This window comes from Neoarius graeffei, chromosome 18, assembly GCF_027579695.1.
Source record: "Neoarius graeffei isolate fNeoGra1 chromosome 18, fNeoGra1.pri, whole genome shotgun sequence".
Classification (NCBI taxonomy): Eukaryota; Metazoa; Chordata; class Actinopteri; order Siluriformes; family Ariidae; genus Neoarius; species Neoarius graeffei.
Window position 1 is genome coordinate 1,599,945 of NC_083586.1, and position 72,089 is coordinate 1,672,033.

The following is a 72,089-nucleotide window of genomic DNA, read 5'->3' on the forward strand; positions in this document are numbered from 1 at the left end:
CCAGGTACTCTTTCTTTCTTTTACAGGCAAGCGAACGTGAGTGGGACAGGCAAAGTGCGGCCAGGTACTCTTTCTTTCTTTTACAGGCAAGCGAACGTGAGTGGGACAGGCAAAGTGCAGCGAGGTACTCTTTCTTTCTTTTACAGGCAAGCGAACATGAGTGGGACAGGCAAAGTGCAGCGAGGTACTCTTTCTTTCTTTTACAGACAAGCGAACATTTTGGGACAGGCAAAGTGCAGCCAGGTACTCTTCCCTTCTTTTACAGACAATCGAACATGAGTGGGACAGGCAAAGTTCATCCAGGTACTCTTTCTTTCTTTTACAGGCAAGCAAACGTGAGCCCGACAGACAAAGTGCAGCCAGGTACTTTTTCTTTCTTTCTTTCTTTTACAGACAAGTGAACGTGAGTGTGACACGCAAAGTGCAGCGAAGTACTCTTTCTTTCTTTTACAGACAAGCGAACGTGAGTGGCACAGGCAAAGTGGAGGGAGGTTCTCTTTCTTTGATAGACAAGCGAATGTGAGTGGGACAGGCAAATTGGAGCGAGGTATTCTTTCTTTGACAGACAAGCGAACGTGAGTGGGACTGGCAAAGTGCAGCGAGGTAGTCTTTCTTTCGTTTACATACAAGCGAACATGAGTGGGACAGGCAAAGTGCAGCCAGGTACTCTTTCTTTTACAGACAAGCGAACGTGACTGGGACAGGCAAAGTGCAGCAAGGTACTCTTTTTCTTTCTTTTACAGACAAGCGAACATGAGTGGGACAGGCCAAGTGCCGCCAGGTACTCTTTTTTTTTTTTTACAGGCAAGCAATAGTGAGTGGGAGAGGCAAAGTGCAGCGAGGTACTCTTTGTTTCTTTTACAGACAAGCGAACATGAGTGGGACAGGCCAAGTGCCGCCAGGTACTCTTTCTTTTACAGGCAAGCGAAAGTGAGTGGGAGAGGCAACGTGCAGCGAGGTACTCTTTCTTTCTTTTACAGACACGCGAACGTGAGTGAGACAGGCAAAGTGCAGCGAGGTACTCTTTCTTTCTTTTACAGACATGCGAACGTGAGCTGGACAGGCAAAGTGCAGCCATGTAATCTTTCTTTGTTTTACAGACAAGCGAACGTGAGTGGCACAGGCAAAGTCCAGCGAGGTACTCTTTTACAGAAAAGCGAACGTGAGTGGGACAGGCAAAGTTTAGCGAGGTACTATTTCTTTTACAGACACGCGAACGTGAGCGGGACAGGCAAAGTGCTGCGAGGTACTCTTTCTTTCTTTTACAGACAAGCTAACGTGAGTGGCACAGGCAAAGTGCAGCGAGGTACTCTTTCTTTGTTTTACAGACAAGTGAACGTGAGTGGCACAGGCAAAGTGCAGCCAGGTAATCTTTCTTTGTTATACAGACAAGTGAACGTGAGTGGGACAGGCAAAGTGCAGCGATGTACTCTTTCTTTCTTTTACAGACAGGCGAACGTGAGTGGGACAGGCAAAGTGCAGCGAGGTACTCTTTCTTTCTTTTACAGACAAGTGAACGTGAGTGGCAAAGGCAAAGTGCAGAGAAGGTCCTCTTTCTTTTACAGACAAGCGAACTTGAGTGGGACAGGCAAAGTGCAGCGAGGTACTCTTTCTTTTACAGGCAAGCGAACGTGAGTGGGTCAGGCAAAGTGCAGCGAGGTACTCTTTCTTTTCCAGATCAGCGAACGTGTGTGGGACCGGCAAAGTGCAGTGATGTACTCTTTCTTTTACAGACAAGCGAACTTGAGTGGGACAGGCAAAGTGCAGTGATGTACTCTTTCTTTTACAAGCAAGCGAAAGTGAGTGGGACAGGCAAAGTGCAGCCAGGTACTCTTTCTTTCTTTTACAGGCAAGCGAACGTGAGTGGGACAGGCAAAGTGCAGCGAGGTACTCTTTCTTTCTTTTACAGGCAAGCGAACATGAGTGGGACAGGCAAAGTGCAGCGAGGTACTCTTTCTTTCTTTTACAGGCAAGCGAACGTGAGTTGGACAGGCAAAGTGCATCCAGGTACTCTTTCTTTCTTTTACAGGTAAGCAAACGCGAGTGGGACAGGCAAAGTGCAGCCAGGTACTCTTTCTTTCTTTTACAGGCAAGCGAACGTGAGTTGGACAGGCAAAGTGCATCCAGGTACTCTTTCTTTCTTTTACAGGCAAGCGAACGTGAATGGGACTGGAAAAGTGCAGCCAGGTACTCTTTCTTTCTTTCTTTCTTTCTTTCTTTCTTTCTTTCTTTCTTTTACAGGCAAGCTAATGTGAGTGGGCCTGGCAAAGTGCAGCGAGGTACTCGTTCTTTCTTTTACAGGCAAGCGAACGTGAGTGGGACAGGCAAAGTGCAGCCAGGTACTCTTTCTTTTACAGGTAAGCGAACCTGAGTGGGACAGGCAAAGTGCAGCCAGGTACTCTTTCTTTTACAGGTAAGCAAACGCGAGTGGGACAGGCAAAGTGCATCCAGGTACTCTTTCTTTCTTTTACAGGTAAGCGAACGCGAGTGGGACAGGCAAAGTGCAGCCATGTACTCTTTCTTTCTTTTACAGGCAAGCGAACGTGAGTGGGACAGGCAGAGTGCAGCCAGGTACTCTTTCTTTTACAGGTAAGCGAACGCGAGTCTGACAGGCAAAGTGCAGCCAGGTACTCTTTCTTTCTTTTACAGGAAAGCGAACGTGAGTTGGACAGGCAAAGTGCATCCAGTTACTCTTTCTTTCTTTTACAGGCAAGCGAACATGAGTGGGACTGGAAAAGTGCAGCCAGGTACTCTTTCTTTCTTTCTTTCTTTCTTTCTTTCTTTCTTTCTTTCTTTCTTTTACAGGCAAGCTAATGTGAGTGGGACTGGCAAAGTGCAGCGAGGTACTCTTTTTTCTTTTACAGGCAAGCAAACGTGAGTGGGACGAGCAAAGTGCAGCCAGGTGCTCTTTCTTTCTTTTTTCTTTCTTTCTTTCTTTCTTTCTTTCTTTCTTTCTTTCTTTCTTTCTTTCTTTCTTTTACAGGCAAGCGAACGTGAGTGGGATGGGCAAAGTGCAGCCAGGTACTCTTTCTTTCTTGTACAGACAAGTGAACGTGAGTGGGACAGGCATAGTGCAGCCAGGTACTCTTTCTTGTACAGACAAGCGAACGTGAGTGGGACAGGCAAGGTGCAGCCAGGTACTCTTTCTTTTACAGGCAAGCGAACGTGGGTGGGACAGGCAAAGTGCAGCGAGGTACTCTTCTTGCTTTTACAGACAAGTGAACGTGAGTGGGACAGGCCAAGTGCAGCGAGGTACTCTTTCTTTCTTTTACTGACAAGCTAATACGGGCAGGAGAGGCCAAGTGCAGCGAGGTACTCTTTCTTTCTTTTACAGGCAAGCGAACGTGAGTGGCACAGGCCAAGTGCAGCCAGGTACTCTTTCTTTTTTTTTTTTACAGACAAGCGAAAGTGAGTGGGTCAGGCAAAGTGCAGCGATGTACTCTTTCTTTCTTTTACAGGCATGCGAGCGTGAGTGGGACGGGCAAAGTGCAGCCAGGTACTCTTTCTTTCTTTTTCAGGTAAGCGAATTTGAGTGGGACAGGCAAAGTGCATCCAGGTACTCTTCCCTTCTTTTACAGACCAGCGAACGTGAGTGGGACAGGCAAAGTGCAGCCAGGTACTCTTTCTTTCTTTTACAGGTAAGCGAACGCGAGTGGGACAGGCAAAGTGCAGCCAGGTACTCTTTCTTTCTTTTACAGGCAAGCGAACGTGAGTGGGACAGGCAAAGTGCGGCCAGCTACTCTTTCTTTTTTTTACAGGCAAGCGAACGTGAGTGGGACAGGCAAAGTGCAGCGAGGTACTCTTTCTTTCTTTTACAGGCAAGCGAACATGAGTGGGACAGGCAAAGTGCAGCGAGGTACTCTTCCCTTCTTTTACAGACAATCGAACATGAGTGGGACAGGCAAAGTGCAGCGAGGTACTCTTTCTTTCTTTTACAGACAAGCGAACATTTTGGGACAGGCAAAGTGCAGCCAGGTACTCTTCCCTTCTTTTACAGACAATCGAACATGAGTGGGACAGGCAAAGTTCATCCAGGTACTCTTTCTTTCTTTTACAGGTAAACGAACTTGAGTGGGACAGGCCAAGTGCAGCTAGGTACTCTTTCTTTATTTTACAGGTAAGTGAACGTGAGTGGGACAGGCAAAGTGCAGCCAGGTACTCTTTCTTTCTTTTACAGGCAAGCGAGCGTGAGTGGGCCGGGCAACGTGCAGCCAGGTACTCTTTCTTTCTTTTACAGGTAAGCGAACGTGAGTGGGACAGGCAAAGTGCAGCCGGGTACTCTTCCCTTCTTTTACAGACCAGCGAACGTGCGTGGGACAGGTAAAGTGCAGCGATGTACTCTTTCTTTCTTTTACAGGTAAACGAACGTGAGTGGGACAGGCCAAGTGCAGCAAGGTACTCTTTCTTTATTTTACAGGTAAGCGAATGTGAGTGGGACAGGCAAAGTGCAGCGAGGTACTCTTTCTGTCTTTTACAGGCAAGCGAGCGTGAGTGGGCCGGGCAAAGTGCAGGCAGGTACTCTTTCTTTCTTTTACAGGTAAGCGAACGTGAGTGGGACAGGAAAAGTGCAGCCGGGTACTCTTCCCTTCTTTTACAGACCAGCGAATGTGAGTGGGACAGGCGAAGTGCAGCCGGGTACTCTTCCCTTCTTTTACAGACCAGCGAACATGAGTGGGACAGGTAAAGTGCAGCCAGGCACTCTTTCCTTCTTTTACAGACAAGCAAACGTGAGTGGGACAGGCAAAGTGCAGCCAGGTACTCTTTCTTTCTTTCTTTTACAGGCAAGCGAACGTGAATGGGACTGGAAAAGTGCAGCCAGGTATTCTTTCTTTCTTTTACAGGTAAGCAAACGCGAGTGGGACAGGCAAAGTGCAGCCAGGTACTCTTTCTTTCTTTTACAGGCAAGCAAACGTGAGTGGGACGGGCAAAGTGTAGCCCTGGTGCTCTTTCTTTCTTTCTTTCTTTCTTTCTTTCTTTCTTTCTTTCTTTCTTTCTTTCTTTCTTTCTTTCTTTTACAGGCAAGCGAGCGTGAGTGGGACGGGCAAAGTGCAGCCAGGTACTCTTTCTTTCTTGTACAGACAAGCGAATGTGAGTGGGACAGGCAAAGTGCAGCCAGGTACTATTTCTTGTACAGACAAGCGAACGTGAGTGGGACAGGCAAGGTGCAGCCAGGTACTCTTTCTTTTACAGGCAAGCAAACGTGAGTGGGACAGGCAAAGTTCAGCCAGGTACTCTTTCTTTCTTTTACAGGCAAGTGAACGTGAGTGGGACGGGCAAAGTGCAGCCAGGTACTCTTTCTTTCTTGTACAGACAAGCGAATGTGAGTGGGACAGGCAAAGTGCAGCTAGGTACTCTTTCTTGTACAGACAAGCAAACGTGAGTGGGACAGGCATGGTGCAGCCAGGTACTCTTTCTTTTACAGGCAAGCGAACGTGAGTGGGACAGGCAAAGTGCAGCCAGGTACTCTTTCTTTCTTTTACAGGCAAGTGAAAGTGAGTGGGACAGACAAAGTGCAGCCAGGTACTCTTTCTTTCTTTTACAGACCAGCGAACGTGAGTGGGACAGGCAAAGTGCTGCCAGGTACTCTTTCTTTCTTTCTTTCTTTCTTTCTTTCTTTCTTTCTTTCTTTCTTTCTTTTACAGGCAAGCGAACGTGAGTGGGATGGGCAAAGTGCAGCCAGGTACTCTTTCTTTCTTGTACAGACAAGCGAACATGAGTGGGACAGGCAAAGTGCAGCTAGGTACTCTTTCTTGTACAGACAAGCAAACGGGAGTGGGTCAGGCATGGTGCAGCCAGGTACTCTTTCTTTTACAGGCAAGCGAACGTGAGTGGGACAGGCAAAGTGCTGCCAGGTACTCTTTCTTTCTTTTACAGGCAAGTGAAAGTGAGTGGGACAGACAAAGTGCAGCCAGGTACTCTTTCTTTCTTTTACAGACCAGCGAACGTGAGTGGGACAGGCAAAGTGCTGCCAGGTACTCTTTCTTTCTTTCTTTCTTTCTTTCTTTCTTTCTTTTACAGGCAAGCAAACGTGAGTGGGACCAGGCATTTCAGTTTTTTTAAATGTCCCATTCTCATCCCTGTGTTTACTTAGAGAACAGAGTGGAGCTGAGGCAGCTGGCGTCCAATGAGTTAAATTAGAATTCCAAGCTGGAACAGCTGCAGCGCACCCTGGTGAACCTGTTCCAAGATATGAATTCTCATCGTATCATTTTCGCCAAAATCTGTGAGATCACACGCTGCCTGTACAACTGGGTGTCTGCAAACCCAGAGCTGAAGCCTGCCAAGATCCGCGCTGCCAATCTGGTCAGAGCAGGAAATGGCACCACCCACATGACACAGGTAGGACCCTAGTGGAGGACGTTTTGGGTGTCCATTTAAATCTTGTCTAATCTTCTAGTTTCAAATGTGATTAAGGACGAATTCTTTAAGATTTTCTCAGGAATGTTCGATACACCCTTGCTTTGGCCGTATATAGATGTGTTTCCACCACAGGAACCGGAGCTAGTTCCTTCCTGCTCCACAGAAAATGGTTTTCTATGAAGCACGAGTGAGTTTAAATGTTGCTTGCCAAATGACAAGTTAACTAGTTAATGAATGAATGTCGTACATGTCTTTCATTTATAGAGGGAGAAAAAAAGATACCATTCAAACATTTCGAGACGGCAACCTCAACCTCCTCATCTTGACCAGCGTTGCCGAGGAAGGCCTTGACATCCCCAAATGCAACGTGGTGATTCGCTACGGGCTTCTGACCAATGAGATTGTGCAGCAGCAGGCCAGTGGGCGGGCCAGAGCCAAGAACAGTGTCTATTCGGTGGTGGCGCAAATAGGTGGGCGGGAGATGCGCAGAGAGAAGACCAATGAGTATCTGGAACAGCTAACTGGCAGGGCGATCGCTCATGTAGCATGGAGCCCAGGGAGTTTCGCAGAAAGGTCTTACACCAAGCTTTTTTCAGATTAAATCACATCATTTGGTTTGTGTCAGTGAATTGAACTGGTTTTGATTCCACTGCTGTTTTGCGTGTGCAGATCATCGAGCTGCAGCAGGAGGCAATAGCTGTGCGCCACCTGGAGGCCGAGCAGATGGAGAGGAAGAGGCTCCGGTATGCCGCTGCTGAGGTTGAGTTCAACTGCTGTGGCTGCTTCAGGGCCATCGCCCGTGGAGATGATATGATACTCGTGAACGGCGCACAGCACATCAACATCAACCGAGATTTTCCGTGAGTCGTGTTCCCACATCAGATCTAACTGCAGGGTTTTCCACAGAAAAAAATATCAGAGCGGTGCCTAGTGATGCGAAGCTCAGCCCGTAAGGGTTGCTGAGGGGTCCGGGGGCATGCTCTCCTGGTAAATTTTGAGATTAGAGACTTCAAATGGTGCATTCTGGTGGCATCTAGGGCTGATTTAGGCACAATTCAACATTAAATTTGCTCTTTTTTACCTTCTCAAATCGTCTCGTCTCGTCTTCTTCCGCTTTATCCGGGACCGGGTCGCGGAGGCAGCAGTCTAAGCAGGGAAGCCCAAACTTCCCTTTCCCCAGACACCTCGGCCAGCTCCTTGGGAAGAACACCGAGGCGTTCCCAGGCCAGCCGAGAGACATAGTCCCTCCAGCGTGTCCTGGGTCTTCCCCGGGGCCTCCTCCCGGGGGGACATGCCTGGAACACCTCCCCAGGGAGGCATCCAGGAGGCATCCGAAAAAGATGCCCGAGCCACCTCAGCTGATTCCTCTCGATGTGGAGCAGCAGCGGCTCTACTCTGAGCTCCTCCCGAGTGACTGTGCTTCTCACCCTATCTCTAAGGGAGCGCCCAGCCACCCTGTGAAGGAAACTCATTTCGGCCGCTTGTATCCGCGATCTTGTCCTTTCGGTCATTACCCAAAGCTCATGACCATAGGTGAGAGTCGGAACGTAGATCGACCGGTAAATTGAGAGCTTCGCCTTTTGGCTCAGCTCCTTCTTCACCACGACGGACCGGTAAAGCGACCGCATCACTGCGGAGGCTGCACCGATCCGCCTGTTGATCTCACGCTCCATCCTTCCCTCACTCGTGAACAAGATCCCGAGATACTTAAACTCCTCCACTTGAGGCAGAACTTCTCCACCAACCTGGAGAGGGCAAGCCACCCTTTTCCGGTCGAGAACCATGGCCTCGGACTTGGAGGTGCTGATTCTCATCCCAGCCGCTTCACACTCAACTGCAAACCACCCCAGTGCATGCTGAAGGTCCTGGTTTGAAGAAGCCAACAGGACAACATCATCCGCAAAAAGCAGAGATGAAATCCTGTGGTTCCCAAACAGGATTCCTTCTGGCCCCTGGCTGCACCTAGAAATTCTGTCCATAAAAATTATGAACAGAACCGGTGACAAAGGGCAGCCCTGCCGGAGTCCAACATGCACTGGGAACAGGTCTGACTTACTGCCGGCAATGCGAACCAGACTCCTGCTCCATTCGTACAGGGACCGGACAGCCCTTAGCAAAGAGCCCCGAACCCCATACTCCCGAAGCACCCCCCACAGAATACTACGGGGGACACGGTCGAATGCCTTCTCCAGATCCACAAAGCACATGTGGACTGGTTGGGCAAACTCCCATGAACCCTCGAGCACCCTATGAAGGGTATAGAGCTGGTCCAGTGTTCCGCGACCAGGACGAAAACCGCATTGTTCCTCCTGGATCCGAGGTTCGACTATTGGTCGAATTCTCCTCTCCAGTACCCTGGAGTAAACCTTCCCTGGGAGGCTGAGAAGTGTGATTCCCCTATAATTGGAGCACACTCTCCGGTCCCCTTTCTTAAAAAGAGGGACCACCACCCCAGTCTGCCACTCCAGAGGCACTGTCCCTGACCACCACGCGATGTTGCAGAGGCGTGTCAACCAAGACAGCCCCACAACATCCAGAGACTTGAGATACGCAGGGCGGATCTCATCCAGCCCTGGTGCCTTGCCACCGAGGAGCTTGCAAACCACCTTAGTGACTTCAGCTTGGGTAATGGACGAGTCCACCTCTGAGTCATCAGCCTCAGTCTCCTCAGTGGAAGACATGACGGTGGGATTGAGGAGATCCTCAAAGTATTCCTTCCACTGCCCGACAATGTCCCCAGTCGAGGTCAACAGCTCCCCACCCGCACTGTAAACAGTGTTGGCAGAGTACTGCTTCCCCCTCCTGAGGCGCCAGACGGTTTGCCAGAATTTCTTCGAGGCCGACCGATAGTCCTTCTCCATGGCCTCCCCAAACTCCTCCCAGTTCCGAGTTTTTGCCTCCTTAACTGCCCGAGTTGCAGCACGCCTGGCCTGCCGATACCCGTCAGCTGCCTCGGGAGTCCTGGAGGTTAACATGGCCCGATAGGACTCCTTCTTCAGCTTGATGGCATCCCTTACTTCTGGTGTCCACCACCGGGTTCGGGGATTGCCGCCACGACAGGCACCGGAGACCTTGCGGCCACAGCTCCGAACAGCTGCTTCCACAATGGAGGTAGAGAACATGGTCCACTCAGACTCAATTTCCCCCGCCTCCCTCAGAAGCTGGGAAAAGCTCTCCCGGAGGTGGGAGTTAAAGACCTCCCCAACAGAGTGCTCGGCCAGACGTTCCCAGCAGACCCTCACCATACATTTGGGCCTGCCAGGTCTGTCCAGCTTCCTCCTCCACCAGCGGATCCAACTCACCACCAGGTGGTGATCAGTTGACAGCTCAGCCCCTCTCTTCACCCGAGTGTCCAAGACATAGGGCCGGAGATCAGATGAAACGACTACAAAGTCTATCATTGACCTCCGACCTAAGGTGTCCTGGTGCCACGTGCACTTATGGACACCCCTATGCTCGAACATGGTGTTCGTTATGGACAAACCGTGACTAGCACAGAAGTCCAATAACAAAACACCACTCGGGTTCAGATCGGGGAGGCCATTCCTCCCAACCACGCCCCTCCAGGTGTCACTGTCATCGCCCACGTGAGCATTGAAGTCCCCCAGTAGCACAATGGAGTCCCCAGTCCGAGCACTCCTCAGTACCTCTCCCAGGGACTCCAAGAAGGCCAGATACTCTATACTGCTATTTGGGCCGTAGGCACAAACAACAGCAAGAGCCCTCTCCCCAATCCGAAGGCGCAGAGAGGCGACCCTCTCATTCACTGGGGTAAACTCCAACACATGGCGGCTGAGCTGGGGAGCTATAAGCAAGCCCACACCAGCCCGCCGCCGCTCACCACGGGTGACTCCAGAGAAGTGGAGAGTCCAGCCCCTCTCGAGGAGCTGGGTTCCAGAGCCCAAGCTGTGCGTGGAGGTGAGCCCGACTATCTCTAGCCGGTACCTCTCAACCTCCCGCACAAGCTCAGGCTCTTTCCCCCCCAGCGAAGTGACATTCCATGTCCCAACAGCCAGCCGCTGTGTCCGGGGATCAGGTCGTCGAGGCCCCTGCCTTCGACTGCCACCCAATCCACATTGCACCAGTCCCCTACTGCTACCTCTGTGGGTGGTGAACCCACAGGAGGTCGGGCCCACGTCACCTCTTCGGGCTGAGCCCGGCTGGGCCCCATGGGCAAAGGCCCGGCCACCAAGCACTCGCATATGAGCCCCAACCCTGGGCCTGGCTCCAGGGTGGGGCCCCGGCTGCGTCATCCCGGGCGGCGTCACGGTCCTCCGATTTTTCTCCATAGGGGTTTTGGTGAACTGCTCTTAGTCTGGCCTGTCACCTAGGACCTGTCTGCCTTGGGAAACCCTGACAGGGGCAGCTGTCCCAATATAGCAGCTGAAATTAGAATATTAGCCATACGGCTGTCAACTACAGACCTGCAACCCAACAGGCAAAAGCCCCACACAAAAGCCTGCAGTATTGCTGGGTTTCACATGGCATCACATCTGCCCCATTAGTTATTCAAAACTTTAGCTGGTGGTCTACCAAAGCTCAGTTGACAAAGCGTTTGTACAGAGAAGGTGCATTACTCACTCGCATGAAAAATGCTTTACGCTTGTGCTGTTTTAGGTTGTTCGAATTGATCAGACTGTCAAACTGATAAAAGTTTCTTCAGGGTTCCCCGTGAACTAATAAAAAAGGGTGAACGAACACAGGATTTCACAAAAAGACATTGAGAAAGGAGGCTTTTGAACCTCTCAGTGAAATCGAAGGGATCCGAGTCGAAGCATGCTCGAGTTTGCAGTGATCACTTGGTGAAAGGTTTGTATATCCCTCTCAGCTATGGCCTTAGTGATTTCCAAGTACTTTTCTTGCTATGTGTTTTTATTTTATGGTACTTTTTTTTTTAGTCACGAAGCGCTAAAGTCCCCAGCTGTTTCTTTGTTTACTCCTCACAAAGTCCATATGCATGAAGGTCGTGACAAAATTCTTCCCCAGCCATACAGTTACAATGCGCCGTGATCACTTCTCCGTCTTGTTTAACTAAGATTCAGGTCTTTAAAGGGGTTTCTGATGATCTTTGTGAATGATTTAGCTGAGAGATAAGAGCCAACACAAGTGAGAATCAAGCGAACTGTTGTTTGTTTACACTTCAACTTGCAGCGCTTTATTGTAAAGACGCAAACGAAAAAAAAAATTATATATATAATTTTTTTTTTTTTTAATTTAAAAAATACTTACACAGGCAAAAACAATACAGGATTCATTTGGCAGCGACTTGATACCAAGGTCCTTTACCCAGCCACATACAAAAAAAAGTTGTAAGCCTCCATACTCTTCCACGCTTTCATCTGTTTTGCAGTGTAGAAGGACGTCTGCAACACCAGATAGTTCGAGATGTCGGGGAACTCGACTGAAGGGTAGTTTTCGAGATCGTACGACAAATCCTTCTTTCCCAGACTGTAGGGGTCGATTCCATTGCACATAGCAATCTTTTAAATAGATCTAAAGCCAGCAGCGGCTTCTAGATCACGAGCATACTCTGATAACTTATCGCTAGGTGTTTGCACTACGGCAGCCGTTTTAGTTTGCTAGACCACCAGCTGTTTCACTTCCAGTAAAACCACGAAGAAAAGTCACGTGACTGAAACCCAGCAATAGTGCTAGGAACAGAATCGAGGTCAAATCACGCAACAGCGCCATCTAGCGACGTGGTTTTGTATATGGATGCGAATGGCAGTCAGTGCACGCAGCAAAACGCTGGTTACGAATGTAACCGTGGTTCTATGACTAAGTGGAAGACCGCCAGGGTGGTGCTGAAAGCACTAGTGGAAGGATCTTTGCATCCGCGCGTTTCGAGTCGCATACAAAAGTTGTCATCTTGTGACGTATGACGTGCCTGCCTATATAAGGCAACATCCCACGTCATTTGGCCTCAAGATCATTCTCGCGCAATCCGAGTGACCAAAGACCCTGGCGGTCTTCCACTTAGTCATAGAACCACGGTTACGAATGTAACCGTGGTTCTATTTCCTTCACTCCAGACCGTCAGGGTGGTGCTGAAAGCACTAGTGGAAGACGAATACCAACCCAGTCACGAGGACTTCAGAAGAGCATCACCACCTTCTGGAAGAACAGCTGCACACAGCAATGGGCATGGACGCAACATTTAGCCTGTAGTACCGGGCAAATGTACACGTATTGGACCAAGTTGCAGCAGCACAAATGTCAGAGAGTGGTACACCCCGGCGAGCTGCCCATGATGTTGCCTGAGCACGCGTCGAATGGCAGCAGACAGGAGAGGGCACAGTACGTCCCATAGATTCATAGGCATGGGTGATTGCCTCCACAACCCAACGGGAGAGCCACTGCTTGGACAGAGGCCTTCCTCTTGGAGCGCCACCAAAACAGACAAACAATTGGTCTGTCGTATGAAAGGCTGCTGTCCTATCAAAATAAAAGCTCAGAGACCTGACAGGGCACAACTCAGCATGCAAGTCCGTCCTGTCCACCGGTATAGCAGTCAGCAAAATCGTCTGGTTGCTAAACTGGGGAGATAAGACTTTCGGGAGGAAAGCTGGGTTAGGCCACAATGAAACACTGTCAAACATAGGGCCCCAACGAAGACAAACACTACTCACTGAGAGGGCATGTAGCTCACTCACATGCCGGGCTGTTGTGATGGCAAGGAAAAAAGCTGTTTTAACAGAGAGCCACTTAATGTCAGCTGCTGACAGGGGCTCATAAGGAGCCAAGCAAAGGGATTCGAGCACAGTGTTCAGATCCCATGACGGACTCCGCACAAAATGAGGATTAAGACGAACTGCCCCTCTCAAAAAGGCTACCACCAGCCAGTGGGACCCAAGTGAAACACCTCCAACCTCTGAACGGTGGGCTGTTAGTGCTGCAACATACACCTTAAGTGTAGATGCAGCCCTGCCAAGCTCTAAAAGGTGCTGCAGGAAATTTAAAATCTGTGGAGCAGAGCAGCTTAGGGGGTTGATGTTGCGTTCCGCACACCAATCACAGAACACCATCCATTTGCCTGGATACAAGCGTCGGGTAGATTCTGCACGTGCATTCACTACAGTGTTCCTGGTCCCTTCTGAACACTCCAGTAGTAGCCCCGGGGCCCCAAGGGCCACACCCAGAGCTTCAGGCGTTTGGGACATGGGTGTTAAATCCTGCCCTCCATCTGCGTCAGCAAGTCGGGCCTGCTGGGCAGCTGACAAGGGGGTCCCACTAGTAGTGACAGCAGGAGCTGGAACAATGGCCTGGATGGCCAATGAGGAGCTATGAATAGCACATGGTGACCGTGATTGTGCACACGGCAGAGAGTCCTCCACAACAGTGGTAGAGGGGGAAAGGCATAAAGGATGGCCCTCGGCCAGTCGTGGGCCAGAGCATCCTGGCCCAACGCTGCAGTTTCTTCTCCCAGGGAAAACCATGTCAGACAATGAGTTGTCTGACTGCTCGCAAACAGGTCCACAGTTGCTCTCCCATAGGTTTTCCAGATCTGTTCCACCGTGTCTGGATGCAGTTTCCAATCCCCTTGAGACAGCTTGTCGCGTGACAGAGCATCTGCCACACTGTTTAGGCGTCCAGGTAGATAAGATGCCCTTATGGAAAGGAGGTTGTCCTGAGCCCATATTAGGAGACTGTGAGCCATCTGAAGCGCAGCTACAGACCTTGTGCCCCCCTGATGATTGATATAGAAAACAGTTGCCACATTGTCTGTACGCACCAATACATGTTTGCCCCGCAGCACTTCCTGAAAGTGGCGCAACATCAGGAACACCGCCATCAACTCCAGTGTGTTGATGTGGGACGTGCGCCACGGAGCAGGCCAGGTGCCGTTCGTTCACACCTTGCCGACGCCAGACTCCACCCCAACCCATGAGGGAAGCATCTGTCCGGATAACCTCCCACCGTCCCGGTGGGGGGCCAAGTGGAACTCCACGAGTGAGAAAGTGTGCCTGGGACCAAGGTCTTAGCATGAGCATGCAACGGCATGTTATCCTCACCCTCATGTGCCTGTCTCGCACTGGACACAGACGCAGTTGAAGAAGCCATTTCTGAAAAGCCCTTAGCCACAGAAGACCCAGAGGAATGACTACTGAGGCCGCTGTGAGTTTCCCCAACAGCTGAAGGAGATAAATGTAACGCTGAGTTCCCCCGACACGAAGGTGGTTCACGCCAGTGAGAACTGAACTTATTCTGTCTGGCGTGGGACTGGCCAGCATAGTGTTCGAATCCAGGGCAAGGCCGATGAAACGTGTTGCCTGGACTGGGACCAGTTTGCACTTCCTCTGGTTCACCCTGAACCCCAGAGCCGTAATGTGTAGTAGCAACCGATGAGCATGTTCCCTGGCCTGTTTGGGCAATGCCGCAGAAAGAAGCCAGCCGTCCAAGTAAGGGAGCACTCTTAAATCTAAAAATCGGCCTGAACCTGCCGTCTTTCTTTGGAACGAGAAAATAAACTGAAAAGAAACCCCCTGGGTGAACAATGGGGTCGACCATCTCTATGGCTCCTTTTTGTAGCAACAACTGAACTTCTCTCAACAAGGCTTCTGCCTGTCTTGGATTGGTTATAATTGTCTGCCTCACACCCGAATGCATTGGTGGCCGGCGGCAGAATTGCAGGCGGTACCCTTCTGAAAGGGTGGTGAGTAGACATTGGTTGGTTGTTATTTCACGCCAATGCGCGAGCTGGCTGCCTGTAAAAACTCCTGCCACTGGCCCTGATCCGTCAGTGGTCCTGTCTACGTTTTTTGGAAGGGATGGGGGGGGCGACGACGGCGGGGAGGACCCATCTGTCGAAAAGGGCGAAAAGTCACGTGTGGCTGAGTGCCACCCTGCCTGGCCGAGGGAGATGGGGGATTGGGGGCCTGCTGCTGGGGTCAATGGGGAGACCTTTGTGCAGCTCTAGGGGCCACATGCCTAAAGCGTGAGGCAGAAGGGTTTGGCAGAGCTCTGAAGGTGGGTGCTACGCCCACATGACGGGAGCGAGACTCTGTAACAGACACATGTCTGTCAAGGGCCTCTTGTGCTGCTGGCCCAAAGACCTATCCAGGTGCCAGTGGGAGGTGCCTCAGGTTGTTCCTGCATACTTCTGGCAGAGGCGATTGAGCCAGCCACACTTGTTGGCGGGCTTGCAGCAAGGTGCCCAAGGCAGTGCCACACTGGTTGGCAATGACACCCATAGCCTGCAATGCAAGTTCCAGTACCTCAGCCACCAGTGGGTCTGCCGATGATGTGTTGAGTGTCGAGTGCAGCATAACAAGCATGTGTGCCAGCGAGTTAGACACCCTGCCAAGAAAGGCAGTAGAGTTGTAAGCACGAGAATGTAGCTCGTCTGTGCGGCGGCACTCAGCGTTAGGGCAACGCACCTGCTCCCGAAGTGCTTCATTGGGAGACACAATGAGCGAAGCAATGCTTGATTCGACTACTGGCATGCTACCCAAGCCAACAGTACCGGGGTCCTGCATCGCCGCAAGCATGCGAGACATCTGGTCTGGACAGGCAGGTTTCGTAGCAGCCTCCAGGGCAGAGGCCACCACAGAAGTAAAGTTGCGACACTGTGGAATTACCAGAGAGGCACGCTGAACACGGCGCAGGAACATGTTCTCAGATCCGGTAGGAGGCGCTGGGGTGTCCAACTGCAAACGTGCAAGCAAAGCCTTCGGTGTGGCCTCCACCGAACCCACCACTGAGGCAGACTCCCCAGATCGTCCAGAGGTAACATCACTGCACGAATCACGGGGCTCAACACCTGGCAGGACTTCGCTTGGTGGCTGCGCCGAGGAAGAAGGCTGACTGAAAAAGGTGTCTGAGGCAGCCACAGACATCACTTCCTCTTGGTCAGGTGGCTGAGAACATGAGCCAACGGGTGACAAGGAGGCAGGTGGTGCAGGTTGTTCCTCTACAGTACCTACCTGTGCCCCTGCTGTAGGGGGGGACCTTGCAAGCAGAGGCAGCAGACGCTCCACTGTAGATGAGAGCAGTTCCACTTTACACTCTAACTCAGAAGACTTAGATTTTTTGCGCTGTTTTGCATGCACTGGTGATGAAAGCTTACGCTGTGTCTGAGAATCCGAGAGCAGAAAACTGCTAGACGCACGTTCCACACCAGCCAACTGCGCCTGTCTAACAGTAAGTGGCATTAATGCACAGGAAGGGCATGGATCAGACATTGCCTCCCTTAGATGTTGCATGCCAAGGCACTCCGCGCAGCGATCATGTGCATCCAGCACCTCCATTAGATTGGGGCAAGTGGAACACCTCACTGAATCCATCTCAGTGTCTACTTACCCGCGATTTTTTTTTTTTAGAAAAGAAGCAAGGTGTAGTGCTGTTTGCTAGCCTGGCAACCAAGGCTAGCGAGTTCACAAGCGCAGCTTTACCGCTACAGACAACGATTTACTAGCAACCAGAAACCAAGTAAAGTTGTAAGTACACGTTAACGTTATTGGCAACCAATTTGCTAACTCGCTCAACACTGACAAACCTGCCGGCAACCGCGTAGTTTGTGACAAGACCGATATAATAGCCTCCCCTGAAAACTTGGCAGCCAAGATTCAGTGACTATCGATGCATAAAACAGGTTACCTTAGCGACCAAACAGCTCACGTGGAGTCGAGTCCCACTGAAGTCCTCTTCAGTCACGAGCTGCACTGTAGATTGTCACAGGTATTCCCACAGTTAACTGGTGGCGCACACAGAATTCCAATAGAAAAGATGCAATTCCAACGCGAGAAAAAAGAAGAGGCCAAATGACGTGGGATGTTGCCTTATATAGGCAGGCACGTCATACGTCACGAGATGACAACTTTTGTATGTGACTTTCGAAACGCGCGGATGCAAAGATCCTTCCACTAGTGCTTTCAGCACCGCCCTGGCTGTCTGGAGTGAAGGAAATAGAACCCTTTATTTTCACTTCTGGGTTGAGTGCCAGTATAGTCTAGACCTATGACAATAGCTTCCTATTTCTATGGTTATTACTCGTTTTCAGAGGGTAATAAGAGATATTTAGGTGCAAAAAGCAATCTGCATTGTTTAATTTATGGTATGTTCATTTTAAGGGGACCTTAAAATGTGTGTGGAGGTGGCACGGGGTCTCGGGGAGCACCCACCTACCCAATATAATGGTTGGGGAAACACTGCTTTGCATATATGATGCATTCAATTTGTCATCATTTCAAGATTTTGGTCATGTTTGTTAAATTACGAGGCTCTGTCTGCTGAGTGTACTGTTCGTATAATCTGAGGCTGGTTTAACTGTGCGTTTGTGTTTAACAGGAAGTTCTATAAGGTTGGAGGGAAAGTTCATCTTGAACGGACATTTGAAGATTGGGAGCCAGGCCGTACCATCCTCTGCGCTACATGTGGACAGGTAATGTGTGTTTTAAGTGTGAGAGATGCTCCCAAAGTCATACTGGAGAAATAGTGTTACAAATGTCTTCCTTTACGTTCTTGTTTGTGCAGAATTGGGGAATGGAGGTGAAGTTCAAGAACGTGGTGTTGCCATGTCTAAATATAAAGAGCTTTTCGATGAAGACTCCTCAGGGGAGCCACACAGCCAAACAGTGGAAGAAAGTCGAGTTCCTAGTGGAAGATTTTGACTTCCTTCAGTATGTGGAAACACAGAACCCTGACCTCGAGTCTTTATTCGACTCTTTCCTTTTCTGAGGTGTCACACAAAGTCCTGAACATGCTCCACACACACCCAGTTCGATACGGACAATCTTCATTTGGGCCAGCAGATGTCGCTGTCATGCAGTATTTCATTACAGGCTTTCCCAAACTACATACTCCTGCACTAACTAGGTTCATTATGATGGTGTCGTAGCATGTGCTTCGAGACGCACCGAGAGTCTCTGGGGAGAGAATATGCTAATGCGCTTGAAGCTCGATTGCCTGATTCATGCTGATAAATGGACATTAAAATGGACTTTGTTTATTTTCATGTAGATTTTTAATTGTATACTGTAGGAGTTTTTTATTGTAATGAATGTGTGTATCAGAATAAAGATGATTATTAGGGTTGCACCGAATCCAAGATTTGGATTCGGCCGAATCTTGGCCTTTTTAAAGGGGTTCAGTTTCGGCCGAACCCTAGAACGCCGACCGAACCGAATCCTACGTGCAGCGCACGTGCATGCGATTGCGTCATCAATGTTTAGGAGAAGATAGCCTCCATTGTGCTTGCGACGAACTGTTCCACAACAACACCGAGTGTGAGCCAGTCACACCGAGCGCTGAAACGGAGGTCAGCACTTTTTTCAGCAAGCCTTGGATTCCTCTAACCGAGGATCCTCTTCAGTGGTGGAAGGCCAATCAGCAGCGGTTTCCACTGCTGTCAAAAATGGCAAAGGTTTACCTCTGTGCACCACCAACATCTGTGCCCAGTGAAAGACTGTTCAGCATCGCTGGAGAGATCCGTTCTCTCACACTCAACCGGCTGTCGAGATCCGTTCTCTCACACTCAACCGGCTGTCACCTATTAATGCTGAGCGTCTTGTGTTTCTAAAAGGAAACTTTCATTTTCTGTGAAAGCTAGCTATAGAACTAGGTTGTTAATAAAATGGCCTACGTGGAGACATGTTCGAGTTTTTTGTGCTACACTTTGTTTAATGTGTCTAATTAAGCCTACAGTTGTAAGTGCTTGAAATTGAAGTGAAATAGCCTATAATTTATGTTCCATGAGTGTAAGCATTAAACATGATCAAGATCCCCAGTAAGTTTTTTTTTTTTTTTGAGGAAAACAGATTCAGCATTAAATATCACCTTTTTGTTTGAACATTAAGTAGGCTTACATGTATGCAAGAGTTAAAATGTAAATGTGCTATGTTTTGCTGCATTCTATCTGCAGAGATTCTCTTTTTTTATTTTTTTTAACTTTTGTTCAACAAAGAGCACTTTAGCAATGGCTCACTGTTACTGACAGGCCTTATTCTTTTAGCAATAATGTCACTTTTTGCTCTTTTTCTTTGTTCTTTATAATGGACAGTGTATTAAAGCCTGTACACTGAATGACTTAAGCTGAAAATTTCAGTGTGACTATTCAAATACAAAATAGTGGCAGAAGTTATTGCCTATGTTTTTACAGTTTAAAATAAAATAATACTTTATCCAGAAGGAATATTTTATCTCTATCTTACTATTAAGATAAGGAAATGTGCAATGTTTTTCACTGCATTATAATGTACTAGCTGATGTTCGGAGTAGGATTCGGTATTCGGTTTCGGATTCAGCCGAATCTTAAGCAGTGGATTCGGTATTCGGCAGAACCTTAAAAATCAGGATTTGGTACATCCCTAAATTATTGATGAGTATTTCTTTACTGAAACGTGTCTTAAATGGTTCTTAAATTGGAAGTGGTGTTGGAAAATTTATTTCATTTTAAGTATATTATTTACCTTTGGGATATGGTGAAGTGTTTGATGCAAGTTCCTGAGTGTGGGGGGAAAACGGAAGAACAGCTCAAGGAGCAACTCAAAGCCATTAAATGCAGTTATTATGGCTTCTTGATACCAAATGTCACAAACACACTGCAGTGACACCTGAACCACCAGGCAGGTTACTGAAGTGCAGTCTGAGTGGGCGGGTAAAGGCAACACACATACTTGCAAAACATCTGAGTCACAGTGCTACAGTCCACTGTTCATCATGTGTGTTTTGAGCCACATTGTGAAAAGAAACAGACTTGCCTTAAAATCAGAATCAACTTCATGAAAATTGACAAGATTCCCAACTGAGCCCATGCTGAAGTTTGACGTACGGGGGACTGGGTTACTTTCCATGCTGGAAAAATGTCCATGAAATGAGGAAACTTGGCCAGGGCTGAGATTCCTAACTGCATTGCAGCACGATGACTGTAAAAATTATCAAGTGAGGATCACATTGCACATTCAGAGGAAACTGGTTTTCATCCATTCTGTTTCAGGATTGCAAATCAGTTTTTTAACGCATCTGTGAAATTGTGACTGTTACAGAAACTTTTAAACATTACAATAGACTGGTGAGAAGTGTGAAAATGTCAGTGCAGCTGTTTTGTCACATTTTTGCAAGAAACAGGAAGCTGAAAATTCATTTGAAAGTCTGTGTGAATATTAACCAGCAAGTGTTACTGCATTGTACAGTATTACAGCCAATCAGGTTCCAGTATGCAAATTCATCACATTTAATAATAATTTATAAGGGGATGTCTGGCCCGTAGCCAGGGGGGATCGGAGGGTTCGTTCGATCCCCCCCCCGGACACACACGCCCCTCAAGATTACTCAAGATTTATTCATTTGTTCATGTCCGATGAATATACATTGATTCACATTTAAATTTACAATATCAAATCCAGACTAATCAAAAAAGAAAAGTAGACTAAGTGAGGACGAGTTAGAAAAACGGGTTCATTTCTCCTATGTTTATGTTTACACGTTTTGTTCAGACTGCTTTACACCCCAATCCAGTGGGTGGCGGTAATGCCCCCATTAGACCCCTTTCACTGACGTCACCCGAAACCGGAAGTAAACAAACCCTGCGCCATATTGGAAGACCAACAAACTCGTGATTGGGGGAAATAACGGCAGCGTGCGGTATGTGAACCCACGAGGCACTTGGATCATCATAAACCTACAATGGTAAACTTTTGTGCTGTGTTAGGGTTCTAACAAAGCTGATGGGAAAGGTGAAAAGAAGTCTTTCTACAGAATACCAGCTGTGATTGAGACACAAGCAAACCAAGGAGCTTTCTGCCAGGAGACAGAGAGAGGATTTAGCTGCTTTATGCAGAGCGGATCTGAATACTTCAAGTCTATTTTGTTACTGGTAAGTCACTAGGCTAGAGTGTTGTAGAACATTTTTTTAAAATGTTTACTGAATAAAAACATCCTTAATTTTATCAAATATACTCTATATTTCATTTCTTTCTTTTGTTTTAATTTTCCTCCCTCCATTCCTCTTTGGATTTTAAATATAGTTTTCCCCATGTCCAAATAATTCAAATAACAGATAAGTAGTAAATTTAAAAATAAATTATGAAATAAAAAAATGCATTCTCCCTTGCCCCGAGTCTTATCATATGGGTCAAACCCATCAATCACAGCCAGTTTCTCCACATACCGTGCCCTTTCTGCAGCTGGTAATGTACTCACATAACCAGAATTATCAGCCATCGTGTCACTTTACTCTCGCTCGTACTTTGTTTTATATTGTATGTATATACATACATACATGTACTTGGTCTTCCAATATGGCGCCCTAGCACAATCTCGCGGTACGGTGACGTCACGCAGTAGCCCTCTATAAAAGAAGATAAAGACAGAAAACGCAGGAAATCTGCTGCTACTTTGTCCCAAAATGTTGGCGCCATGTTCCAGAAAAGGGCCAAAATGGGTAAGGTGGTGAGTGCAGGACTTTGTTTTTCTTTTGTTTACAACAGTAGTGGTAGATAGATCTGTCAGAGTGATCAGTGGGGGGTAGCGTCAGCCCGTCCGTCAGTCTGTGTGTGTCAGTGACACGCACACACACACAGATGAGTTAGGTGGCTCGATGGCTGGGTACTAGTAGCGTCGGACCTGGGGCTGCTTTTATTTTTTATGGAACAGCCTTCCAAGTAATGTTCGGGAATCAGACACAGTCTCAGCATTTAAGTCTAGGCTGAAAACATATCTGTTTAGTCAAGCCTTTTGTTAATGGTGTTTATGAGGTAAAGGAGTAGATCTGGAGGGTCCTCAGACATAGAGTGTTTTGGTAAACTGGGATGTATGGATGCTGTCAGTCCCCACTCGCTTGCTCACTCGAGTTTGTTGACGGTGTAGTGGCTGGCTGCTTTATGTCCCGGGGCTCCCTCATGCCTGTGTTACCTTCTGGCTCTCTCCTTTTAGTTATGCTGTCATAGTTAGTTGCCGGAGTCCCTGCTTGTACTCGGTGCAATATGTATACTGTTCCTACTTATTCAGGTGACATTGGGCATACCTAACCACCTGTGTTTTCTTTCTCTCCCCCCCACCCCAAATCTGTCCCTCTGAGTTACATGGAGTCAACAGGAAATCTTTTGGTGGAGACGGTGGGGACCTCGACTGGCTATCGTAGCCTGCAGGGAATCGGCCGTCAGACATTCTGTCGCATGTCCCAGACCCGGTGAAATGTAACTGAATTGTCTTGGCCAGGCCTAAGGGTCCCATCTGCATCTCATCATTGCTGAGGAGTGTGCTCCCATCACCCAATCAAGCATCCAGCCAGAGCAGGTCATGATATATTTTTACCATATTAACATGTCATTGTGTGTTATGCTTGATGTAAAGACTCTCGTCTCTGCGAGCCTACCACACAGATTTAATACTTGTCATTTTTAGGGCATACCTAACAACGTGTTTTCTTTCTCTCTCTCTCTCTTCCCCCCCCCCCCCCCCCCCCCCCCCCCCATCTGTCCCTCTGAGTTACATGTTGATCCTGGGATTGAGATGCTGGCCTCTTCTGCCCCTCGGACCTGCTTGATCCATCCTGGTGCCCTGTGTCTGGTCGGAGTTTTATCGCCCCACTCCTGTGAAGGACGGCCCCATGAGGACAGTTGAGGGTTATACCTGTTAAAACTGTTAATATTATAGTCAGGCTGTCTGTTGTTGCCCAAATGAGGATGGGTTCCCTTTTGAGTCTGGTTCCTCTCAAGGTTTCTTCCTCATGTCGTCTGGGGGAGTTTTTCCTTGCCACCGTCGCCACAGGCTTGCTCATTGGGGATAGATTAGGGATAAAATTAGCTCATGTTTTAAGTCGTTCAAATTCTGTAAAGCTGCTTTGCGACAATGTTTATTGTTAAAAGCGCTGTACAAATAAACTTGATTTGATTTGATTTGATTTGATTTGATTTTTTCAGCTTGGGAAATCGGAGCTGTGGTGTGGTGTGAAGACAGTAAAATGCGAGACTTTAAGAGCACGTGTTTTTCAGTCGTCATGGTAACATGGCATCATGGTAACATGACGCCCTGTCAGTGGTTTGGCATTTGGATCAGAGTGAAAAGAAACGTGTGCACTAGCTGAAAAATGAAAATGTTCAGACCAGTGTGTGTGAAAACACCCACTGTTGCTGCATTTGGGCATTTTTAAATCAATTGTCCTTATAGGGCTGTGCGATATTATTTAAATCTCAGGATTACTTGAAACATTTATCTCAATTAGAAATTATTGTTGTTTTTTATGCTAAAGCATGGGCAGATCAGGAGTGTTCTGATGCCATAAACAACAACTGAAGTGAGCAACAGAGACAGACAACAGACAGACAATGAAGGAGAGCAACAACAGATAGACAATGAAGGAGAGCAACAACAGACAGACAATGAAGGAGAGCAACAACAGACAGAGGAGGGGAAAGCAACAACAGACACAATGAAGGAGAGCAACAACAGACACAATGAAGGAGAGCAACAACAGAGACAGACAATGAAGGAGAGCAACAACAGACAACTGAGGTGAGCAACAGAGACAGACAATGAAGTCACAGCACAGTTGTAGGAAGATAACAATAATAAGTTAGACAACAGAGAAGAAGAAGAAGTCAGTCCCATATACGTTTTCGTACATTGGGGAGAGTGCCTGTTAGAGAGCACACTCTGTCTAGGCCATGGCATGATGAGGTAGGGTGGCCAGTTCCTTTCCTCGCCGCCTTTTGACTTCCCCCAGTGTTTCCACCAGGTCCCCATTCACTGCTGGGTGGACAGGAGGCGAGCCCCAGATCACCGTCCGAGACGAGGCTCGAACCGGGGACCGTTTGCTTAGTGGTCAAGCACTCTAACCACTTGGCCACTTTGCCTCAGACAACAGAGAACTTATAACGAATAAAAAAAAATGTCTAAATTATTAGATTTGAAGTGTGCTCGTGTATTTGGGGGGGTACGGGAGTAGGGGGCCAGATGAAGTCCACTTTTGGGGAAAAAAGATCCCCCCCCCCTCCACAATCCTGGCTACGGGCCTGTATTCCTTGTTCAGGTTAGAAATGTAGTTGCCTCTGTAGTGGTGGTGGTGGTGGGTTGTTGTGGGGTTTCTTCCCTCCCCCCCTTTCCTGAATCCAGCAACAGTCTAGATAACATTTGGTTTCAGTTTATATTAAAGGTACTGACTGCAAAGTCATCTGAAATTTTCTTTTTTTTTGTCTGTGCGTGTCACGTTTTCCTCTGTCTCGCAAGAACAATATCATGTGGACAAGATGTGATCATTTTTAATGTCCTGAGAGTCGCTTTTCTCCATTTTGGGACCGAATACCCTCCCTCCTTAGGTAAACAGTACGGCCCTATAGAAAGATCCGAACGCAAGGAGCTTGAACTAATTGGCATAACTCGCACCAAGATGGCGACACGCAGAAAACATCGCGACTGAGAGTTTTGAGTCACAGCGATTGTAATTTGTGGTTGACGTTCGTGACAGGGATGAGAATTTTCCGTGGATCTGCAGAATTCCGAGTTTTTCCCGCTGAAAATGTCATTTTTGTGAAATGTGTAAATTCGTTGAGAAAATTTCAGGGGGGTTGGCGCGAGGCGAGGCCAGGGTTCTCGCGGGTCCTTAAAAAGTCTTAAATACAACTTTCGGTTTTCAAGGCCTAAAAACGTCTTAAATTGTTTGGAATGACTGGAATTTTCGAAAGAGAGGTATTAAATTTAATATTGGACCGAACGAGTGAAATGTCTCCATCCGGTTTGGGGTATTTTTTTTAACCGTAATTTTAAAAGTGACCAGCGTACCTTTTGGGGGCAGCATTGGTTCTGTGTTTCTTCTGTGCATTCCGTAGATCAAGAACTAATGTTAGGAGCATAGACATATAAACATAGACGCCGCCTTCTGCGTAGAATCATACGTCATCCTCGCCGCCATATTGGATGTGGCAAAGTGGAGATTCTTCAACTGTCTCTAGTATAGTGTCTAGACAGTAGCCGAGAATAAAGATGCCTCATTCATATGCTGCGTTTAACTGTACCAACAGGTTTACCGTCCAAACGACATCACATGGGATTACCTTTCACAGGTGAGACTGGAAAAATACTTTTCATTGTATTTGGTCATTATAACGTAATTTTACGAACAGATTTTTCTGACTTTGTGGCTAATATGAAGTCTCGCGCATAATAGCCGCTCGGTGAAACCTGTCTCCAAACAACAAAGTATTTCCTTCGTAACTACGCTGATTGTTGTTAGTTGCTTAGCTAACTTTTCACATACTATGTAGGTTTCCCAAAAATAAAGACATGAAAAAGCAGTGGGAGACAGCTGTGTGACGGGAAGGGTTTTCTGCTACTCCGTCATCCATGCTCTGCAGTGAACACTTCAGAACGTAGGATTTTGACAGAACAGGTCAGACAGTCAGGATCAGAGAGGGAGCTGTTCCTTCAGTCTTCAGTTTCCCAGCTCATCTCCACCGGGTAGGTGTAGAGTTATAAGCAGTGAGAATTAGATAATACAGTGCCACACTATGATGAACGTTTTTGAACGTATGATGAATGTTTTTAACCTTTCTGAATGTGAAGGAATCAGTGATGTATCAGAGTTTCCACATTAGGTTCAGGGGTCTCTTAACAAGCGCGAACATAGATGGCAGTGTGTTTCAAGATCCTGAGGCAAAGGCTGAGATTCCGATTGGTCCAGAAAAAATGTCAATTATAAGAATTGTCCAATAATGGCCTATAACATGGCAGCAAGCCCACCCCCCCTCACTTGACAGGCGCGAGCTCAGTTGAGATTACGATCGGTCCAGATGCTGCCCCCCCCCCCAAAAAAAAACCTCTCCGGTTCTACACGATTCACGTGAATGACCCAATTGACAATGAAAAAGGTGACTGTCGCCAAAAAGCGACACGTTTGCAGGTATGATAAAGTGAGCTGAATGACTGCCAAACTGAGTTCGGCCAGGTTCTAACGTCATACCAAAACAAAATAACGCCAGGCATTTCAAAAGCATTTCAAAAGCATTAAAGCAGATGGCCCATGAAAAATTGCAAAGATAAGAGTCTAATCTCCTTTTAAATTTTCTTCCGAATGTTACACTGGGCGAACACATTATGTCGTAACACAGCCTGTGACACGGGGCACCCAAGGACCTGATTTTAAAAATTCATAACTCTGCCACCGGGTGGCACGGTGGTGTAGTGGTTAGCGCTGTCGCTTCACAGCAAGAAGGTCCTGGGTTCGAGCCCTGTGGCCGGTGAGAGCCTTTCTGTGCGGAGTTTGCATGTTCTCCCTGTGTCCGCGTGGGTTTCCCCCACAGTCCAAAGACATGCAGGTTAGGTTAACTGGTGACTCTAAATTGAGCGTAGGTGTGAATGTGAGTGTGAATGGTTGTCTGTGTCTATGTGTCAGCCCTGTGATGACCTGGCGACTTGTCCAGGGTGTACCCCGCCTTTTGCCCGTAGTCAGCTGGGATAGGCTCCAGCTTGCCTGCGACCCTGTAGAACAGGATAAAGCGGCTAGAGATAATGAGAGATGAGATGAGAACTCTGCCACCGATTTGTTCTCGCCCCACCAAAAGTTAGAGGCACATCTCTCTCCCTGAGCCCTTTCGAACCAGCCAAGGCACAGCCCTCTAGGACTGTGGCTCGGCCCGCTTTTCTCCCCAGAGGCCCCGAAAAACTTTAACTCGAGCCAGTCTTTAAAAATTCATAACTCTGCCATCCAAAGTCCCAGCCCCGCCAAACTTTACAGGCACATCCCTCTCCCCGAGATCTTTCCAAGAAGCCCAGGCATGGCCTGATCTGACATCAGGAGTGAACACAGCTTGCAGAAAACTGTAGCATGAGCCCTGGCTCCAGCCACTCTTGGGCAAGCGCAGGGATTTAAAAATTCATAAGTCAGCCACCGAAGGTCCTAATCCCATCAAAATTTACAACCCTAACCTGAACCCACCCTAACCCTAATCCTAACCCTAACTTTTCATCAGGTCAAGGCCAGGGACGATAAGAAAATAATCCCTTTCGTCACCACATTTTCAGGGATCAGTAGGGAGCTAAACACAAAAGTCAAGGTCAATTTTGACAAAATCATCAAAAGCTCTACGGCACTCAAAAATTACAAGATAATATCTGCTTTCCGGAGAAACCAAAACTTGAAGGATTGGTTGGTCCATAGCAGATTAAAGCCCACATCGGTTTTGAGGGAAACTCAGCATTGTCCTGAATTTAAGCACAAGGGTTGGGTTTCCAATAAAACCACTAAAGAAATTTTTGCAATTCGTACCACTTTAAATCCCAAATCCAAAAATTGTGTTTATCTCATTTATTGTATTAAATGTCAGGCCCAGTATGTGGGGGAGATGAAAAACTCCATAGCCACACGCATGAGCCAACACAGGTACAATATTAAAAGAAAAAGAGAAACCGATACACACGTGGTACAGCACTTTATCCAACATGGCCTGGAAGCGTTAAGGGTCACAGGCCTCCAGTGCAACCCCGCTTGGACCTCCACACAGCAGAAAGCGTGGGAGATGAAATGGATCTCACGGTTGGACTCCAGATATCCTAGGGGACTAAATAATTGAGAAGGGTTCTATCCCTAACCTCAACCTAATCCTAACCCCAACCTTAACCCCAAATCCTAACCATAACCCCAATCCTAACCCCAAATCTAACATAATCCTAACCCTAATTCTGACCAATCAAAAGATGACGTGACAACTTTTCGCCATTTAGTCCCTAACCCTAACCAATCAAAAGATGTGACTTGTGACAACTTTTCACCATTTAGCCCCTACCCTAACCCTAACCTAACCCTCACCCCAACCCAACCCTAACACCAACCCCAACCCTAACCCCTAACCCAACCCTACCCTTACCTTAACCCCAACCCTAACCCAACCCTAACCCCTACCCTTACCCTAACCCTACCCCCTAACCCTCGATACATGGCTAAGTGCTATTATGAGCATGCCAAACATATAGGTGTCAGTATAAGGAGAAGTATAAAGCCATATTAGCTTATCAGAATCATGAAAATACAAATGACATGACTTCTGTTTCCTCCTAACTGCAAACATGGCGCGCGGTTCATTTCAGTGGACCGATAGAGAAGTGGAGCTGATCTTAGGTGTAGTGTTAGAATACAAAACAATAAAAATACAGGAGAACACAGACTGGGAGTCATGTCAAGCAAAATATGTGGACATATTGACCATGTTCTTGGACCAATACCCAGCACAAACGTCGGAGGATTATCCTCACCAGAAGGAAGACGTCACATGGACCATCGTAACCACTAAAATGAAGGCAGTGAGAGGGAAGTATAGAAACGCTGTTGACAGTGGACAGAGAAGTGGACATGGGAGAGTAGTCCTACTCTACTTCGAACTGTGCGAGCAGTTATAGGGTGGTTCGCCGGCCACGATACCCTCTGGCATAGAAAGCAGTGACCTGGACACACACAACTTTTCCTCAGCATCCACGTCCACATCCTCGCTGGTAGTCACAGACACCGGTGCCGGCTCTGACGCAGAAGTAGATGTTGACGACAGTGAGACCCAGACCACAGTGAAGGACAGGAGAGACCTGCTTCAAGTATGTATGCATTCTTTATATATTTAGCCCTAATTTGTTTGTATACTGAACTGCGTATGCTACAGATAGGCTACATCTCAGAAAATTACAATGTTGTGGAAAAGTTCACACTTATCTCCATCGATACAACCACATATCTGGCTGTAGCAGGACGACCATGAATTAGCCATGAACTGTGTGTCGAAGCGACGCAGACAACAAGGGGTGTGTGGCCGAGTTCACTTTGTTTTGTTTGATGGTGTATTTTAGCAGCCCACTGAGGAGGGTATTAGCAACATGTTAGTCCACTGTATAAGCTTTGTAAATAATGTCAAACATAGTTTTGGATTCAGTGGCAGGATTTCCTGGTTGTACTGTGCGTATCTTTCAATAATGTTTTAAAATCAGAGCTGTCAGGCTCTTTGCCTAGGCTACTTTGTAAACAGCCATGAAAAGTTTGCTTGCAAAGAACATAAACTGGCTGCCCAGAAACCTCATAAATAGTTCTGATATAACGTTACCTTTTGCTGCAATAACGAGGTTGAAATATACAGTAGCCTATCTCCTTAACAATAATGTTAACAAAATGAAAGCATGACAAAGGCAAATTAATTAGACAGACGACTGTAGAACACGTGCATTTCAGATATTTACATTTTTGGCATCCTTAGGAACTCTAGTTTAGATTTCTGGATGATAATATTGAATTATGGTGGTGGCAATTTTTTACTGCCCCACAAGATGGGGATTTCAATTGAGCTGACTGACCATGTCATTACAGTATTCTACAGTACAGTTCTAGATTTTACATGAACGGCCATTCAAAACATCCTTGAAGGGAACATTCAGTTGGCAAAATTCTAATGCTTTTCCCCTTGACTAATTGATGCAGAACCATAATTCATGCAAAAGGAGGCCCAACCAATTATTTAATACATACATTAACACACTTTTCCAAACAATCCTTGTTTTTATTGATTGTATGTGAGATTGTAATTTACTGAGATACTGAATTTGGGTTTTTCGTCAGCTGTTACTCAAACATCAAAATCAACAGAAATAATGACCTTTCACTTAATGTGTAGTTAATCTACATAATGTATGAGTCACTTTTTACCTTGAGTCATTAAAATTAAGGAATGTTTACATAATATTCAAATTTTCTGAGATGAACTTTTAGGCCTAATACAGTATTCCATATTCCTATAGTTTGTTATAAGTCTTAAGGACTTGCTCATAGATTGATTAATGGTAATGGAAATGTAGGACATTGTTATGTAGGACATAACAAAATAATATTTTGTTTTGGTCCATTTTGTAAAGGCCAAACTGAAGGGACACCGGCAAGAACGATTGAAGAGAAGACTGTCAGCCGATGCCCAGTTGCTGAATGCCCTAGAAGAGGACATAGCCCTCAAGAAAAAACTGGTTGACATTATGGAGACCTCGGACAAAAAGGCATCTGATAATTTCAGTACACTCACAAATACACTAGATCAGCTCACTTCATCCATTGCTGATGGGCTTTCTTTTCTGCGACAAGTTGTACCACCACGACCGCCACAGCCACATTACACCAACACATTTCAAGGAAGAGGTCCATATGGACAGATTTATGCACACACACCACCAACACACCCATATCTCCCAAATCTAGCTCAGTCATTCCCACACAGCTCATTGGCTACCAATATAACACATAATGTAGTGCCAAGCACCATCAACCCAGCAGATCTAACACACACACCTAGTGTGTATGCAGACCAGTTTTCTTATACCAAAGCTCTTTTGACAGATGATTAGAGAATCTTACTTTACCATGACTACCTCTTTTTGTGAATTTTGGTGTTCAAGCATAGTTTTATTTTGAGATGTGAAATCATATTATATATCACTTTTATGACACATCTGCCGTATTCAAAAAGTTTACAAATTAATGCACTAGTTTGTGGGGTGTTCAGTGTGAAATAGTACCCTGGTAGTTTCTTTTGCAATACTGAGTGAAGTCAGTTTAATTCAAGGTCTTGCATATATCTGAACAATGTTTATGTAGCCTGTTGGTTGCCTTTTGAAGGCCCATTGAAAGTTTTTTTTTTGTACAGTGTTATTTTAAATGGTGCGATCTAAATGCTTTTTTTAGATTTGTAAACCCTAAGCAGCTTATTTGCACTTTGAAGTACATCTTCTAATTGATGACAATTTGTTTCTGTTTACAATGTCAGATCTCTTCAGAAATAAATCTGAAAACTATTCAAGTGTATGTCAGTGTGTCTCATTTCTATGAGTTATAACATTCAACTGAACTTGGCATTCTCTATTCAAATTACTTCAACAAGTTCCAATATAAAGCACAAGAAATTGTGAACAAAAATGCATCAGTGTCTTGTAAACTTAAGAAGCAAATCTTGGGATGTAACCTTGACATTATGCAAAATGCTTTCAATGAGTACTAGTGTGTAAGGTGTACACAGTTTTAACATTTTTTCTTAATTCTGTTAACTACACAGTTGCATTATTTATTTATCAGTAATATATCTTAGCTATGGTACAACAGACATGTCAATCACACAACCTCCACACTCCTCATCTCTCTTTCTTTCTTTGGTTTAGCATAAAGTATAATAGATGACTTAGGCGTACAGGAAATCATAACACATATTGGCCAGGTTCTTGTGAGTCATCAGTGTGTGGGTATCTCAGGCCAAGTTTAATCAGTCTGCCAGGGATCATCCACAGGATGCGGTCCTCATGTCTGCTGTGCACTGGGTACATATGGGGATGCTTGTGTATATTGGTATGGCATAGGACATGCTTGTTCTTAACACATAAACACATGTGCTCACACACACATATGCACGCACACACACAGTAGAGAAGGGCATCCCTTTTGTGGATCCAGAAATTGAGTCAGTACTCTCCTGACCCTCTTTCCTTCTGCTGTCAGGTCTCCTCTGACAGCTGGTTGGGTATCTGGCTGATTGTCCCTGTCATACTGCATTGCCTCAGTGAAGCTGTTGTCATCCACTATGTCATTCGAAGCCTTGCAATAATTGTGCAGCACAATGCATGCGAAAATGACAAAAGGGAGGTCATCAAGATTGATGTCCATTGATCTTCTCAGGGCTCCGAACCAGGCTTTGAGCCTACCAAACGCACATTCTATTACCATCTGTGCACGGCCCAAAGACAGTCCGAAGTACTGCTCTTGGGCAGTGCTCCCCCCATGGGCGTATTCTTTGATCAGATATGGGAGCAGTGGATATGCGGGGTCACCCAGTAGGTAAATTGGTATGGCCTCTTCTTGTCAATAATTTGCCTGGGACAGGGTGGAATATTTCCATTTTTCAGGTTTTTGTTTAGATTAGAATTTGCAAACATACAAGCATCATGGACGCTCCCCAGCCATTTCACCACCACGTCCATGAATGTATATTTGTAGTCACAGGTAGCTTGTATATTTAAAGTATACCTGCCTTTCCTGTTAATGTAATCTGTGGAATTGGCTGAAGGTTGTTTTATCTCTATGTGTGTGCGCCGTCTACAGCACCTAGACACTGGGGGAGGCCGTGCGCTTGCTGAAATCCGTGCACAAGCTGTTGCACAGCAGTCTCTGTTGTCGGCAGTCGTATGTACTTAGGACCAAGATGCACAGTAATCACTTTACACACTTGTCTGATTATTATGGAAACCATCAACCTAGAGAGCCCGAATGTATTTGCCGTTTCCCGTATTCTACCCTTATCAGCTAAATAATATAGGGTGCAGGCTACTTTTGTCAATACACTGACTGGGCTCCACATGACAGTCGTCTGGCCTTCAATGTAGGGATGCAGTAACTCCGCAAGCGAGAGCAGTGATGACTGCGACATTCGGAAGTTCTCGTGCAATTCCTCCAGGAGAACAACTTCATTTGTGAAGTGTAGCCACCAGGCAGCAGTTCGCCCGGGTTAGATCCAAAAGCGGTGGCGATGTTGGTAAGCAGCAAGCCTTTGTCTTGGTGGGAAGAAAAGTGCCTGAAAAACTGCGACCCTCCTCGCAGTCCTTCTCCTCTGCTCCTCATAAAGCAGTTGTAGTCCTATTTGCAAATGCAAACAAACCAAAAGTGTTTGCAAATATGTCTACCCGTGTTGCATCCATGAGACCATCAAACCAAAATATTGAACGCCTGACGCAAATATTGTTCTGTGACGCATATCATGACGTCAGGAAAACCTAAAACTCCATTTTCCACTATTTACACGCAGGCATGAAAACGAAGTTTTCAGAAATCTCCACTTTGCCCAGAGTTTTCAAAGATATCCATTTTCAGTGACTGAAACCTCCATTTACGTGTAAATGAGAGGTGCAACCACATAAATAAATATTAGGGTGCATCAATTGCCCTCACTTTCATAAAATCTGATGCATTTTGTTTGGGTGTTCCTTTTCACCAATAAAGACATCCTGTAAAATTTTTTGACCATATTCAAAAGTCTAATGGTGGCACCATGAGGTTCATTTTTTGCCAAAAAACGCTTATTTTATGTTTTCGTGTAAGGTTTGAATCACAATGTTGGACTCCATTTATTGATTTCTTGTGACCCAGAGATCATGTTAAGAACCACTGCAAGGGACTGAGAAGCATTAATGTGATTCATAATACATTTGTATTGTTTAAAAGTAGTTGAACAATGATTCAATGAACAGCTAAAACTCAAACTGTGCTTGATAATATATTTAGAATATGTACTAAAAATGTGTATCTAAGATATTTGGTATACTCTATAAGGTGCCATAATGTTTCATGAAAAGTGATCGAAATTTTGTCATAAAATAGCAGCTTTTTCCATAACTTTGAGCTCCTGGTGCCACCATTAAACTTTTGAATTTTGTCAAAATATTTCACCCAGTGTGTTTTCTTACCAAAAGGAACATAAAAACAAAAATGCATCATGATCGGAGGAACTTTTCATTTTTAGGGGCAACTGATGCACCCTAATAAATATGCGTCTTCATAGATATCCAGCTACGTGTAAACACACCATGAGAACGCGTGTCGCTTTATAGCTCTGCGGAACACTGGGAGCTGTTTGAGATGCGCTATCCTGGGGTTTAATATTGAAGGCACGTTCACGCTGTCCCTTTTCTTCCTCATCACCCGTTTCCTCTTTTTCATCACTTTGTTCGCACTGAACCCATTTTATAACGCCATCCAAGAAGGCTTTGTAAAACTGAAATTTTGGTTCGTACCAGTCTGTATGACTGGCCTCTCTTTCATAGTCCTCTTTTATCAATCTCTGTACTGATGCTTGCAAGTTATTAAACTCAACGAAAAATCCCTCAAATAACTTAATTTGTTTCTCAACAGTTTCTTTATCTTGGCTGGATTCAATAAGGCTGTTGATTTCGTTACGTTTATGTGTTAGAACACCAAGCTTCCCTTTGCGTGCTGCAATTAACTTAAACAGTTCTCGTTCATTTGAGAAATCCTGGTCTTCAGTCTCTTCCTCAGTCATATTGAAACTTAACTCAAAAGCTTTAAACACAAAAGTTCATTACTAACTTAAAAAGGTTGAACACAGCGCAGTAGGAAAGGCGAAAGGCAGTGCTCACAGGCCGGTTCAGTTTGTAAAGTGCGCACGGCAGCTCAAGTTCAAATGCAAGCACGGTGGCCCGTTCAGCCTTATTCTCACCAACCAGAAAAGTCAGTCAATCCTACAAGTACGTAAATCCACATCCACGAACTCCCGACAAGTAATCCACAAGCTTGCGACAACGCAGCTTCCAATCTTCCAAGTATCCAAAGCAATATTTGAATTTCCACCGCAGTCGCCCAAACTATTGCAACGCTTCCAAACTGTGGTTTTCCAACTTGCAGGAGATTTTCCTACTTCAGACTGGGTTTTCCAACTTTAGGCCGGTTTTTCAATGAGGCAATGTCTTCTTATAAGGCACTAGACGCCAGTCAGAGGTTTCAATAGTTGTTTTATTCCAAATGTAAATTAAGTAGTAAACAAAACGGCTCTTAAAGTCCATGAAACTAAACTTCACGCAAAAGAAAATGATAAGCAAACAAACGATTGAAAAACCATGTGCCTGCTGGCATCTCGAAGCTTCTAAACTTTCCATACACCCTTGAGCACTCATGCGTGCTCCACTAATTAGCGCAGGTGAACCAATTAACCCTTTCATGTACCAGGCTCCACTTAAGGCCAAGACCAACATCTCATATCATCTCTAGCCACTTTATCCTGTTCTACAGGGTCGCAGGCAAGCTGGAGCCTATGTTGCAACAGAAGGCTTGGTTCGTCTTAGAAATGGTCAATGCACGACATTGGGGATGGCGTACAAATCCTTAAGAACATCACAAGAAACTAAATTGCTATAGAGCATAATTTTTTGACACTGAATTTTCCCGATTCAGGGATTATTCTTTTGAGTACAAATTCCAACTCTGGACCCACCAGAGGCAACTATTTATTTAAATTGTATCCGTCATCGATCAAGGGGTTGGCTTGGGAAGCAGAGAATTTTGAGGTCAAAAATCGCAATCATTGCTGATCAGTGGTTAAGGTTTGGGGTTAAGAAGCAGAACACTTAGAGTTTAAGAACACAATTACGGCTGGTTAAGTGGTTAAGGTCATGGGTCAAGAATTAGAAGGTTTTGAGGTTAAAACAGCAATCATTGCTAGTAAAGGGGTCAAGGTATTGTATACAGAATTAGAAGGCTCTGAGTGTAAGCAGCCAATTAAACCAAGTGGGGGTATCCAGTCAGTCAGACTTGTTTTAAGGGCTATTCCCCACAACCTCTACACCTAACCCTAACCCCTCAACCTACTCTCAACCAATAAAATCAAATCTTGGATCTGGACCTTCCCCTCATCCCGTTCCCAAACCCTGGTTGAGGACCATCAGTCTGATCACCAACCCCTTCGACCAACATCCAGATTAAGGTACAGAAAGATTGTTTGCTCGGGAGTGTGGTGTCTGGGCTGTGGGGGGTGACAAAGTAGATGGACTTTGAACAGGCCCATGCAGAAAACAGGCCCCAGCTTTTGCTGGGGCAACGGAAAACTTTCACCCTCACCCTACCCTAATCCTAACCAGAAGTAGCCTATTTTGGGGAGTGGGCCAAAGATAGCACCTTCTGGAACACCAAACTTTACTTTAGCATGCATACGAAAGTCACCATTTACATATACAAACTGACAATGATCAGTTAAATAAGACCTGAGCCAGCAGAGGACCATTCCTTTATCTCCAATGACATTTTCTTGTCTATCCAGCAGAATGGAATGATCAGTGGTGTCAAAAGCTGCACTAAGGTTAAGCAGCACAAGCAAGGAGACACACCCCTGATCAGGAGCCATTAGTTGGTCATTTACTACTTTAACCAGTGCTGTGGCTCTGCTATGATGAGATCTAAATCCTTTTATGGATGTTATTCCCATGTAGATATGAGCATAACTGTTATGCCACAGTTTTTTCTAGGATTTTGGAGATAAAAGGGAGGTTTGATATTGGCCTATAATGGGACAGCTGACAAGGGTTGAGGTAGGTTCTTTAATCAAGAGTCTGACAACTGCTAGGTAAAAGGATTTAGGTACATAGCCATTGCTAAAAGAATAACTGATTGTTTTTCAAAGAGTTTTGAGTGCTTCTGGTGTTATTTGTTTAAAGAATCATATAGGTAAGGGGTGAAAAAAATCCCCACAAGTACACAAGTTGAAGATTTTGATTGAATAAGTGAAATTAGTTCGGTCTCTATAAGGAGTGTAAAACACAAATCATTGCTCATAGTCATAGTGTTGGATACTTATCAAATTGTCTAGTTTCAAATTAATAGTTTGATATTTTTGCCTGATATTTTCAATTTTGCCATTGAAAAAACTTCATTAAGCCATCGCTACTACATATTGAAGGTTTGCATGTTTCTGTGGTGGTCTTATTCCTAGTAAATTTTGCTAAAGTATCCCATGAAAATTTAAGATTATTTTTGTTATCTTCTATTATGGTAGAGAGAAACATTGAACAAGCAGCATTAGAAGCTTGTCTCTGGAGTTCCAGTGGCTCTCATTCCATGCTAAATTGGAATACTATCAATTTTGTTTGACACCATTTTCTAATTTTACATGTTTTTTGTATGTTTTAAGGTGCATGTGTGATTGTTATCCCAAGGTGCTAGGTTTTTTTTTTTCTTCTGAATTATTTTCTTTTAAGTGGAGCTACATTATCTAAAGTAAAGCAGAATGTTGACTCGAAGCATTCAGTTGTCTGATCAAGTTCTATGAGGTCTAATGGGGATCCAATCATAGTTGATAACTCTGGGAAACTACTGATAAAACTTTATACAGTAGTTGCTGTGAATGTACTTTTGATGTGATGGTGTGCAGGGTGCATATATTATTGTTAAGACATTTCAAAAAAGATGAGGTAATGGTCTGAGGGAGCATCAGACTGTGGAAGTATGACTATATTTTCTATATTTAATACAAATGCAAGTGCTAGATTGAGAGTGTGACCACTAGGAATCATACAAAAACCTGAACAAAAATAGGGTTAGGTCCTATGACATTCTGATTCACCCCTACTGAATCTAGAATGGACACGGATGCTGTTCTCAGTCTTCCAGGTGATCAAAACAATGTCTCTAACAATTAATTTGTTGTCTAAAGATACAACAAGGTTTGAGAAATTCTGCAAATTCAGAAACAACTTCAGAATTTAAACCATGGATCTGTAAATAATTAGTTGAATCAACTGCGTAGATTTTTTTTTAGCTACATACATTAGGATAAAGAACTTCAAGCATACTGAATTTTTGTTCAGGTTTTTGAACAATTCCTAGATTATTATAAACAAATTTGATGCCTTCTCCTCAACCAGTGAGACGAGGTGGATGCATATAGTTGGACGAGCTTCATTTAAGTGCTCCATACTCATTTGGTTTGATCGACATTTCCATTAAACATTAAAATCCTGATCAGTAATAATTCCATGAACAATTAGTCTCATGCTGCAGTACTACACTGATAAGCGTTACAGTTAAATCATTATTTGTATGGTGGTAATTAATGACTACTTAAGAGCAAAAGAAAACATTAACAGTCTCATTTTAAACATCACTATAAGGTTACATATTTTAAAACAGTCATAGAACACTGGTCTACAGCCAAAATGCTTCTGAAATAAATATAGCCAAACATTACTACTTCTGGATCACTGAGAACAAAAATGAAACTTAAAATTGTTCATTGGCTCGTTTTCAAGATTGACTCTATGAATAAATCTATGAGTGGGTTTGGATAGTACTTACTTTTTTGGCAAAACAATGACTGATGCAATCTGAAGCTGGTATTGCATCATACATGACATGTTATTCTTAGAAGTCACTGATGATGCAATCATAAGTCAACTGACATCACTCTGCTGAACAAATTGTCTTATATCAGCTCAAAAAAAAAAATTCATACAGTGCTATGCACTCGAGATCAAGTCTTTGCTTGACAAGAGATGCTCCGTTTCATGAATACAAGAGACTAGCTGCCAAAAAATAAATAAATAAAAACCCACTGCGTACACACAGAATAAGGATTAAACCTATTCAGTACTTATACATAATTGGTTTTTGGAATTTGGTTCATAATACATTTTATTTATATTAACTTTTTGCTGATTTTCTAGTGTTACATAAAGAGAACAGGTGAAATATCATGTAAACGGACCATAAACACATGAAGAGACCTAGTTTTACAATTTATATTTAAAACATTACGATCTACACAATGTACATAAGTATAAAATTTAAAATCTTAAATATCTTGGAAGCCATAGCCAATCAGCTGATTAACTGTCACTTCTAATTCAACACACCAAATTTCATAATAGCCAATTTCATCCCTGAAGCAGACAACTTCTGAAAAATTGTTGATCAGTGTAACATGAAAAATAAAGTTCAAAGTACAGGTCATTTTCAGTCAAAACTGTAATAACCATATTTAATTTGACAACTTTAAATCATGCAGTGTCTCTGAGTTAGTGCACTTGAAGGTCTTAAATGTAACTAAACAAGCAAACATCTTTCCACACTGTGAGCAGTGATACGGCTTCTCTCCTGTGTGAATGCGCTGGTGTCGTTGGAGATCACACTGACGAGTAAAACTCTTCCCACACTGTGAGCAGTGATACGGCTTCTCTCGTGTGAATGCGCTGGTGTGTTTGGAGATGACTCTGACGAATAAAACTCTTTCCACACTGTGAGCAGTGATACGGCTTCTCTCCTGTGTGAATGCGCTGGTGTATTTGGAAATGACTCTGCTGAGTAAAAGTCTTCCCACACTGTGAGCAGTGATACGGCTTCTCTCCTGTGTGAATGCGCTGGTGTATTTGGAAATGACTCTGCTGAGTAAAAGTCTTCCCACACTGTGAGCAGTGATACGGCTTCTCTCCTGTGTGAATGCGCTGGTGTGTTTGGAGATTACTCTGACGAGTAAAACTCTTTCCACACTGTGAGCAGTGATACGGCTTCTCTCCTGTGTGAATGCGCTGGTGTTGTTGGAGATCACTCTGAGTAAAACTCTTCCCACACTGTGAGCAGTGATACGGCTTCTCTCCCGTGTGAATGCGCTGGTGTCGTCGGAGATGACTATGATGAGTAAAACTATTCCCACACTGTGAGCAGTGATACGGCTTCTCTCCTGTGTGAATGCGCTGGTGCGTTTGCAGAGCACTCTGCTGATTAAAACTCTTCCCACAATGTGAGCAGTGATACGGCTTCTCTCCTGTGTGAATGCGCTGGTGTAGTTGGAGATTACTCTGCTGAGAGAAACTCTTCCCACACTGTGAGCAGTGATACGGCTTCTCTCCTGTGTGAATGCGCTGGTGCGTTTGGAGATGACTCTGACAAGGAAAACTCTTCCCACACTGTGAGCAGTGATACGGCTTCTCTCCTGTGTGATTGTGCTGGTGTCGTTGGAGATTACTCTGACGAGTAAAACTCTTCCCGCACTGTGAGCAGTGATATGGCTTTTCCCCTGTGTGAATGCGCTGGTGTGTCTTGAGTGCATTCTGATAACTAAAACTCTTTCCACAATCTGAGCAGTGGTGAATTTCCTTCTGTATATCATTATGGGAAGTATCAGAATGGATAATATCAGTTGATGTTGGTTGACGACTGGAGCATTTGGAGGGGATCTGAAGCTTATATTTAATCTCTCCTGATTCTCGCAGTCTCACGTACTCTTTATAGTGGCATCTCTGGATATGCTTGTCGAGGTAAATTGGAGATGCATCGGAACGAGGGCATGTGGAGCAGGAAAAGACTTGCAGCAGAGCGTTCTTTACTTCTGGAGAAATGAAAGGACAAAAATAACAAATTGAATATGAAATGCAACAAGATTATAAAATATAACAACACTAACCCAATGTAAGGAGTGCTTTTACTGAAACTTAATCAAGATTCTACATGAATTAAGACAGACAAAAACAAAAGGTTGCAGACTAAGATATAGCAGCCTCTTGCTTGGAATACTGGGAGATTCAATAAGGTCCTGGAACAGCAGCTATGCACAGCATTGGCCATAGCCCCGTGGGTCTGACTGACCAAAGGGGAGTTGTTGGTTCTTGTTGGACATCATGTCAAGTCTAGGTAATGGCAAGCCTAGCCTTATTTACATCTCATCCAGGATTGAGAAGGAAACTCAGATTCAAGGTTCTGAAAGATCCAAAAATGGGCCTTATTTATCAAACTGGATATGGATAGATTTATTTGCAAATCTGTATTTTCTATCTGGATTTTTTATATGGATTAGGTTGTCAAGTTTAAAAACACTTATTAATTTCAATTACACACTAATTTCATGAAATTAAGTTTTGTGGGATTTTGTGAAGCCCCATGATTCATAATGTAATTGATGAAAGCAAGCCAACATCCATAAATTAAGACATATAACAATAGTCATTTAATTTAAATGTAGGCATATTAAAAAAAAAAAGGGACACACTGCATCGGTTCAGATGGCATTCAAGTAGGTCTGCAGCAATAGGAATTTCCTTACTGCAGTATTTGAAGAACGCCACGGTGTGATTTGTAGTAATAAAGCAACCAAACCTCCATGTGTTTAATTGTTCGTTAATTCATCAGACACTATTTGTTCCTTAACATGTTAAAGTTCTTCAGCTGCAAGAGTTTAAAGTGCATATCCTGGACCTATTTATTTATTTATTTATTTATTTTTTTATATATATATATGAAAAGTATGTCCCTTTACACACTCATCCAGAAGGGTAATTTTGCACAAGACCATCTGTCCACAGCAGAAAAAAATAAAATAACAAAACACGTCTGGAAAAATCCCAAGGGAGTCTGGAGCCAGATTTGTGACGTCACCTGCGGAAGCGCCAGCAGGGTGCGAGAGCTTGCACGGTTTCAGTGCACAGCCTGTGTAGACCAAGCGCTCCCATTTCTCTCTCATTGTCCGGTCTTTTGGGAAACGATGAGTACTAATCCCATCATGATTGGTGTTGCTACACCCTCCTACGATACATCTGTTAACCATTTTAATAATTACGTGATAATGTTGAAGAAATTTGCAGAAAACCACCAGGTCGTTTTCTCATAAACAAACCAGCGCTGATGTAGGATTCAGAGGGAGGCATTCCGCACGTGACATCATGAAAATCATTGTTTACTGGGAAATTCAAATGCCAAGTTTTTCCAGAGGCGGACCGAGTCGCCTCAAATGGCTTGATTTCAGCTGAATTTTTCTGGTATTGCACAAGGTAAAAAAAAATTTCAGAGAATGCAGAATGTTATAGATATTTGACCAAAGTTTAATATAAAATAGGAGAATTACATTGATCTTGCTCCTGAATTTACCCGTGATATGCACTATATCACAAGATGTGCACTGTGTCACAAGATGCCTGAGTGGAAAGAAAAACTTCCAAAAGAAGAACCCCCTTAGAGGTAAAGATGACAAACTCATAAGTAAAACAGAGGAACAGCTAGATAGATGGAGAGAACATTTCCAAGAAGTTCTCAACAGACCATTTCCAGAAGACCCCCCAGTGCTAACACCAGCAGCAGCTGATCTTGACATAAGGATAGGGCTTATCTCTAAGAGAGAAATTCGTGATGCATTGAGGAAACTCAAAAATGGGAAAGCTGCTGGAGCTGATAACATACCACCTGAAGCGCTGAAAGCTGGAGGAGAGGTGACCGTAAACGCTCTCCACTCTCTTCTACTCAAAATTTGGGATACAGAATCAATTCCCAAAGAGTGGAACAAAGGACTGCTGGCAAAGATTCCTAAAAAGGGAGATCTTAGCCACTGTAAAAACTGGAGAGGAATCATGTTACTAGTTATCACAAGCAAAGTCATGACAAGAGTAATCCTAGAAAGACTGAAGGAAAAACTAGACCTAAAGCTAAGGGATGAGCAAGCAGGCTTTCGAGCTGAAAGATCATGCTGTGACCAAATAGCCACACTGAGAATAATAATTGAACAGTCTCTTGAGTGGAATTCCAGACTCTACATGACCTTTGTGGACTTGGAAAAAGCCTTTGATTCAGTGGACCAGGCCACACTCTGGCATCTTCTGAGACATTATGGAGTGCCAGACAAAATGGTCAGGATGATCAAAGTGATGTATGATGGTTTTGAAGCCAGTGTTATACATGACGGAACAACAACAACACAAGGATTTTAAATAAAAACGGGAGTAAAACAAGGCTGCTTGCTAAGTCCTCTACTGTTTCTCGTCCTGCTGGACTGGGTAACACGCGAGTCCTATGGAAGAGAGAAGACAGGAATCCAGTGGACACTAACCAGACAGTTAGAAGACATAGAATTTGCAGACAACCTGTGCTTGTTAAGCCACAAAATAATGCACGAGACAGAAAGTAAACACCTTGAAGAGAAATGCAGAGAGTGGGCCTCAATATAAATGTGGACAAAACAAAGGAAATGAGAGTCAAGACCCCTGCAAATGCCAACGAGATCAAATGTGGAGAAGAAACCATTGATAGAGTAAAACAGTTCCGTTACCTTGGCAGTATAGTTTCAGAATCTGGAGGAACAGAAGATGATGTGATGGCCCGAAAAGGAAACACACAACAAATGTTTTCCACTCTAAGCAAAGTTTGGAGATCTAGAGCCATTTCCTTGAAGACCAAACTAAGGATTTTTAACTCCAGTGTAAAAACTGTCCTTTTGTATGGATGTGAAACATGGAAAATAAACAAGAGTATCTTGGCTAAACTACAACCATTCATCAACAAAAAGCTAAGACATCTATGTGGCATCTGGTGGCCAAATACAATTACCAACAAAGAGCTGTGGAGACGAACCGAACAGGAAGAACTGGAAATAACCATCAAGAAAAGAAAGTGAAAATGGATTGGACACACACTGAGAAAGCCAGAGTCGAACCTCACAAGACATGCACTTGACTGGAACCCCCAAGGCGCAAGACGCCGAGGAAGGCCCAAAGACTCATGGCGAAGAACCACCAGAGAAGAACTCCAGAAAATCAACATCACCTGGAACGAAGCCAAGAGGAAAAGCCAAGATCGTGTTGTCTGGAGGCATATAGTAGAAGCCCTATGCTCTGCCCAGAGCGAAGAGGAGAAGAGGATGCACTTTAAGGAGCTAAAATTTAACATAATTAAAAAGATAAGTTCTCCATGGTATGACTCTTGTGGAATTATTGAATTCCATAAAAATACTCAAATTGTTATTGCTTGTTAAATTGCTTGATAATATAACCATCACATATGCTCCTGAAATAAAGCAAATGTGTTGCAATTGATTTTTATAATGGTTGATGGGTTTGATTGACATCTGCATTATCTAATTAACAACTTCGCTTGGTTCAGACACACTGCATGCGTGTTTTCAACTAACTTCTTTCCAGCCAGCTGGTTATATTGCACTGAAGGTATTTTAATGACGCCCCCCCCCGTGTTTCTGTAATATGGGGAGGTCTGACATTATCCTATATTATGTGTTTGCTGTGACAGGGCATTCCCCCCAATTTTCTCCCTAATTTAGCCATGACCAATTCCCACCCATCAGACTCCTCTCCAGTATCACATAACAGCTACCAACCAGGGAGGGCTATCATGTGCTTCCTCCAAGACAAGAAACACCAGTTGACCACATTTTACTCATACAATGTCAGGGGGCTGCAAAGCACACTCGGACGAAAGCCCAATCCACTTACTTCCTATTAAATGTGCTCTCACACACCCATGACTGGCCAGTGTAACTGACAGGGCAGAGAAGAGACAGCATGCCATCTCTCCCTCCCAGAGAGCCCAGACAATTTTGCTCTCTTGAGCTCCCAACCACAGATGATTGTGGCGTCATCAGGATTTGAAAGTGGCAATATCTGGATGATGGGGAGGATGACGGGGAGAACACTTTTCTGCTGTGCCACTCGGGATCCACAGGGCACGCATTGCATTTTACGCTACTTCTGGTTAAACTGGGCATGATGAATAAAACTACAACAATATCTTGTGGTTTATTATATACAGTGGTGCTTGAAAGTTTGTGAACCCTTTAGAATTTTCTACATTTCTGCATAAATATGACCTAAAACAACATCAGATTTTCACACAAGTCTTAAAAGTAGATCAAGAGAACCCAGTTAAACAAATGAGACAACAATATTATACTTGGTCATTTATTTATTGAGGAAAGTGATCCAATATTACATATCTGTGAGTGGCAAAAGTATGTGAACCTCTAGGATTAGCAGTTAATTTGAAGGTGAAATTAGAGTCAGGTGTTTTCAATCAATGGGATGACAATCAGGTGTGAGTGGGCACCCTGTTTTATTTAAAAAAAACAGGGATATATTAAAGTCTGACCTTCACAACACATGTTTGTGGAAGTGTATCATGGCATGAACAAAGGAGATTTCTGAGGACCTCAGAAAAAGCGTTGCTGATGCTCATCAGGCAGGAAAAGGTTACAAAACCGTCTCTAAAGAGACGGTTTTGGACTCCACCAATCCACAGTCAGACAGATCGTGTATAAGTAGAGGAAATTCAAGACCGTTGTTACCCTCCCCAGGAGTGGTCAACCAACAGAGATCACTCCAAGAGCAAGGCATGTAATAGTCGGCGAAGTCACAAAGGACCCCAGAGTAACTTCGAAGCAACTGAAGGCCTCTCTCACATCGGCTAATGTTATGTTCATGAGTCCACCATCAGGAGAACACTGAACAACAACGGTGTGCATGGTAGGGCTGCAAGGAGAAAGCCACTGCTCTCCAAAAAGAACATTGCTGCTCGTCTGCAGTTTGCTAAAGATCATGTGGACAAGCCAGAAAGCTATTGGAAAAATGTTTTGTGGATGGATGAGACCAAAATAGAACTTTTTGGTTTTAATGAGAAGCGTTATGTTTGGAGAAAGGAAAACACTGCATTCCAGCATAAGAACCTTATCCCATCTGTGAAACATGGTGGTGGTACTATCATGGATTGGGCCTGTTTTGATGCATCTGGGCCAGGACAGCTTGCCATCATTGATGGAACAATGAATTCTGAATTATACCAGTGAATTCTAAAGGAAAATGTCAGGACATCTGTCCATGAACTTAATCTCAAGAGAAGGTGGGTCATGCAGCAAGACAACGACCCTAAGCACACAAGTTGTTCTACCAAAGAATGGTTAAAGAAGAATAAAGTTAATGTTTTGGAATGGCCAAGTCAAAGTCCTGACCTTAATCCAATCAAAATGTTGTGGAAGGACCTGAAGTGAGCAGTTCATGTGAGGAAACCCACCAACATCCCAGAGTTCAAGCTGTTCTGTATGGAGGAATGGGCTAAAATTCCTCCAAGCCAGTGTGCAGGACTGATCAACAGTTATCGGAAATGTTTAGTTGCAGTTATTGCTGCACAAGGGGGCACACCAGATACTGAAAGCAAAGGTTCACATATTTTTGCCACTCACAGATATGTAATATTGGATCATTTTCCTCAATAAATAAATGACCCAGTATAATATTGTTGTCTCATTTGTTTAACTGGGTTCTCTTTATCTACTTTTAGGACTTGGGTGAAAATCTGATGTTGTTTTAGGTCATATTTATGCAGAAATATAGAAAATTCTAAAGGGTTCACAAACTTTCAAGCACCACTGTAGTCAGTTTTGCAATAGCAAGATATGCAGTGGGCAGACTTCACGTGTCTCAAAGGAAGCTGATAGACTTCACCCTCTCTGGTTGGTCATGGTCATATGATCGAGAAGACCTACCTGGTTGGTGGAACAGGCCAAAATGAGGTCTCTGGGGAATGCTCTAAATATTGCAGACTGCATTGTACAACAGCTTTCATCCCAGAAACACTGGTAGGCTCAGAAACGTCACAAAATGATGCAGAAAATAACCTCTATAACCTCTTAGACAAAAGTAACACCTTGCTGTCTGGTTGTTCCTGTAGGTGCAGGACTGAGTTCTTTGGTGTACTCCTCTTCATACCACACCAATAGCTCCTGTCCTGGGTTAATGGATCGACAGCAACGATACAGAATTCCCCCTTGATATTCAAATGCCACAAGATTCTGTTCTTCTTCATTACGGGCACAATTCACATACCTAAAAGAGTGAGGCAATGTTTCAGAAAACGGTAAAAAATCAGATCAGAGTTACAGACTTGGAGAAAGTATGGCGGAGATATCAATGATATGAAGATAAAGTTCTTCCAACAAATGAGGAGCTGTAAAATCAAATCACTAAAACGACCCAACAGCTAGTGTACTGCTCACCTCATCCAATTCACATGCGTCTCTCTTTTGGCATCAATGTATTCTTCACACTGCATGCTCCTGAATACCTGTAGAAAAATATCACATTTACTTTTTTTTTTACACGAAATCAATACAGTGGGGCAAAAAAGTATTTAGTCAGCCACCAATTGTGCAAGTTCTCCCACTTAAAAAGATGAGAGTGGCCTGTAATTTTCATCATAGGTACACTTCAACTATGAGAGACAGAATGGGGGGAAGAATCCAGGAAATCACATTGTAGGATTTTTAATTAATTAATTGGTAAATTCCTCGGTAAAATAAGTATTTGGTCACCTACAAACAAGCAAGATTTCTGGCTCTCACAGACCTGTAACTTCTTTAAGAGGCTCCTTTGTCCTCCACTTGTTACCTACACTAATGTAGTCTGGCTAACGCAACAAAGCTCTACGAGCTATTGGTCTGGCCAAGATATTAAGCCCAACCGTTTCCCAGAGCCCGTGGTTGACCCACCTCCCTGAAATGCCTCAGTTTGCTACTGGTCGAAGCCAGAAAAGGCTGTGACGAAGCTTAAACCAATCACATCACTCTTACTTCTGACGTATGCGACGCGAGGGGGCTAACTGGTAGATTAAACTCTTACCAAAGCCGGTCGGGAGCAAGGCGAAAATGTCCTTCCTTTCAATAAATACCTCCAGGGCTGCTCTTTGCTCCGTTTTCAATGAGAACTTCCCGTTGAATGCTTTCAATACAGCATCTATGCGTAATAGATGCGGAAGCGTGAATGAAGCGCTTCCGGCATAGATTCTGTAAACAATCTATGGCTTCCGGTCGCAGTTCTACTACGTCAGTGCCTTGAACACGCCTCTACCCAGGGCTGTTGGAGATGCTCAAAGTTGATTGGTTCCCGATTTTTCGGGAGCTTGGAAGAGCTGTAGATAGCTTGCCTGGCCAGACTAAGCTCGCAACAGGCCCTCGTGTTGCGTCACGCTTAGGATGGGCGGGCCCAGGCTAGTATTAATGGCACCTGTTTGAACTCATTATCAGTATAAAAGACACCTGTCCACAACCTCAAACAGTCACACTCCAAACTCCACTATGGGCAAGACCAAAGAGCTGTCAAAGGACACCAGAAACAAAATTGTAGACCTGCACCAGGCTGGGAAGACTGAATCTGCAATAGGTAAGCAGCTTGGTGTGAAGAAATCAACTGTGGGAGCAATTATTAGAAAATGGAAGACATACAAGACCACTGATAATCTCCCTCGATCTGGGGCTCCACGCAAGATCTCACCCAGTGGGGTCAAAATGATCACAAGAACGGTGAGCAAAGCAAAAATCCCAGAACCACACGGGGGGGGACCTAGTGAATGACCTGCAGAGAGCTGGGACCAAAGTAACAAAGGCTACCATCAGTAACACACTACACCGCCAGGGACTCAAATCCTGCAGTGCCAGACGTGTTCCCCTGCTTAAGCCAGTACATGTCCAGGCCCGTCTGAAGTTTGCTAGAGAGCATGTGGATGATCCAGAAGAGGATTGGGAGAATGTCATATGGTCAGATGAAACCAAAATAGAACTTTTTGGTAAAAACTCAACTTGTCGTGTTTGGAGGAGAAAGAATGCTGAGTTGCATCCAAAGAACACCATACCTACTGTGAAGCATGGGAGTGGAAACATCATGCTTTGGGGCCGTTTTTCTGCAAAGAGACCAGGACGACTGATCTGTGTAAAGGAAAGAATGAATGGGGCCATGTATCGTGAGATTTTGAGTGAAAACTTCCTTCCATCAGCAAAGGCATTGAAGATGAAACGTGGCTGGGTCTTTCAGCATGACAATGATCCCAAACACACCGCCCGGGCAACGAAGGAGTGGCTTTGTAAGAAGCATTTCAAGGTCCTGGAGTGGCCTAGCCAGTCTCCAGATCTCAACCCCATAGAAAATCTTTGGAGGGAGTTGAAAGTCCGTGTTGCCCAGCGACAGCCCCAAAACATCACTGCTCTAAATCAAGTTTCAAAATCAAATCAAGTTTATTTGTACAGCGCTTTTAACAATAAACATTGTCGCAAAGCAGCTTTACAGAATTTGAACGACTTAAAACATGAGCTAATTTTATCCCTAATCTATCCCCAATGAGCAAGCCTGTGGCGACGGTGGCAAGGAAAAACTCCCTCAGACGACATGAGGAAGAAACCTCGAGAGGAACCAGACTCAAAAGGGAACCCATCCTCATTTGGGCAACAACAGACAGCCTGACTATAATATTAACAGTTTTAACAGGTATAACCCTCAACTGTCCTCATGGGGCCGTCCTTCACAGGAGTGGGGCGATAAAACTCCGACCAGACACAGGGCACCAGGATGGATCAAGCAGGTCCGAGGGGCAGAAGAGGCCAGCATCTCAATCCCAGGATCAACATGTAACTCAGAGGGACAGATGGGGGGGGGGGAAGAGAGAGAGAGAAAGAAAACACGTTGTTAGGTATGCCCTAAAAATGACAAGTATTAAATCTGTGTGGTAGGCTCGCAGAGACGAGAGTCTTTACATCAGGCATAACACACAATGGCATGTTGCTCGCAGAGACGAGAGTCTTTACATCAGGCATAACACACAATAGCATGTTAATATGGTAAAAAATATATCATGACCTGCTCTGGCTGGATGCTTGATTGGGTGATGGGAGCACACTCCTCAGCAATGATGAGATGCAGATGGGACCCTTAGGCCTGGCCAAGACAATTCAGTTACATTTCACCGGGTCTGGGACATGCGACAGAATGTCTGACGGCCGATTCCCTGCAGGCTACGATAGCCAGTCGAGGTCCCCACCGTCTCCACCAAAAGATTTCCTGTTGACTCCATGTAACTCAGAGGGACAGATTTGGGGTGGGGGGGAGAGAAAGAAAACACAGGTGGTTAGGTATGCCCAATGTCACCTGAATAAGTAGGAACAGTATACATATTGCACCGAGTACAAGCAGGGACTCCGGCAACTAACTATGACAGCATAACTAAAAGGAGAGAGCCAGAAGGTAACACAGGCATGAGGGAGCCCCGGGACATAAAGCAGCCAGCCACTACACCGTCAACAAACTCGAGTGAGCAAGCGAGTGGGGACTGACAGCATCCATACATCCCAGTTTACCAAAACACTCTATGTCTGAGGACCCTCCAGATCTACTCCTTTACCTCATAAACACCATTAACAAAAGGCTTGACTAAACAGATATGTTTTCAGCCTAGACTTAAATGCTGAGACTGTGTCTGATTCCCGAACATTACTTGGAAGGCTGTTCCATAACTGTGGGGCTTTGTAAGAAAAGGCTCTGCCCCCTGATGTAGCCTTCACTATACGAGGTACCAGCAGATAGCCTGCACCTTTTGATCTAAGTAGGCGTGGCGGGTCATAGAGGAGCAGAAGTTCACTCAGGTACTGTGGTGCGAGACCATTTAGTGCTTTAAAGATCAATAGTAGTATTTTATAATCAATACGGAATTTGATTGGGAGCCAATGCAGTGTGGATAAGACAGGCGTGATGTGGTCATATTTTCTAGTTCTAGTAAGGACTCTTGCTGCGGCATTTTGAACTAACTGGAGCTTGTTTATGGACTTATTGGAACATCCAGACAGTAAGGCATTACAATAATCCAACCTGGAGGTAACGAAAGCATGGACTAGTTTTTCTGCATCATGCAATGACATTAAATTTCTTATCTTTGCAATATTTCTGAGATGAAAGAAAGCTATCTGGGTGATGTTATCAATGTGAGTTTCGAATGAAAGACTGGGGTCAATAATCACTCCGAGGTCTTTTACTGCTGCACGTGAAGAAACAGAAAGGCCATCCAGAGTTACTGTGTAATCAGAAAACTGCTCTACAGGAGATCTGCATGGAGGAATGGGCCAAAATACCAGCAACAGTGTGTGAAAACCTTGTGAAGACTTGCAGAAAACCTCTGACCTCTGTCATTGCCAACAAAGGGTATATAACAAAGTATTGAGATGAACTTTTGTTATTGACCAAATACTTATGTTCCACCATAATTTGCAAATTAATTCTTTAAAAATCAGACAATGTGATTTTCTGGATTTTTTTTTCTCATTTTGTCTCTCATAGTTGCGGTATACCTATGATGAAAATTACAGGCCTCTCTCATCTTTTTAAGTGGGAGAACTTGCACAATTGGTGACTGACTAAATACTTTTTTGCCCCACTGTATATGGCTTTAAATGAGGTTTACAGAAACAAGAACAATGTCTCATGCCAATATTATTAAGCCTCATGAAGGCTGAATTAAAGGTTTTTGACTGTATTGTAAGATTCACAAAACAGCTGACAAGCTCAGAGATGAATTTAGTAACTATAGGAAAATGCAGGCAAGGCTTTATCAGAATTTAGGCAAAGGAAAGGTTCTCATTAAAGGCTTTACTTCTGATATGGCAAAGCTGAGCTGTGAATCAGACCTCTCTGATAAATATCTATCTGTCCCTTGTGTTTTGGTCTCTAAACAGACAGCTACAAAAATACACAACTTTAAAAGTCAGTTCTGTCTCTAAATGGGTTTTATATAAAATATCTGTACAAGTAATATTTATTTGGGCGCCAATGTTGTTTTAGTTCAGTGTAGCAGTGTTCATCTTTAATTTAAATGATTTTAAATTTACTTTTAGTTTTGTGTCCTGAAAATAGTAGTTACATTTTAGTCTTTTTTTTTTGGTAAAGATTTCATCAATGGAACTCAATTTTAATTTTAGTCTATCAATGTTTTAATCATAATTTCCTCAGATAGTTACATGGTACTTGTAAAATATGCCCTGCAGTTTTAAGAGGGCCTGTTGCAGCAGGGGTTTAGCCGGATTCCCCCCAGCATATGGCTGGTTTTGTCACTATGCAGAAGTTACAGTACTCAGCGTAAATGAGTACACCCCCTTTGAAAAGTAACATTTTAAACAATCTCAATGAACACAAACAATTTCCAAAATGTTGACAAGACAAAGTTTAATATAACATCTGTTTAACTTATAATGAGAAAGTAAGGTTAATAATATAACTTAGATTACACGTTTTTTTTTCAGTTTTACTCAAATTAGGGTGGTACAAAAATGAGTACACCCCACAACAAAAACTACTACATCTAGTACTTTGTATGGCCGCCATGATTTTTAATGACAGCACCAAGTCTTCTAGGTATGGAATGAATAAGTTGGCGATATTTTGTAACATCAATCTTTTTCCATTCTTCAACAATGACCTCTTTTAGTGACTGGATGCTGGATAGAGAGTGATGCTCAACTTGTCTCTTCAGAATTCCCCAAAGAAAATAATTGCTTTACACCACAAAGGTGAAGGCTACAAGATGATCAGCAAAGCTTTACTTATCAGTCAGAATAATGTAGCAAAAGTAGTACAAAAATTTAAGAAAGATGGAACTGCAACCATCTCACAGAGACGTCCAGGTCGTCCACGGAAGTTAACACCTCGACAGGAGCGTCTTCTGATGAGAAGGGTTGAAGAAAATTGGCATGCAAGTTCACTGCAGTTACCTAAAGAAGTAGAAAGCCAAACTGGGGTGACTATTTCCCGTGACACAATACGGCGTACAGTGCAGAGGAATGGCATGCATGGATGCCGTCCATGAAAGAAGCCTCTCCTAAAGCCCAGGCACAAAAAAGCCCACCTCGAGTTTGCCAGGGCCCATGTTGACAAAGATGAAGCCTACTGGGACTCTATACTCTGGAGTGAGGAGACCAAGATAAATGTTTTTGGAACTGATGGCTTCAAAACTGTATGGCGTCGCAAAGGTGAGGAATACAAAGAAAAATGCATGGTGCCTACAGTGAAACATGGTGGTGGCAGTGTCCTTATGTGGGGCTGCATAAGTACTGCTGGTGTCAGGGAGCTGCATTTCATTGATGGCCTCATGAATTCACAGATGTATTGCTCTATACTGAAAGAGAAGATGCTACCATCACTCTGTGCCCTTGGTCGTCGTGCACTTTTCCAACATGACAATGATCCTAAACACACATCTAAGGCCACTGTTGGATTTCTCAAGAAGAACAGGGTGAAAGTGATTCAGTGGCCAAGTATGTCTCCTGATCTGAACCCAGTCAAACACCTATGGGGAATTCTGAAGAGACAAGTTGAGCATCACTCTCCATCCAGTCACTAAAAGAGGTCATTGTTGAAGAATGGAAAAAGATTGATGTTGCAAAATGTCGCCAACTTGTTCATTCCATGCCTAGAAGACTTGGTGTTGTCATTAAAAATCATGGAGGCCATACAAAGTACTAGATGTAGTAGTTTTTGTTGTGGGGTATACTCATTTTTGCACCACCCTAATTTGAGTAAAACTGAAAAATGTGTCATCTAATTTATATTATTAACCTTACTTTCACGTTACAAGTTACAGATATTATTTTAAACTTTGTCTTGTCAACATTTTGGAAATTGTGTTCATTGAGATATTGTTTAAAATGTTACTTTTCAAAGGGGGTGTACTCATTTATGCTGAGCACTGTATGTGGAGTTAGCCACGACTGTAATGGTGATGAGCGCTATTTTCATATGAAGACGTTACTTTGTTCAGACCAATGTCGTGTGTGTGTCCTGACTCATATACCCGTTAGAATCCAGGAGCATTATGAAAGCCATGCGAGCAGGGAAGTGAGCGAGTCTAGCAAACTGGATTCACTCCTGCTTCCCAACTACGGTCAGGAACGTGAAAAAGAGGGAAGGCAACATACTGGAATGGATTTTGCTAAGGATATTTCCCCTAGCTGTAAAAATTCCCTTGAGAAGTAAGCTAGGATGACTGTCTGAACAGAACCAGCTATCTTGGGTCACGTTTATTCGTCAGGGCATAATGAACAGAGATTTTGTTTTGCCGTGCTTTTACCGGCCCTCTCTGTGGGCCTGTCATTTCAGGTTCACATGACAGCATACGTGTTCTCACCGGTCAATCACAACCAAGTTAGCTAATGCACATTAACATTCTACACTAATGCAGTGTGCAGCAGTGGAACAAAAGCCATGGAAAGGTCAAAAATTAAAGGAGGGGCCAAAAAAAACAAACAAACCAGGCATTAGAGGCATAGGCTTCCAAATGTTTAAAAAAAAAAAATCTACAAACTGTTTGGGCATCAGCACCCTGAATTGGCCTGCAATGCCATTTTCAAGGACAAGAATGAAGAGCTTAAAATGGACATTAAAACATAGCTATAGACTAGGCTGTTGCCTCTCGCGGTTACCAGAGGACTAGCCCCCCTGTAACCCTTGCTGTATAGGTGAGAGGCCGAGGGCTATGGAAACGAAGGTCAGCGCCGCCCAATGTGCCTGACTGCATGGAGCGGGAAGGACTTTAGAGATGGGCTAGGCTGCATGTTCACTTAAAACTGCTGTAACTTGCCCAACCATAACTGACTATCATATGTACCAGAGATTTCCAAGCTTGTTGGGGCTGAAGCACATCAAAAGGTCAAATCAGAATGTCAAGGCACACCAAATTAAAAGTTGGCTATCGATTATGAAGAATGTCACACACATTATGATGGGCTAGAAGGTCATTTGCAAAATTTGACCCAGATTGCACTACAGCAGATTGTCAAATAATTATTAAAACAGATAGGTAAATCAGACAGGCAATTGTATAATTTATTAAAAACATGACGCAACACTCATTACAGTGTTTTCCATGAGTTACCTAGACTGTAGTGACGGAAGCATTTTCAGAACACAAACACCATTTGATTTGAGACTGATAACATTAAGTGTCCACTCCAGTCATCCACTAGTTCAAACACAATATGATGGTTATCAATTTAAAACAGCAAACAGATAACATCAATGGAGAAGTTAGCATTGATAATTAGCATTCATCAAACTTGAGCTTAGAGAACGTTAACATCAGCATGTCCGAATCTCATATCCTCGCTTTAAAACAGTGCACGGTTAAATTTGTAGAGTTTTAGCTTATTTGAGTCAGAAAAGCTGCTAACACATCCGGTAGCATGTATTCGTCATTCAAAACACAAGTGCATGCTCTAACCAGAGTTCAAAATAGGTTTATTTTTGGCTAAAATGAAATTATTCTGCATGTTCTCTAATTCAATATTTTACATTTTCTAAAAAAATAAATAAACCAGTTGAACACAGGTAACCACTTCTGCTTCATTTCTTTGAGGGCTGAAGTGTATGCTCTAGTCATTTTTTTTAACTGTTTATGAACTGTTAAACTCCTTAACCATGCTTTGCGGGTGTGGCCTTTTTGCTGTGGCATCACCATTCATATCGATACATCCAGTGTGTTTATGCTTAAATTACTAAAGCACAAAATGGTTTTGTGCAAGTTCTTCATAGATCTAAAACTCTTAATTTTGCTCTCAAAGTGCACCAGTTTGATACATTTAACTTTAAAATAAACAAAATTATCTCACAGGGGAGCATGCCCCCAGAGCGAGGGCCACTGACCCTAGTTTCACAAAATCCTGAGGGAAACACTATTATTCTGTCTGCTTTTTTTTTAAATAACTACTGCCAGAGGAAAAGCTACCTGTTCTTTTGCAAGTTAGGGTAGCTGTGAAAGAAATCTCTCTCAACTCAAACGTAGAAGTAGGTGACTGTGATTATGCAACATATCCTAGAAGCACGTTGATGTTCAAAAATAAACTTGACGGGTAGTGAACTAATGTGGCAAGTGTGTGTGGAAGGAGAAATCATGAGACGGAGAGCTCCACTTTTGAATATAAAAGTGTGTCATTGCATATCGTACAATGAAATTGGACGCCATCCTACCAGTGCAACATCTGCTTATTTTAATTATTTATTTCGGTCATTTTAACTTTCAATAACATACACACTGGTTACATACATATCAGCAAGAAAGACTGACTGAAAAGGATTAGACTGAAGCAAAAGCTTATTGCGTCTACCCTCATCACATTTCATAAATTAATAAATCTTTTATTTTTATGCCAAAGGAATTAAGGAAAGAACCAAAAAGGAAAAAAACTAAAATTATAATAGTAACAATAGTATCTGTTGCATTTTGTTCAATACAATTTTATAGCTTTCAATTTCAAATGAATGCCAAAACATACATATTGGATTTTGACGTTTTCGTATTCTGTAGCGTTACATATCAAGTAGCTGGATCAAATTTAAATCAAACCATTTTTTTCCAAACATATTTCATATCTCAGTTTTGTATTTACTGATAATCTTGTGTTTGTATGCTTTTTTAAGGCCTTTAAGCGTGCTAGACAGTTTAATTTCATTTTCAAGACCATTCCATAAATTAAACTCCTGTTATCAATATACACCTCTGTTTCACATTTGTTCTGAACTTTGTTTTAACAAACATATGAGTTCCTCTCAATTCATAATGACTCTCTCTGATTTGAAAAAAAAACCTCTGAATAGAGTCAGGGATAGTTTTGTTTTTGATTTTAAACATAAATTGAGCAATTTTGTAATCCACAAAATCACGAAATTTAAGGCCTTTCAAGTTTATAAACAACTGATTGGTTGGTTCACTATAACATACGTTGTTGTATGATCCTAATAGCTCTTTTCTGCAATATGAAGATCGGGTTTGTGATTGTTTTACATGCATTTCCCCAGACCTCCACACAATAAGTTACGTATGGAACAAGCAGAGAATTATAAAGTGCGTGCAATGATTTTTGGCTTAGAATGTGTTTAGTTTTATGATGTATTGCAATAGACTTGGACATTTTTGTTTTTACATGTTTAACTTGACAGGTAGTGAACTAATGTGGCAAGTGTGTGTGGAAGGAGAAATCATGAGACGGAGAGCTCCACTTTTAAATATAAAAACGTGTCATTGCATATCGTACAACGAAATTGGATGCCATCCTACCAGTGCAACATCTGCTTATTAAAAATAAAGAAATAAAATATGTCCATATAATATATATATATATATATATATATATATATATATATATATATATATATAAACAACTCAAAAACTCTAAAAAGACATACACGCACAAAACATTCACACACTGCTGTTTTTTTTTTTAAAAATTGCACAGTCCCTTACCCTATACCTGGGGGACAAGCAAACTTTGTTTACATACTGTTCACATACTGAAGCCAAGCAAAGATGTCAGATGTCCATTGCTGTTGTCTGAAGAAAACTACAGCTAAAAAAGCTCTACTAACGGATTACTTGGATAATCTTAGTTATAAAGAAGTGAAGGATACATGGAAATTAGAGTTTATTAGTGGCTATGATCTGTACAAAATTCCTCAAAACCAATGGAGTGACGGTGCAGATTTGTGGCCTAGTGTTAGCTACATGTTGGAATGTACTTTCCTTTTACGGAAGGATCCGGACATGGAAGAACAGTTTAAAAAAAAAAAACTGCACACCCCACTACATAAACAAGAAAACCTTTATGTAAAGAATTTTTACCGACATCAGCTTTAGGGAACAGAATGCTGCAAAAGCCTGAGCATTTACTCTCAAAGGACTACTACTTGAACTGTGGGCTAGATGGTATTCCCAGCCCGCCATGTCTCAACAACCTCAAGGACATCAAGTTACAGAGCTATTTGCACTCATTTATACATTGATATTTATGATTTGTTAAAAAAAGAAACAAATCTCTGAAGTTATAGTTATAGCTAACTATAAATCACCCTTGTAATAATAATTTCAATAAACTGTTCATGTTCAGTTCTCTCTTCATTTATTCTCTATTCAAAAGGCACAACTGAGTCACACAGGTTGATAAGTGTGCAACAGACAGTAACAATTTTATCCAAAATAGTTTTTCCTGCCTTAGTCGATTTATTTCCATTTCACATGCCTGCAGCTGTTGTAAAGTTCAGTGCGTTTGTGTAGAACTCTCTCAAACTGTAGGTTCATTACTACACTCTGGCTCCAGGTTGACATTTTGCACAGGACTGAGCAGGGGCGGTTCTAGCCATTTTGGGGCCCTAGGCGAAATACAGACATGGGACCCTCAAAAGTCAGTCTTGAAACACACATACAGAATAATGGTCATCCCTACTTGGCACATGCCATATCTCCTTGCTGTAAATTCAGAAAAAAAGATAGCAAACTGCCACTAACAATGTGCCCCAAATAAGCTCCACAGTGAAACAGGTTTGAGATTACTCCAGCATTTGCCAAAACTCTGACAGTGTTTATTGCTCAGATCAAACCAGAAAGAAAGAGCGCGACAAGGCAAACAACAGAAGAAAAGACAGTAGAGAGAGAGAGGGAGAGAGAGACAATTTTAAGAGTCAATCTCCATGTTTTAATAAAACAAGGATATCTGAAATCCAATTATTATTTTTACTCCACAGATACATATCTGTAGCAGACTCAGGCGATTTGAAAAATGTAGTTAGTTTCAGAAGTGCAGCTGCATTCTTTTTGCTTTGTGCCCTTTTTTTCGTTTAGCGCAACCACTCTCATAACTGCGCTTCATCTTGTTTACAGTTCCCTCTGCTTTGGTTTGAATTTCCATCACGCACCTGTCTACGTCGTCAGATCATGGACTAGTCCAATGTAAAACAACCAGGGGTGTGTGTGTGTGTGCTGGGACAAATACTATATACACATGAATTCGATATTCTGATGCTATTTTGGTGTTTTTTTCCATTTATATCGTTGACTACTTAATATCAGAGACAAATTAAGATTACATATATATTGTTTGGTGTTTACCATGACGAGGCTGACTGTTAGGGGCCCCCAAATTTTGGGGGCCCTAGGCAACCGCCTTGGTTTGCCTAATGGTAAGTCCACCCCGGGACTGAGTTCCTCTGATAACAGAAGCAAAGCTTGAGCGCTTTTTGCTCTTAATCTTTTCTGTTCTTTCAGGGTGCATCACGAGCATGTCGCTCCTTGTTGGGTTTTTTAACGAATTATGTCAGCATTGTTTGTTTGGTGCCCAATCTGGGTTTTCCATGTCGAATGAAGAAGTTGGTTCATCTGGAAGAAAATCATTTGATTTTGTCTGAACACTTTCATGAAGAAGCTAATTCAAATGTGAGCAGAAATAAAAGGAGATTCTTAAACAAACTCTTCCATACTCTGTTGCGCCTGTCTATTTTTTAAAAAATAGATTTTAAATAGTTGCAAATTTCTCTGCAATTTTCAGGGTTAGCTCCTCTCACTGTATTCTCTTTAACCACTCATTTCTTCATTGTTCTTGAAGCATTTGCTTCTCTTTGTTAACATTTTTCTTCATAGCAGGGAAATGGTAATATCTTTTAACTATTCCTTGATTTAAATGATTGGAACAACCAAAAACAGTGCAAAAATGAACCATATTTAAGACTGGTTAAGCCTTGCTTACACGAAAACTGGTGTCTTTTCACCTGGGGGTCAATTATCACGTGATGCGTAACGTCATGTGCAAGGGGTCTATTTGTCCATTTCTTAATTGACCTGAACTGCCTGCCCAAGGGCAGCAGTTCAAACAGAGAATTTCTGGGGTGGGACGGATCTTTTAATATACTGAGGGTTCTTTTGAGGCAGCAGGAACTGTAAAGCTCTTCCAGGCAGGGAAGAGGGCATCCGATGATCATCTGGGTGGTGGTGACAACCCTCTGGAGCACTTTTCTCTCTGCTCCAGTGCAGCTGACAAACCACACACTGATGCAGTATGTATGTAAGTATGTTCTCTATGGAGCAACAATAGAAGGACACAAGCAGTTTTTGAGGGAGGTCGTTCACCATGAGGATCATCAGGAAGTAAAGTCTCTGCTGTGCATTCTTTATCACTTGTGTGGCATTAGAGCTCCAGGTCAGCTCCTCCTCTATGTTAGGGCTGCACAATTAATCAAATTTAATCGAAAATCGCGATTTTGGCTGCCATGATTAAATTAAATGAAAATCGCGATTTATTTCCATTTAAAATCCGAGCTCTGCTGCATATGATTAAGCACTTTTTGACCAGTACTCCGCCAAACCATTAGGGGGCGAACCGACGTATGTAAGGTTTCATTACTCCGCCTAAATAAGCAAGCAAGCCTTAGGCGGAGTAATGAAACCTTACATGCGTCGGTTCGCCCCTTAATGGCGTGAGAGTAGGTAACAGATTGAGGTGAGAGAGAAAAGCTAACTATGTCAGAACAGACTATTTAGCACTGGAGGCAATGTTGTGACCTGCCTTCGCTCATGTTTAAAGTCAGAGCATGTTAATAGGCTGCTCTTTCTAGCTAAAAACTTGTAGGCCTCAGTATAATGCTATGTAATTGTTGCAACTGAGTTTTCAGTTCCTTCATCCTTTGGTAATTTCTTGGATAAATTTCATTTATTTGTCATTTGGAAATCAGAATTTCTCTTTTAAATTTCATTCTGCACTGAAAGCTGTTCATATCGTTTGTTTGAATTAGGGGTGGACGATATGGCAAAAATGTCATATCATGATTTTTTAACATCTCATCTCATCTCATCTCATCTCATTATCTCTAGCCGCTTTATCCTGTTCTACAGGGTCGCAGGCAAGCTGGAGCCTATCCCAGCTGACTACGGGCGAAAGGCGGGGTACACCCTGGACAAGTCGCCAGGTCATCACAGGGCTGACACATAGACACAGACAACCATTCACACTCACATTCACACCTACGGTCAATTTAGAGTCACCAGTTAACCTAACCTGCATGTCTTTGGACTGTGGGGGAAACCGGAGCACCCTGAGGAAACCCACGCGGACACGGGGAGAACATGCAAACTCCGCACAGAAAGGCCCTCGCCGGCCACGGGGCTCGAACCTGGACCTTCTTGCTGTGAGGCGACAGCGCTAACCACTACACCACCGTGCCGCCCATTTTTTAACTTAAAATCTCGATTTCGATTTTTTATCACGATCTTCCAAAAAAAAAAAAAAAAAAAAAAACAGGCATTTTGGGGCTACAAACCTTTCTGAACAGATTTTAATTAATAGTAGCAATTTTGCATGTGCAAACATTGTAAACACACTGATAACACTGATAAAGTGCACTATTGGTTGTGAAGACAACACTAAGTAAACATCACTCTGATAAAGTAAACATCACTCTGATAAAGTGCATTCTTAGAATATAAAAAAGAAAGTAAAATATGAAATGTTGAATAACACACAGTCTTCGGTTATTTTGAAATGATTTAAGTATCAAAACACCAAATAGCTTTTTGAAAATGGTCCAGACTGGTGGTGGGGAGGCTTCTGCATAGCTTTATTGTGGCTGTTTGAATGTTGCTAGCACCAGCCTCTTGTGCTCGAAATGTAGTTTATATTTAAAGAAGCTTCCCCAAACTTGACAGCCAGAGACCTCTGCACTCTGCCCAAAGAACCAGCGCGGGCACGGCGCGCCACCTCGGGATAGAAACGAAACCTAAGCGGAGCCCCGCGGCGCGGAGGCGCGCCGCGGGGCTCCGCTTAGGTTTCGTTTCTATCCCGGGCTCCAGCCCGACGAAGAGCCACGGTACTAGGCTTTAGTTTCGTTTTCCCATCGGCGGCTCCAGCCTCCCCAAGCTTAGAATGTGTAGATTCCATTTCTGACAATAAGTTCCGTTTCAGATGCATAATTCCGCAATTTCCGCCCGTTTTCCGCGATCGCGGATTTTCAGTCCCTCTACAGGTTAAGGACGTCTTACGTCTGCTGCGTCGGCGGGAACCAGCATAGAACGTCAAGTTATTGTGCCCAAAGGGAAAAAAAAAAAGTTATTGTGCTCATTGGCCAAGGCAATCTATACGATTTCTCCACTTTGGCAGATCGTCTGCGATCTTCTACTCGTTCTTATTCTTAACGATTTTATATCGTCAGATCGCACACCCCTAGTTTGAATATAGTGAAATAAAATTTAAGTGATTTCCCTAACATCAAGAATAATCGTGATTAATAATCGCGATTACAATTTTGATCAAGATAATCGTGATTATCATTTTTTTCCATAATCGTGCAGCCCGAGGCACCCCAAGGAACCAGAAGTCCAGGGTCCTCTCCACATATCGCGCACTGATGAGAATAGGCTGAAAGTCCGTTTTCTTTTTTCTGAAGTCTATGATCAGCTCCTTGGTTTTGGTGGTTGAGGACCAGGTTTGTTGTCTCAGCACCATCCAGACAGCTGCTCAACCTTGTTCTGATAAGCAGACTCCTTCCCCCCAGAGATGAGCCCCACTATGGTAGTATCATATGCAAATATGATGATGCCATTACAGGAGCGAGCAGGGTGCAGTTGTAAGTGTAGAAGAACAACTTGTTTAATCCTACATAAAGCCGTGGCACAGCAGTTATGCTCCTATTTACATAGGAATAACATCCATGAAATGTACCAGTCAGGATTTAGACCTCATCATCGCAAAGAGACAGCTCTGGTTAAAGTAGTAAACGACCTACTGTTGGTGTCTGATCAGGGCTGTGTCTCGCTGCTTGTGTTGCTTGACCTTAGTTCAGCATTTGATACCATTGATCATTCCATTCTTCTGGATAGACTAGAAAATGTTGTGGGAGTTAAGGGAACGGCCCTCTCCTGGCTCAGCTCTTATTTAACAGATTGTTATCAGTATGCTGATGTAAATGGTGATTTTTCTAGACATACTGCATTTTTATATACATCTCAGGGCTTTCGCCCACCCGCCAAATGCAGATAAAATTCGGCTTTGGCGGGTAATAACTTTAGTCTCATTAGCCACTTTGGCGGGTGGTTTATTCTGTGGTATGACTATATATTTTAATTGTAGTTTTCTCTGAAGGCATCTGATATAATAAACGTATTGCAATGTAATATTACGCGCCTACAACTCCCATGAGCACCTGGGTAAACATTCTGACAACGTTAGAATTATTTAGAATGTTCGTTAACGTCTCAGATAAAATCAAATGATACAGTAACCTGCGGTTAATGAACAAAGCAACAAAGTTGCTGACGACTGACAAGCGCACTGTGTGGCAGCATATAGCTGGAGTTTCAAACCCTGATACTCAGGAAAAAAGGGGCAGAAATGAGCAGGGCCAGAGCGGCATTTTAAAATCACCGAGGTCTGTGATGCGCAAAGCGTGCGCCGAAAAACGTTCGCCATATTTAAATGAGAGGGGTGAATTACACACCACACAAGAGATCTCATCTCATTATCTCTAGCCACTTTATCCTGTTCTACAGGGTCGCAGGCAAGCTGGAGCCTATCCCAGCTGACTACGGGCAAAAGGCAGGGTACACCCTGGACAAGTCGCCAGGTCATCACAGGGCTGACACATAGACACAGACAACCATTTACACTCACATTCACACCTACGGTCAATTTAGTGTCACCAATTAACCTAACCTGCATGTCTTTGGACTGTGGGGGAAACCGGAGCACCCGGAGGAAACCCACACGGACACGGGGAGAACATGCAAACTCCGCACAGAAAGGCCCTCGCCAGCCCTGGGGCTCGAACCCGGACCTTCTTGCTGTGAGGCAACAGCGCTAACCACTACACCACCGTGCCGCCCAGATTGGCTCGTTCATAGCAAAACCGAAAATACCATATACTGCGAAGACTGTAGAAAGTCTGGCAAAGACAGGCACCAGTAATTTTAAACTCCAAACTATCAAGGACCACAAAAAGTCAAATGCACACATCGGTACTATAACATCAAAACCGGCGAAGATGGCTGGTTCACGACAGGGCAGCATTGCTTTCAGTCCCTGGCTGTCATGAAGTCGGCTGAGCTGGAGAGGATGGAGCTGCCATTTAGAAACATTCACGTGATTGTAAAGAAGTTGATCCCGCCCCAGCTATCAACTTATGACCTGCTGGAAGCCTCAGGTCACGAAGACCATTTTTCATGGACCATTCAGACTCATCTGATGATGAATGTAATGAGGACATTTAATGTCTCTCTCTACACATGTTCTCTCACACACATGCACACAATTAACAGATAATACATAATATAGAGCAATTCCAGCGTTATGGACGTGACAAACTCAAAATGGCAACAAATGTTTTATTGTCTCCCAGTATTTAAAAAGGTGTTGCATATTTTAAGGCTGTACCATACTGGAGAAGTGATAGAACAAGAACAATTCCCATAGTACATCTAGGGCATGCCAGAAAATGCCAATAAAAGATGCGTTATGGATGTGACAGAAAAAGTATCACTTTTCTTGGGTGACTGTACATTTTTATCAAACTCTGTGAAATTTGTAAACCTAATGTCGAAATGGAGATATCCATTTGATAGAGGGGTCCAAGGTGAATATTAAAAAATCTTTGTATAAAATATTTTGTATTTCATGCAGAGTTTCGGAAGGAAAAGTCTGGATGTGACGAAATTCCGTTATGGATGTGACGCGTCTGAAATAGACATGGCATATATTTAGAAAATCAGCAATTTAACCACCATAACCCTTTGAAAAACTCTCTAAATTAATCAGCTAAAACTATCAAAGTTCTTAAATAATATTTAGGATGGCTGTTGTTTTGCTGTTTTGTGGATTTTAGCATACATTTCTGTGGCTTGTGGCAATAATATAGAATTGTACATGATCAAAGTTGATTTTAGCTTGGGTTTTACATTATAAGAAAAAGACTGACAGTGACATATTAGGTTGGTTACAAATTGGTTCAACTTATTCACATCTGTAAAATACAGGCCTAGGTGATATCTCTGGGAGTGGTTTTGATGTATTACATGTTGCTTTATTTTTGCATGGTGAGGTTGACATTGACATGGAATTGCCCTATACATAATACTTGATAATACACATAATACTTGCATATCAAAACATCAAATGTTTTTCAATGATAAATGTTTTGCATTGGACTTTTAATATTAGAATCAGTTCAATTGTACTGAATGTTATTTTTCATATACGATATTTCATATTGTAAGGGGCTTGAATTTGAGTTCAATAAACAGAATACTCTGTTTATATTTTTGTCTGAATTGGTTCCATGTTTTCATAGAGGGAGCTACCTTAACAGCACTGAATACTTGAGTGCTACTGTAGAGATACATTATACGCTGCCATTCATGATTAAATCTAGATCTTCCGAACTTTAACGTATCATGGTGAAGAAAAAACTGCGATTTCCTGGCAACAAAATTGTGGCTAGTGAAAAGGCTGAATGGCTAGTGACTCAGGAAAACCACTAGCCACAGTGGCCGGTGAGCAAAAAAGTTAATGTAAAGCCCTGATATATTATATATATATATATATATATATATATATATATATATATATATATATATAAATAACCTCTGGGTAATATTATTCATAAACATGATATTAGTTTCCACTGTTATGCTGATGACACACAGTTGTATGTTTCTACAAAACCCGATGAGAGACACCAGCTTAACAGAATTGAGGAATGTGTGAAGGACATTAAAACACGGGATGCTTATTAACTTCCTTCTGCTTAACTCTGACAAGACTGAAGTACTTGTACTCGGACCACATGCAGCTAGAAGTAAGTTTTCTGATTCCACAGTAACTCTGGATGGCCTTTCCGTTTCTTCACGTGCAGCAGTAAAAGACCTCGGAGTGATTATTGACCCCAGACTTTCATTCAAAACTCACATCAATAACATTACCCGGTTAGCTTTCTTTCATCTCAGCAATATTCCTAAGACAAGAAATTCAATGCCACTACACGACGCAGAAAAATTAGTTCATGCTTTTGTTACCTCCAGGTTGGATTATTGTAATGCCTTACTGTCTGGATGTTCCAATAAGTGCATAAACAAGCTCCAGTTAGTTCAAAATGCAGCAGCAAGAGTCCTTACTAGAGCTAGAAAATATGACCCCATCACCCCTGTCTTATCCACACTGCATTGGCTCCCAATCAAATTTCACATTGATTGTAAAATACTATTCTTGACCTTGAAAGCACTGAATGGTCTTGCACCACAGTACCTGAGTGAACTTCTGCTCCTCTATGACGCACTACGCCTACTTAGATCAAAAAGTGCAGGCTATCTGCTGGTACCTTGTATAGTGAAGGCTACATCAGGGGGCGGAGCCTTTTCTTACAAAGCCCCACAGTTATGGAACAGCCTTCCAAGTAGTGTTCGGGAATCAGAAACAGTCCATGTTTAAGTCTAGGCTGAACGCATATCTGTTTAGTCAAGCCTTTTGTTAAGAGTGTTTGTGAGGGAAAGGAGTAGATCTGGAGGGTCCTCAGACAGAGTGTTTTGGTAAACTGGAATGTATGGATGCTGTCAGTTCCCCACTCACTTGCTCGCTCGAGTTTGTTGATCCTGTCATGGCTGCTGCTTTATGTCCCGGGGCTCCCTCATGCCTGTGCTACCTTCTGGCTCTCCCATCATAGTTAGTTGCCGGAGTTCCTGCTTGTAGTCAGTGCAAAATGTATACTGTTCCTACTCATCAGGTGACATTGGGCATACCCAACAACCTGTGTTTTCTCTCCCCCTCCCCCCATCTGTCCCTCTGAGTTACATGGCAATCCTGACCTCTTCTGCTCCTCAGACCTGCCTGATCCATTCTGATGCCCTACATCTGGTTGGAGTCTCATCACATTGCTCCTGTGGAGGACGGCCCAATATGGACAGTTGAAAGTCACACTTGGAAGATGCTCTGGACTCTTACAGTAATGCTTTTATGGCTGAGGACTACAGCTGACTTGCTAACTTTAGGACTGCAGTTGTCATGAACAGTTTTGCACTCAAGTTTCCATCAATGAAGAGTTAGAACATCAACAAAACTGATTTCATGTTAAAAATGTTAGAATCACATTGTCTCTTATCACCCAAATGAGGATGGATTCCCTTTTGAGTCTGGTTCCTCTCAAGGTTTCTCTCTCATGTCATCTGAGGGAGTTTTTCCTTGCCACAGGTTTGCTCATTGGGGATAGATTAGGGATGAAATTAGCTCATGTTTTAAGTCGTTCAAATTCTGTAAAGCTGCTTTGCGACAATGTCTATTGTTAAAAGCGCTATACAAATAAACTTGACTTGACTAGAGGGTGAAGAGTGGGGAGCCATTGCTGAGGCAATCAGACAGGAAGTCCTTTATCCAGAGGCAGATGGATTAAGACAGTCTCAGGTCTGTCAGGTTGGACACCAGTCTGTGAGGGAGAATGGTGTTGAATGCTGAGCTAAAGTCCACAAAGAACAGCCTAGCATAGCTCTCCTGCTGCTCAAGGTGAGTGAGGGCAGTGTGAAGAGTTGTTGCTATGGCGTCCTCTGTAGACCCATTAGCTCTACAAGTATACTGGTGTCTAACATGGGTGGGGGACTTGAGATGATGCAAGTCTGAAACAGTTGCTCAAAGCGCTTCATGATGACGGAAGTAAGTGCCACTGGTCAGTGGTCATTCAGGCTGCTAATAGTCTTTTTTTGGCAATGGAAGATGGTAGAGGACTTCAGGCAGGGTGGGATGGTGGACTGGGACAGGGACTGATTGACTTATGTGATATCCTATGCTCTGTACATAACATGGTTCTAGATGTTGTTTTATTTTACTACAAGATACATGCCTATCAGAAATACTGGACAGAGGTGGTCAATTACTGCAGGAGTCTTGGTCAAGGTGGCTCATTGCTATTTAGCCCCTAATGCTCTCCAAGCTTTAACATTAACAGCCCCATGAGCCTTTGCACTCTGGCAAGGCTCCGTGGAACTGGCAACAACTAAAGCGACTGCCTTTTCTAGTCGCTAAAATAATAATCCTCCTCCCTGGAGCCAAATTTATTTTCAAAATGGGATTAAAGGCCATTTAGATTAAAAAAAAAAAAAAGTTAAAAGTGACTACCTACAAACATTTTTAATGAAAAAGTACAGTCATTGTGGTATTTAAAAAAATATATATATATTATTTCATAAGCCTGCATGAAAATGCATGGGGTTGCTCAAAATTCCACAGCACACTTCACTTTGTCTCACAGCATACCGGGTATATACTGTCTCATCTCATCATCTCTAGCCGCTTTATCCTGTTCTACAGGGTCGCAGGCAAGCTGGAGCCTATCCCAGCTGACTATGGGCGAAAGGCAGGGTACACCCTGGACAAGTCGCCAGGTCATCACAGGGCTGATGCATAGACACAGACAACTTGAGCACTGAGGTGTTACTAGTATTTTTATTAACAGGCAAGTTCCACCACACTGGCTAAAAGAACCGATGTTGGACAGCATTGTGCTCAAACTTGCGATTTACACCACTACTCCACATATCATCTGCAAGAAGAAATTGATATTAATTGGAGCTACCTTCATCTAGTCATCATATTTTGTTACATAAAAATCTCATCTCATCTCATTATCTCTAGCCGCTTTATCCTTCTACAGGGTCGCAGGCAAGCTGGAACCTATCCCAGCTGACTACGGGCAAAAGGCGGGGTACACCCTGGACAAGTCGCCAGGTCATCACAGGGCTGACGCATAGACACAGACAACTTGAGCACTGAGGTGTTACTAGTATTTTTATTAACAGGCAAGTTCCACCACACTGGCTAAAAGAACCGATGTCGGACCGCATTGTGCTCAAACTTGCGATTTACACCACTACTCCACATATCATCTGCAAAAAGAAATTGATATTAATTGGAGCTACGTTCATCTAGTCATCATATTTTGTTACATAAAAATATACAATCTTTATAATAAAATTTATGACAAACTCACAACTGAGGAGTCTCCACTGTTCTTGGCTTCCTCTCGGTTCACCAGCTCTCCCTGGCAGGGGCCGAAGTGTGCACCTACTGGAACAGTCTCCCCCTTATTAAACACTCCCAGGCCTGCATCAGGAATACTGGACTTCTGGATTTCTAGCCCAGGAGGAAGTGTTTGTCTGGCTCGGTCAGGGACTCCCATGGGAACAGGAGTATCGGGAATGAAGAGGGGTGGTCCATGAACCTCGCATTTGTTGAGGAAGAAGGATTTGCAAACTTCACAGTCTAGGAGTAGAGAAAACACAACAGGAAGAAATGAGGCCCAAATGTGTGTGCAATCTGTGTGTGTCTATCTAAAGGCCAATTTATGCTGACAACCCAGTCCTCGCAGATAGCGTCGCAGACAGTTTCTGCGTAGCCCCCCCACCTTCGCAGACGCTCTGCATGCACCTCCCAAAAATTGTGACCACCGCAGAAGCCTCGCAGACAGCGCCGCAGACAAGAGGGCTCTGATTGGTCCACTCTACATCCGCTGTACACGCACTTCCGCTTCCCTACTTTCCCGGTTTGGTTTATTTTCACGACCGGCATTTTTAAAAACACGAGCGAAGATGGAGCAGCATGAAGAGGGGTTGATTGAGGAATTACGTACATCAATACGACTCCAGTTCTAGTCATTATAAATAAAAAAAAAAGGTCTAGTCATTATAAGTAACCGGAGGATAAACACTCCACTAACCACACCCACCAACTACTCCTAGCAACTTCGCGCCCCCTTGCGTTGTGCCGGTGAATAACATCGCGCACGCCTATTATCCCCGCTCAACAATAAATTACAACTGTCTGCGAAAAGCTATCTGCGAAAGCCTTGTCGCACAAGCATGCAGAGGCCTTAAGACCATATATGGTACATTAGTACTGTATAAAGATTATCCTAAGAAGCTTGCCAGTAAGGTTCACTGAGCATCTGGTTGAGACTAGGTGTCCATCAGGACTGGGATCAAACAGGACCCAACAAAGTACCAGTATTGGCAAAAAATATGGAAAACACCTACCAAAATGACAAAACACCACAATTTGACCTTTTGTTCTCAAGTTCTCTTCATAAACTAAACATTTTCATCATAACAAACAAATGTTACAAGTAACCAGAGTAAATCATTCTAAAATATCAATATTTGGTATGGAACCCCTTGACACTGAAGTGCACGGACACGATCAGGCATGCCATCATAAAGTTTATGAATAAAATCAAATGGAATTGATCTCCATATGTCTTGCAACACTTCCCAGAGCTGTGGTGGGTTTGAAGGAGCCCTTTTCACCTTCTCTCGCTCCATGTAGTTCCAGACTTGCTCAATTATATTCATGTCAGGACTTTGGGCTGGCCAATCAAGAATTGCCAAGCTGCCATCTTGTTCTTTGTTTTGTAAATACTGTTTAACCATCCCAGCTGTGCGTTTGGGGTCATTATCTTGCTGGAAGATAAAGTTGTTGCCAATGAGAGCTCTTCCAGAAGGCACAGCATGATGGATAAGGATTTGTCTGTACTTGTCAGCAGTGAGGGTCCCATCTATTTTGTAGAGATGACCAATTCCATTGTAGGTGATGGCTCCCCATACTTGCAGGACCCCTCCGCCATGTTTTACTGTGGGAGACATACAGTTTGCCTTGTATCTTTCTCCCTTTCTGCACCTGACTTACTGTTGCATAGCGTTGCCAAATAATTCAAATTTCTTCTCATCTGAGAACATGACCCTTTTCTACTGCTCAGAAGTCCAACTTCTGTGAATTTTTACCCAGTTAAGTCTCTTCTGCTTATTTCCACCTCTCAACAAAAGTTTTGCGCACTGACACATGACCTTTGAGGCCTTCTGCTGAGAGCGTCTTCCTAACCAGGTGTGGGGAGACATCCTTGCCTGTAGCATCTTGGAGGTCCTGTGCCAGTTCCTTGCTGGATTTCTTCCTCTCTCATAGGGATGTAGTCTTGAGGTACTGGACATCAGCTTTAGTCAACTTTTTCTTCCTTCTTCTGCCTGAAATGTTCTTGAAGTTCCCAGTCTTCTGGTGATGCTTGAGGCATTTCCAGACAGCACTGTGGGTCACATGCAGTTTCTTTGGTATGGCTCATTATGAATAGCCCTCCTCCCACAAAACTTTCATCCTAATACGCTGCTCTTCTGTAGTTTCTCTCTCTGATGCCATTTCTGCCTGTTGCCTGGCTGTAGACAGAGGATAAATACTTTTTCTAATGAATTATTTGTAGAGACCACATGACTTAGTTAATGGTTTTCACCTGTGGAATAATTAGCATATCATGGTAGGATTGCCCAACAAGGAGTGATTAAGGTGGTTTTTGGGGCTAAACTAAACAAAAAGAGATACTATTTCCAATATTTTTATGATGTTTATCACACAACGATGGCCAAAACTGCTAGTATTTTCATGGGTAAAGCATAAAATTGTGGTTAAAAGGTGTCTCTGTATCTTCATAATGTATTTCAGTTGCCTTCAGTGCAGATTCTGATGTCATTTGCACAGATTAAGTATGCAAAATCGATCTTTTCCTAGGCATTTCCATATTTTGTGCCAGTATTGGATACGAGTATGAGGTTTTTTTTACTTCCTTGTGGGAGTAAACAAATGGTCAGATACGAAGCTTGCAGGGCAAAATAAAATGAATGTTCATTAACATGACTGTGGCACTGCATGATGTATTTACAGTATTTTCTTAGGACTTGCCTGGTCAGGGTTGTTTTAACTTCAGCTACTTGTTTGCTTATCTTCTGGGGAACAGAAGTTCCCAAATTTGTTATGAAAATCACATGCAGGTACAAACAAAATTAACTGCGGCACGGTGGTGTAGTGGTTAGCACAGTTGCCTCACAGCAAGAAGGTTCTGGGTTCAAACCCAGCGGCTGGCGAGGGCCTTCTGTGTGGAGTTTGCATGTTCTCCCTGTGTCTGCATGGGTTTCCTCTGGGTGCTCTGGTTTCCCCCACAATCCAAAGACATGTAGTTAGGTTAACGTGGGGCGGCCTTGGGCTGAGGTGCCCTTGAGCATGGTACCTGACCCCTGACTGCTCCCCGGGTGCTCTGGTGTGGCTGCTCACTGCTCTGGGTGTGTGCGCGCGTGCATGTGTGTTCACTGCTTCAGATGGGTTAAATGCAGAGGATGAATTTCACTGTGCTTGAAGTGTGCATGTGACAAAAAGTTTCTTCTTCTTCTGTCCACACAGTAAGAAAGTAAGTAAATAAATAGTCCAACGCAGTCCAACGGGGAGGAGAACTTGCAAAACTTCACACAGACAGCAACCCGAGCTTAAAATCGAATCCAGGACCCCGGAGCTGCGCCACTGTGATGCCCCGAAATCCGTATATTTGGACTCCTGTCTCTCACACCCACTGTCTCTTATTGAACATTCCATTCCGGAGGCATAATGAGGGGCATACTCTCTGTCCCCTATTAAATCACAGCTGGTTGGGATCTTCTGCGAGCTTATGCATGTGGGGAACAGAGCACATAGCACTGTCCTCCAGGTGTGTTTTGCTATACCCTAAAAATTGCAGCCATTACGCCTGTCCTCAAAAAATCTGGAGCAGCTGTGGATGAATTAAGAATTACCGTCCCATTTCAAATCTACCATTCATTTCTAAACTGCTAGAACGTACTGTGGCCTCCCAGCTTCAAGACCACTTAAGAAAATTACAGTTTGTGGGGGGAGCTTCAATCTGGCTTTAGGGCCAAGCACAGCACTGAAATGGCCCTAGTCAAGGTCATAAATGACCTGCTGATTGCTGCTGACTCAGGCCACTTCAGCATCCTCCTACTGCTGGATCTAACAGCTGCATTTGACACTGTCTGCCACAGCACTCTATTCACATGGCTGGAATCACTCCTGGGCGTC

The 72,089-nt window shown here is 43.7% G+C and overlaps 1 protein-coding gene and 1 pseudogene across 1 annotated transcript; one reads left to right on the forward strand and one right to left on the reverse strand.

The window, feature by feature from the left end:
- Nucleotides 1-6,189: 6,189 nt before the first annotated feature.
- LOC132866557 (ATP-dependent RNA helicase DHX58-like) lies at nt 6,190-18,036 on the forward strand (annotated as a pseudogene).
- Nucleotides 18,037-39,051: 21,015 nt separating this feature from the next.
- LOC132866558 (zinc finger protein OZF-like) lies at nt 39,052-42,994 on the reverse strand (the record flags this gene model as incomplete). The annotated part of the gene is made up of 2 exons (XM_060899382.1): nt 42,882-42,994; nt 39,052-40,174 (listed from the first exon to the last, which is right to left on the reverse strand). Coding segments are annotated over exons 1-2 (1,236 nt in total), but the record flags the coding sequence as incomplete, so codon positions are not given.
- Between the last annotated feature and the right edge of the window lie 29,095 nt (nt 42,995-72,089).